Source organism: Siniperca chuatsi, linkage group LG12 (assembly GCF_020085105.1).
Source record: "Siniperca chuatsi isolate FFG_IHB_CAS linkage group LG12, ASM2008510v1, whole genome shotgun sequence".
NCBI classification, from domain to species: Eukaryota; Metazoa; Chordata; class Actinopteri; order Centrarchiformes; family Sinipercidae; genus Siniperca; species Siniperca chuatsi.
This window is the reverse complement of record NC_058053.1, coordinates 20993600-21065688: the sequence shown is the minus strand read 5'-3', so window position 1 is coordinate 21065688 and position 72089 is coordinate 20993600. Positions and strand designations below refer to the sequence as shown.

Genomic DNA, 72089 nt, shown 5'->3' with positions numbered 1-72089 from the left:
TGCATAATTTTATCCCTGATGATATGGTTGTTTATGACATGGTATGGTTGTTTAGGTTTGTGCCATTGAGCTACGTCACCAGTTACGCAAACAGATAATGCTTACCCTGGCTATTGCTAATACCCTTCCTGCTTACCCTAACTAGTCCTTACCCTAACTATTGCTAAAAGTTAGGGCTCATGAAAGACTTTTATGAAAGAAAATCTTTATCAGTGTATCTATGAAAAATAAAGGCTAATAAGGCTAACAATATTTTTGTTATTTTTAACAAGTGCCATGAGAAGACCAGAACCAACAATGTGTTACTGGCAGATTTCCCTACCCTGTCTGTGGCACTCCCCAAGCCCATTTGTTTCTACTGAAGGTGTACATCTTTAAAAACAGGGCACAAGTATATAGTTTAATTTTTTGTCAAAGTAATTTTCTAAAACAGCTGGGCACTGTAGCAAACGTCAACAGGAGTAATAAATGATGTATTTACTGAGGACTATTTTCATTGGATTTTTTTGGATTTTGTGCTCTAGTGAATATTTAGCACCAGAACAATGTATGTGATCAGCTCATAATAAACTACAGTGCCAGTTTTTATCATAAAGAAGGAACGTGCCACTGAATGCAGCCTTGTTGCTCACAGATGTGTTTTTAATAGTTTTTGGACAACAATGGAGCTCTATGGCACAGAGGAATAAGATATATCAAGCTTTGGCTACACAGGCTACAGTTGTAAGAAGGATCATTTTATTGTTGGTTTTGATTTTTTTCATGGGATTTGTTGGCAATACGTAAGAAATAGAAGATCACCAAACTTAGCCTTCAATAATACTGCATTTTCTCTCTATTTTTCCTTCACCTTCTGTCACTACAACATTTTCTGAGCTGTGGTTGCTGCGAAAAGACCTTGTTGACTTTAAATTACAGTAGTAAACGTCAGGAATTAACGTGTGAGGACAAACAATCTAGGTGAAAATCAATTTAAACACCTCACGCTAGCACTTCCATCTCACATCTCACTTCTTATATAAATAAAGAACTTGTGATGTAGCTCATAAACACACTTTATGTTTCTTTAGGGTTGTACTTTCAAATTTCATCTAACTTATTTATACCCGCTTACAAAAGCATCTGCCAAATTAATGTAATGTAAAAGAAGAGGAAATCTGTAAAAAAAGAAAAAAAAGAATGAGACTTAATAATATACTGTATGTAGAATACAGATGATGACAGGTTGATATCATTAAAAGATTTTGTCTGAAGGTTTTCAGCTACCAATAAGTAGTTAGTTCAGTCTGGTTGAAGGGAAATAAGAGTTAGGGAGGGCTCTGGGTTTTCACAGACAACATCATTTACCAACAAAGATATTTAATAAGAAGCTAACCAGCCAAAGAAAGAAACCCAGAATTAAACAAAAACGTATAGCACAATAACAACCTCCCAAACCTCGGCTCCTCTCACTATAAAGGCACCTTGAAGAGGAGGGCCGCTCCCTGGGGCTTACCAAGTATCTGATCTATTATGCAAAAAATCATTAGGCTAAATTAAAAAGCTGTTTGAGGGTAACCAGATCCTTTAATGAGGTCAGCGAGCAGAGGAGCGACATTAAAACACAACCCTAGAACAGAAACACGAGACAAGAGGAGAGGGAGGCCATCGATTATCAATCATGTAGGTCATTATCTCGCTGACTCTCTCTCTCTCTCTCTCTCTCTCTCACACACACACACATGCACACGCAGAAACACACTCAATTACCAACACATTCCATTCCTCTCACTTTCTCCCTCTTTATCAAACAGGTAAACTTTTTATCGTTCCAGTAATCATCCCTTTAAGCTTCCTCACAACTTCGCTGGTCAGCTTGTGACAATTGCAGTAATCAGGACGGATTCTGCATCTCTTGCCGGCGGGATCGTTTGTTTTGAAGTGTGTTTGTTAGTGTGTGTGTTTAGGTTCATCTGACAGACTTCGTAGAGTTCCTTGGAAAAGACATCAGTTTATTTGGCATGGTGAGCGCCTCTGTCTATTTAATTAGTTGTGTTGAATCTCAAGCAGGCTGCAGATCTAAAAATACAACCAAAGTGATGTTAAAGAGACAAGATACAGTAAAAGCTGACAATTATGATAATACAGCTCAGTTTGGATAAAGATATACAGTAAGATGTGTCCAACCTGCCTCCTGAAGCAATGCAATACTGGGTGAAGAGTGTGTGTTTGTGTGTTTCTATGTGTGTGAAAGAGCTACAACAAAAGCCTGCCTTCTGTACATTCACTCCATTGATTTATAAACAACACATATGCTCCTGATTATATTTACATCTCATAACCATAAAACAAACACATTATCTAAATCTTAATTGGATGACAGTAAAAGCTTTAAAGCTTAAATGAATTTATCAAACGGGACAGTTGGCCTCATCAAGTCATGCAGAAAGCCATTTGACTAAAGGCTAACATGATGATCTCTTGTAACTTGTGTACTTTGATATTCCTTCTCCTGGAGCTACTGGGATTAGTTATATTATCTGATGCACTGCAAAAGGGTAATTCAGAGTCACTAATACAGTTGTTTTAGTTTATCGGGTAAATACCTTGTTAGACATTTGGTATATTTTTCAACTGGAGCTGACAAAAAACTAATCTGAAAAGAGGACTGCAGGGTTGCTTTTTTCCCTCAATGCTTCCTCTGATGGTTTTGGTGATAAGTGACAATGACAACAGTGACGTTGGCATTAACCTTTGTACTTGTGTTTATTTGTGTATGTATTAATATATTGTGTGGATTGCCATTTTTATTCATTGTTGTATTCAATATTTACTACTATTGACTGCTGTTTGCAAGCCAAATTGCCCCTCTGGGACATTAATGCTTTACTCTACAATGCCAGCGTCTCTGTAAGGCTGTAGTTAGGCACATTGGTGCTTTGAGCTAATGATAAGAAGGTATAATGTTTACAATTCATCCTTTGGGAACCATGATATCTGTACAAATGTTATGGCAATCCATCCAATAGTTTTTGAGATATTTCAGTCGGGACCAAAGTAGTGTACCAAACACCACTGTATGCTCTCTTACATCCTGCTCTCTCTCTCTCTCTCTCTCTCTCTCTCTCTCTCTCTCTCTCTCTCTCAACCCATCCGCCAGTGGCAGATGACCGCCCATCCTGAGTCTGGTTCTGTCCAAGGTTTCTGCCTCTTAAAAGGAAGTTTTTTTCTTGCCACTGTTGCCAAGTGCTTGCTCATGGTGGGAACTGTTGGGTCTCTGTAAATAAAGCTATAAAGAGTACGATCTAGACCTGCGCTATAGGAAAAGTGCAATGAGATAACTTCTGTTATAAATTGGTGCTATATAAATAAAATTCAATTAAACTTTCACCCGACTCTGCAGTTCCTCAAGTTTTAGCATCTGTCAGCTGTTTGTTTTGGTTTCACGGTCCACAACTTTACTTTTTTGGTTCACTCTCAGCTCTCTCAGCTGTTTTTAATGATAAAGCTCCAATAAACCCACTGTACACTACCTGCCCTGCACCAAACAACTTGCTAGTAGAGCATTTGGGTGGTGGAGACCAAAACAGAGCAAAAAGGAGAGTCAATATTGGACCGACTGTCACCATGTGGCCAGAAACGCGACTCCAAATTAATGCTAATGTTGCTCCATTTTTTCTGGATGTGTAAATAAGCAACTGTTTCCTAACATGTTTGCCATATCAATTCAAAAGGTGATAATATATCAATTTTGTGTTTACAGCTTGTTTCTGCTTCCCCCAAGTGACCAAAAAAAATCAATTAATGCAAGTCAGATAAGGTGTTAGGTTATGGCCTGATATTTATGCTAGTTTCAAGAAATCTTATGAAGACATGGTTTGATACTTGAAATTTTCTCTCGATAACACAATATTTCTGTTGAGTAGGGGATTTTTTGTAATGTGGCATTGTCTGCATGAACACTGTCTGATCCAAACATAGCTAAAAGGAATTCTTGGTCCTCTGCTGTGCCATTCATGCCTTACTTGTGTGTGTGCATGTTTCTTCTTGCTTGTGCATGTGTGGAGGGTTGATTAAAATCTAAAATAACTACCTGGTGATGTATCCAATCAATCACTATCACCCTCTCCGACCTTGTTGACCCATCCTCTCTCCATGCCTCTCTGAAACTCTCCCTCTCTTCTCCCCTCCCTTTGACTGAATGTCTACGTCCATTTTCTCATCTGGCAACATCTCTCCGTCACCTGCCTGCACTCTGGGGATGGTTTGTGCGTGTCTGTCTGCGTCAGTCGACCCCTTGACCTCCGGGGAGCTGAGTTAGAGGTCTCAGTCTGGGCCCATATCAAACGGAACAGTTGGCACGACTCAATCAGATGCAATTATGGCGGCTGCGATTAGGGCTGTCAGTGCATGAAGCGGGGCCACGGGTAGAGGCGAGCAATGTGAATAATGGAAGAGTGGGCGGCTCACCAGAGAGCAGCAGCCTTCAAACATGTAGCTGCTCTAACGCTCTGGCCCTGATCGCTCTTCACCTGTGGGAAGAGGTTCGCTGAGCGTTTTTTAGCAGGCTGTTATAATGTTACTCACAGTCCATCACTGGCAACTGTCAGCTGTCGAGGCTGCGAGACCGAGGAGGTCATGATGGCTGAAATACCTAAAAGGACACCGAACATTTATGTCACAGGCTACGCTGCTTTGAGAGCAAAAGTTGTCAGCTGATCTGAGGACAATTGTTAGAACACCTGCTCAATGCTTTTGGTAACATGTGGCCTCCTCTCTGTCTCATGATCACTCTCAAAAGCCTGACAGACTTGTAAGACACATAGACTCACACTAGCTCTCACACACACTCACACACTCTTGCTGGGCTTTTAAACGCGGCAGGTTCTAGCAGGCTTTTTCAGATATATATGTTTTTCATCTTTTAGATATTGTCCTTTCTTTGTGTAGCTTTTTTGAGCCATATTGACTGTGGCCCAATTAAGAAAATCCCTGACATAGTTTCCACAGTGACAGGGGGTCATGTACCAATTCACCAACCTCAGCCTTTGATTTTGTCCTCACAATGTAGCTTGATTGATTCGGATCTGTTGGATGTGTGATGGTGATGGCAGATAAAAGCAAGGTGTGTGTGCATGTGTATGTGATTAGGAGCTTGTGTGAGGCAGTGTGTTGCAGAGCTCCAGATACTTTAAAGGTATGATTGGACCTGCACACATGCTTCATGCTAGCATACTATATGTGTTCTTCCTGTTTGAGTGTGATTGAGCAGTTCACTGTGACCTTTAGGTGGTAGGCCTGCAGCTTCATGATTAGAGGGTCACTGGCTCAAACCCTGCTCCAGCTGTTCCCCGTCAATCCTTGTACAGTCCCAGTCACAATTGGGAACAGTTTGATGACATCACCAGTCACAGAAAGGCCAGTGGGAAGCCCGCCCTGCCCCTTCCCCTCACCTCTGGGATAGTGCTAATGAGGCGTGCCGCACCTAGCTCTCTGTCTTGTTCTGTTTCCATCTGCTGTTCTTCCATGGTCCTGCTCTTTTTCAGAGTCGTTGCTGGATCACCCTGTAGACCAGGAACACCCTACAGTTCCTGCTACAGTAACCCTAGTTCCTGCTGCTGCAGCAACTCTCTAATGACTTGCTTGACTGAAAACTCAGCCTATAGCTCGGCCTGTGCAGGCCGACCAGCCAGGCGGCTCCCTAAGATCTGAGAGACAAGCTGTAGGAGGTAACCTTCACACACTGTGATCTGAATAACTGGCTCACATGCTCGCTGATTTGTCGGCCAAATCACTCCACCAGGAGCGTTTTCTGATACAGGCTAAATTTATTGGTTCATTGTATGAAAGCAGCATGTCCCTCTTTATTGTCTAGGGGTGAAACATCACTTAGAGTTGAGTAGTAATTAGTCACAAGGGAGAGTCCATAGTAAAAATAAAATGACTTGTTTGGTATTGAATTAACAACAATGGCATATGAATGGAGGAGCAGCATCAGGCAAAGAACAAAAGCAATTTTTTTTATCAATATGCAAAATTGACTGATGTGTTTATTCCAGGCCTGCTTTGTCTTGTTTAAAGTAGAACTCATTGTGTTTTTTTTGGTTAGATACAACGAGGCTATTGGGATAGTCATTAGAAATTCACAAACAAAATAATGATTGTACCTTATTTATCAGATGTTGCTATTTATTGCGAGCAAGCTGTATTTTTCCCCCCATCCCACTCTGGCAGTTCCACAGAGAGTAGGCCAAGCTGCTCTCCCCTCACATCTGCCTGTGTGCACCTTGTGTAGTGAATTCACTTTACCACGATCGAAGGAGCTGCGAGGTTTTGAACTCCAACCACAGTTAAAAGACAATGTAGTTGCAGTTGCATGTGACTTTGAAATCTAAAATCCCTTTCTGTTTCTGAAGGAAGCACTGACAAGACAGAGAGCGATGCTCTCTTCCTTGCAGTTTTGTTTTTCTGTAAAAATCAAAAGACGTAGCTCACTTTATTTGCCCCTAATCAGCATGCAGCTGCTTTGGTGGTGGATTGCAGAGGTGTAAACCATGCTCTTTTTCTGTATGGTGTTGCACATGTTCCACAAAAGATATTTGTGCTCTACATCTTTCAAAAAAAGAAAAAAGGAGAGAGCACGTCTTACAAAACGACCACAGTTCATTTTCACAAACCTATATGTTTTGTTTTTCATCTGATACCAAATATTTGTCAAGCATTTGCTAAGCTGTGATGTTGGTAAACCACTGTGCTTTATATGTCTGATATACCTGGCATAACGTAGCTTTTTAGACATCCTGCATCCCTCACGACCTGTACACCTGTAAAATAATAAAGCAGAAGATGGGGCTGTGGGTGGGGATTGTTTTGTAATTGTAGCTGCATATGGTAACTTCAGGCTAACTGAATCAGTTGTAGCATATTTTCTCCTAATCATTTTGATAAAGGGATGGCATATCGAACCAAGATTTTTATCACTGTGTTTACTTCACATGATGTAATCAGGATATCAGGATGAGCTCAAAGCAGATGGTGTTTTGGCCTTCTTCAAACCATCTCTCTAACATGACTCATTTGGCAAATAGTTTTATTAATAACAAGCTTTTCCTCCTCCTCCTCTTCCTCCTCCTCCTTCCCAGCTCTGTGACACTGAAAAACATTAGAACATCTTGTCTTGATAAATATAGAACTGCACAATGTCTTTAGCAATACAGTTGGACAGAAGCGTGAAGTCAGAAATTGGAGGTGCCCCAGTTGATGTTCAAACCAGAAAAAGTCTCAGTGAATGAATGAAACCATTCATCATAATGTTTAGATGCATATATTACATATGTATATATATATATATATTAGCGGTAACTATGATCTGTGCTTAGTATCAACAGTAAATTAATGTGGCGTTTTTTACAGTTTATAGTCAAAACTTGGGTTTAACTTTGAACACACTGTACCTACTCTCTAGCAAACACACTAGCACTCACTGAAACATGTCTAACATGTGTGAGAGAGATGATTGGAGAGAGAGAGAGAATGAAGGAGAGAGAGGGAGTTAGAGAGTGGTGTAAAGGCTTTTTGCTCCAGAGCTTCAACTGCGCTGCACATTTTTCATTTCCCACCGAGTTGAAAAGATCAGGTAATTGAAAAAGAGACAATCCAGCAGCCACGGCTCCACAGATGCCGATGAAAAGCTTCAGAGATATTAGAGTATTACACTTTGGGCCCTGTCTTTGTATTTCTTTCACATGGGGCCTATGGAGAAAAAATGGCTTTCTAATGACAACACCTGAAAAGTGTTTTCCATCAGGCTCATGCATCATTGTCAGCGCGGGGGATGAAACTGTATTGTTTCTCTTTGGATGGGTAATGTCAGTGGGGAGACAGCAGGCTAAAGAGAGAGAGAGGAATAGAGAGGGATGGAGAGAGAGGAAGAGAGATGTAGTATGTTCTCTAAATGCAAAGTACATTGAAATGTAATAGAAATGAGATGTTCAACAGCTTCTCACACACACCTGCCCAAATAAAAGAAAATCAGGCAGTTACTTTTTGGATTCTGTGCATTCTCTCTAGCCAGTATCTGATGATTTATACTGCTGACTTGTTCTGGTGATCATATCAAAAGTTGTGTCCTGCAGTGCAGTCCCCTGCAGAAATCTACACAGTTAATATTCATTATCAGATAATGAATAACTCAAGAAACATGAATAAGTCAATTGTCAGATCTGAATACATGTAAGACTAAATAAAAAGCGATGAAAGTAACTCAAAAGTGGATCATTTATATATGAGGAGAATAATAAGATGACTGCAGTATATATACATAATCCTTCAATCAGTGCATTGTGGGATATCTCGTTTATCACTTTTATTTTTATATGGAGGAAGGTTAAATGCAAATGTAAACAAATGAAAATGTATTCAGCTGCATGAGCATGCATGAAGACTTAACATGCATGTCATACAAGAATCCTTCATATTTTGGATGGATCTCATTTTTCCAAACTCTGCCCTCCGTCAAGCCTTCCGAGTGGGATTTGTCTAAGATTAATAGTTTTATGATTTATAGGCTGGCAGTGTGTGAGCAGCGCTGCACCTCCAAACAGCCAGATATACAATTATCCGCTGCTCTTGCCCTATATGAATGCCATTTCCCCGGCATCCCTCCTTAAAAGAGACATGGGCCATTTGTCTCCCTAGCTGCCTCCTCACCCAGGCCAGTAATAAGCCATCTGCTGGATCTGAACATGAAAGATTAAAATGATATACAGTATGAAAGCTCTCTATTCAGTTGCTAATGTCCAAGATTCAGGGACGCAGAGGCCAAAGCTGTCATCTCTCTCAGGAAGAGGTAATTATCACTCTTCCTCTGAGGGGCGGCCGCTACCTCTGCCTCAGCTTCACGCAGGACCCGGCCCCCGTGCCGGCTGCCACCGGCCAAACCTCATTTAGTAAGCCAGAACAATGCCCGACCAAATGTCTGGCTAATCCCCACAATCCTTTGTATTTATCGAGGGCTGGTCGAATGGGCCTGAGGAGAGGGCCCTGCTGCTTGTGTGTACGTGTGGACGAGTATGTGTGTGTTTGAGGGCAGGGGGTCAACTTCAAGCCCACAGTGCTACAGGCGAGGCGGGTGATTATTTCACTCACTGTCATTAAGTCTTCGTTTGTGTAAGTGTGTGTGGGGACATGCGTGTGTGTGTGTGTGTGTGTGTGTGTGTGTGTGTGTGCATGCCTGGGATAGGGGGTATCCCTTGTAAATAAATGGAAGATTAGAGTGAGACACAATTTTTTTTGTGTGAGTTTGATCTACATCTGAGAAATGGAGAAAAAAAGAGCAAGTTAAAATGGCCACGTACAGGAGGGGATGAAATGATGGCAAGAAAACTGACCCACAGTAACTGAGTTTGGACTTTCATATGGAATTTTATGGTATTTTTTTCAGGTTTTGTTATTGTAAGCATGTTTTATTGTATTTGATGGGCAGCCCCTTTGTATTATCTAACAAGATATTTAACTTTAATTAAGACTTTTCAGAAATCAGAAATCAGAACGTTATGTTGGCATCAGACTACACAATATCATCCCAATCCTGAATATCATCAGGAACAAAAATAAGAATAGGGTATGGCAATTTGTCGTTTTATCCCATTTAGTATGTGACAATGGAAGACAACTAATTCTGCAGCTAAGCAGGGATTCGGTCAAAAACAGCATCATTTGTGGCGGTGTTTTATTTAAGGTACTGGTAAGACAATGAAATGTGATCTAGGAAGTCCAGTTGGAGCAATAGATTAATGCGTTTAAAGGCTTGTCAGATGTCAAAACACTGGTTTATAATACCATGATTATAATTATAATACAGGATTTTACATCTTAAGTTATCAAGTTATCTTTCGTCACGTTGTTTGGGACGTGTAGAGACACAGCAGATACATAGGGAGAGAGAGAAGTATGACATACATGAATGGTCCTCGGCCAGAATTGAACTGTGGATGTTTTGGCTATGTAGGTTTGCCTGTCCAAATGAGCTTTTGTGCCCCCCCAAAATTCTCTAAATTAATTATTTTATAATTAACATTAAATATAATAAACATGCATTGATAAATAATTAAAACTATTCATTTGCAAACAAATTAATAAAATCATGGCCAGGCTGGCATCAGGCTTAACTTACCTCCCAAATGGCCCCCTTTGCAAAATCATATTTGAAGGCGCTACCTGACTGGTCCAGTGTGTGGGATTTAGTGGCATCTAGCGGTGAAATTGCAGTTTGCAACCATTTGAATACCGCTCGCCTCACCCTCCCTTTACAAGCATGTAGGAGAAACTAGAGTGGTCGCGAAACTTGCATGAATGGCCCTATCTAGAGCCAGTGTTTAGTGCCAGTTGCTACTGTAGAAGCATGCCGATGGAAGATGACCCGCTCCCTCTGTAGATATAAAGGGGTCATTCTAATGTAACTAAAACACAACGATTCTTATTTTCAGGTGATTATACACTAATGAAAACATACTAATTAATTACTTAATATTATATTCCATTTCTGCCATATAGTGCGAGTAGATCCCCCTAAATCTTATACACTGGACCTGTAAATTGTAGTGAGTCTGTACCATTTCCCTCACACTGAAGGTGTAAAAGATAAAATAATTGATTCCATATTTGTTCTTGCTTTTTAACTTCCTCCCAAAAAAGCCTTTTCTGTGGTGATCTTGCCAGAACAGCTCACTCTCCATACTGCGTTTAGATCCACTGTGCAGTGCAGGTAGAAATTGATAGTCCATTTGATTGTGGCTGGTATGCATCATTTTGTTTATTGCTTATGTGATACATTGGCGTACTTGTGTGTGTTATAATGGGATTATACAACAGCTTGGCTTTGGCTGAATACTCAGTTCTGATTGATCCAAGGGTGGGCATTAATTCTCAGTGAAGGGACACCTCCTCGGTCTGGCCAAACTCAAATGTGATAATGTTACACTACAAAAAAAACATCTGATCTATGATCATGTAAAAAGGAGTGCCCACCCATGAAAACTCTATGCCCCCTTGCTGATAATTCTCTGGTGCCCCGTCATTGACTTTCCTGATCGTGGCAGGAATGTAAGGGATTGAATCACTGAAATTACAAAACAACTATTTTCTCTATTATCTTGCCATGCAGATTTTTGTTTTACTTGCCCAGGTTTTGAGATATCAGTTTCTGAGATTTCTGCCTCCAACCCAATACAATGGAACTAAATGGAATTTAATTTCTGGTGCTCACAACATTGAAAAATTACATTTAAAAATGTAAACATGATCATCTCTTCTCAGAGACAATGTCCCTGTTACTCTGGATAATCTCTAGAATGCACTATAAACTTTATCGTAGTGACTAGTCATCAGAAAGTTATAAAAACTATTCACAGTCAAGTCTGTGGATTATCCAGAGTAACGAAGACACTGTATCTAGAATGAGATGTTGCTGTTGAACTTTTTAAATGAAATATTTCAATGCATTATAAGCACCAGAAACGAAATTTCATTTATTTCCATTACATTGGTTTGGTGGTCTAAACTCGGACAAATAAAACCAAAAATATCTTCATATATGGATACTACTTGAGGTAAGTAAGACATTTTAATGAACTGACCCTTTAAGGCATCATGATCTACTCTAACACAGTGACTAGGGCTGCAACTAACTGATTTTGATTACCGATTAATCTCCTGATTATTTTCTCGATTATTCATTTTGTCTATAAAATGTCAAGAAATTGTGAAAAATGCCTGTTACAATTTCCCACATCCCAAAGTGATGTCTTCAAATATCTTGTTTTGTCTGATCAACAGTCAGCCCAAAGATATTCAGTTTACAATGAAATAAAACAGAGAAAAGCAGCAAATTCTCAAATATGAGACTTAACAAAAAAGACAAAATCAATTATTCAGTTATCAAAATAGTTGCCGATCGTCTAATCGATTAATTGTTGCAGCTGACCATCTTTAAAAAAGATCCCCTCTCTCTGTACTGTCGCCTTCTATAGTGACAGTAGAGAGAGAGAGGGGATGACATGCAACAAAGGGCCCAGGCCGGACTCGAACCCAGGCCGCTGCGGTAGGACTCAGCCTTGATACGTGGTGTGCGCTCTACCTGGTGAGCTACCACGGTGTCCCTAACAGTGACCATCTTGAGAGACATAAATGTTATGTAGTGTGATTCCAACATAACAGCTATCTACAGCCACCATGTCAGTCATCTAATGCCTGATAACAAGGTATTTACTGGGTACACTGAAATAGCAGAGGAATTGCAGTCTTTCCTCATCAAAGTCAAAGACACGTGTTCTCTTTTTCCATCCTTCTCAAAATTCCTTTTCCCATCCCTTACCAGTTATGTAGTACGCTGGAGTCTCTCTCTGAGCCGTGAGCGCTACTGATAAAGTAAATTAATTTTCCACGTAGACCAGAGGGCTTAATTCACTTACAGTCCCCAGAGCTCATCGCGGGCCACCCTCAGTGGAGATAGCGAGGGGGCTCAGTGTGTAGTTGGACTGCGTGAGGAGATCTGGCAGAGCTCTTCTGGTGAGGTTAGCCTGGCTGTCTTCACTCCCCACCTCTGTGCATTAAACATCAGCCTGTCTCTGTCTGACATCCCCCAACTCCCTATCCTTCTTCTCCCTCATCTCGTCCTCTGAGAAGCTGCCTCTCTTTTCCTCCCCCCTCCTCTCTCCCTTCCAGCTTCCTTCATCCCCCACTCATCAAGCTCCCCTCATTCTCCTTTTCGTAATACAAGTCTCAATTATGCATAAACTCGTCAATTTGGCCGTTCAAAGAGGAATGACATGGAATCCAGTGGAGAGGGCCGTCTGAAGATATATCTCAGACAGTGACAACGGGAAGCTTAATGCATGTCTTAGTGACTGTCCTGTCTCTCACACCCACTCCCGTGTGACCCATCCTCACAATCACATTATTAAACATATTTGATAGAACTTAAACCCAGCCAGCAACTGAAATGTCACAATACACCCACGTGATATATTTTTACATCTGCCAGCTCTGGTGCTGCTGGGCTTCATCATTAGTCGGGCTTGAATGAAGCTGCCTGCAGGACGTTTCTTGACCTCAGATTTCCACCAGCCTGTTGAAATCAACTTTATCTAAAGCTGTGGTGAACCCAGCGCTGAACAGCCATCAGCCATTGTTGATATTTTATTATTTTTGTACAAAATGTTTGGCTCCAAGCTTTATTGCATTTACATCTTCCTCTCTCCAAGTCTTCACTTCTTGCATGTTTAAATGAGATTGTGAGAGAGAGACCACCCCAGCCTCTGCTGTCTTGTTCTCTCTATGTTCCCCTCTATTTTTTTCCTTTCATCTGAGTCCAACTGTACCTTCTCGGTGAGACGACATGAGTAAATGCTTCTGTCAGGCCTCCTGAGTGGATTAAAGTGGCCTTCAATTACCTTCATCATTGACCTTATGAAGCTGGTTAACTGCAAAATCCTTAACCCTAAACTCAGTCATTGTACACTCTAATTCAGCCTTGCACACACGGGGCGACAAACATACATTTGTGTTTGCAACGTTATAAAGGGGATAAAAATGAGTCGGAAAGATCTATAATGAAAAAATAGGTTAGGGCTAAAATAATTCTTTCTGGAAGTTTCCCTTTTTTCAGATTTTGGTTGAGATCAAAGCGTGGTTTCAGATCTAATTAAACAAACGAATGCAGATCCCAGACCTTCTGGCTGCGGGTAAGGCCTTGGAGGGATCCCTCGCTGAAAATCCACATCAGATTTAAATAATTAATATGACACCTTGAGCTCTGCAGAGAAAGAGGGGCTCCATGTTGGAGTTTAGAACAATGTCACTGCCAAGTGTAATGCTGTTTGTCTCCATGAAAATGAGCAGGGGAGAAAGCAGCCACTCCATTGTACGGCCTCCTTGGCGGATCAGGGGACTGCTCTCTCCTTTGTCATGCTAACGGGGAGCTTTAAGGGGCCGTTGGTAAAGAAGGCCTGCAGCCTGCGCTCCATTCCTGGCTGGGCCAGGCTGAAGCAGGCTGGGCCTGGCTCTGGGGACTTGAAGCTGGGGTCATTTTATGGTTTTTAATCCTCTTAATCCCCGTTAGAAGGGGCTTCGTAGAGACAAATCCACTCCCAGAGGTCCTTAGGATTCAAACGCTGCGCTTGAGCAACTGTATCATTTGATAACAACAATGGTGGAGGATAGAGAGAGAAAGGGAGAGGGACAGACGGGGACAGAAATAGGAAGAAAGATAAAAATCAACATCGTGATTGAGAGATATAGATTTTTATCTTTGCCCTCTGGTTATTAGCTCTCCTCCTCATTGGTTACCTCTTGCACTTTTGTCTGTTGAAGTTTGTGTCAAGGTGGATAAACCATGCCAGATCTGTGACACATATACACATAAACACTTGGTTTGAATCTCATGCTAATGACCCTTATGTTGCCCTGTGGTCCATAAAGAAATGCAGAGCGCTCTTGGTTCCCCGTGTGGACAGCACAGCGGCTCGTTTTCAGCGCTCGGAGAGACTGGGGAGCCAGGGATAATCCAGAGGGCCCTATTCAAATTAATACACTCCTGTTAACCTCATCTCAGACAAGCTCTCTTCATTATCACTCAATTAAAACTGCATATTTGAACAGGCCTGGGCTGGAGAGGCCTCACACTGTCTGAGCTTAGTGACCGAACAGTCAAGTTAGGAGGGAGGGAGGCCACAGTGGGACATAAAAACTGACTGATCAGGACGAACAGGGGTGTATAGTACACTTACTAATCAGAAAGGTGTATGATTGTGACAATAAAAAAAATACCAGATATTAGAAAGAGATTAAGGGTTATTTTGTGCTTGCACTATGTGAAGAAAAGTAATGTCATCCTTTTTTGTGATTATGCTTTGTTGCCAAAATTGCATCTTTGACATGGATTAAATGATGTAGCTACAATTCTAGGCTTGATATTTCCTTGCTTGTCTTAAATGTCAGGTTTAGGATTGTACCTTTTGGTGGCGCAGAGAAACAGCAGGCCGCTACTGAAAAATACTTCATTGCAGACAACACTCTGGCTTTTCTGTCATTTCTAATTGAAAGAATATGACAGGGGATGGTTATCTTGAGTCACATTTGCCCGTGGCTCACCGAGGAACCCAAACATAGTCTACAACGTTCCTTTGTGGAGAATGACATGAGACAATGTGAGTTTGTGGTCAGCCATTTTCTGACGGCAGAAACCAAAGCATGGAATGAAGCAGAGGAAAAGACAAATGCTTAGGGAGAAAAAGTGAACTGTTGGAATGATGCTGTGCTACAGAGCTAATGTCTTTAAGGTGACAAATTCCTCTTGTATTTCAGAATCAGAATCAGAATCAGAAATACTTTATTGATGCCCGAGGGGAAACTCTTCTGTTACTTTACTTTAATTTAACTGCTCTCCTGTTCTTGTTATAGGTTTCTAATTAAGCACATACTAATTAAGCACGCTGTCCTCTTCCTCAACTCCTCCTTTTTGTTTTTATTCTTCACATTGCCCACCAGCTCTTGCTAATGTACCCGGAGTGGAGTGTGGGGTTGAGCACCTTCAGCGTTGAGCCCTGGTGTGGGAACAGGCTAGCTGTCTGTATTCTGCATATAGCCTGCAGCCAAAGACTGAGGAAGGAGCGAGCAAAACAACAACCACAAGTCTGGCCTGTCTGCAGAATGCCAAGACTGCTTAGTGGTTGGCAGCCTCCAACACACCAGGGGTACACTGCTGTCATTCGCTGGGAAGAAATGCTTGAGATCCCAAATTCCACAGACAGGGCACATGTTACTTGGAATGAAGAGGGTAAATCACTCCCCCAGTTTGCATACGTAATATTGGGCTTGGATGATGATAGTCTGCAGGAAATGCTTCACGGCTGAAATCTCAAAATTAATTAGAAAAATAAATCCTGGAGTTAAGTGGGGTGGGCTAGCTGAGAGCAGCTGGAAGGATTCACCCATGCAAATCTGTATATTGTTCTTTAAAGGTTTCAGAACCACTACACCTGCTGTAAGTACCTGGTGCCAGGTAGTTTATTTGGTGAAGCGTTAATGTGATCTGCTGCCTCCTGCTGCCAGAAGGCTTTTAACCAAATTTGGAGAACAAAATATGTGTATTCTTTGTGGCCCTCAGTATCCCATAATCCAGTGAGTCGGTAAGTTGCCCAATGAAGCATTCAGGCAATCCTTATCAACTTGTAAAGTTAGGAAACTTCACGTGATTATGACATATTTACCAGGTATTTGCCTTCAAATAGTCAGTCAAAAACACTGCAATATGTAAGTAATTAAGGGCATAAACTCCAATATTTGCTTCTGTTAGCAGCCTGAATTCATCACTTCACAGATAAATGGAAATAAACTTAATTTATCATGGAACATCTTGATCAATTTACCACTTATCATTATATCGCTAAAATTGTAAGGACAACTTTCTGGTTGGACATTTCTGACTTTACAAGCTTATTAGGGCCTTCCAAATTAGCCATTATTTTTGGTGGCTGCCTAGGGCATCATATTGGGGAGGTCTGAGAGGAACCACCTTCATGGACTGCATCAAGCTCCTGAACTGGGACACAGCTTATGCAGGTTATGACTGAAGACACAAAGAGAAGACATCAGTACTGGACTTGATAAGCAATATTTGTGAAACACAATCCAAACCTGCATTACCACATTTACCAAAGATGTCAGCAAACAATGACTAAAAAGTTCCTGCACTCCAGAAAGACAGGAGCATTGAATCAAACTGTGACTCACTGACTGTGAAACTGTGCTGGCACCCTCTGATTGGTGATTTTTCTTGATCTATGTTTATATAAATACAGTATGGTACCAGCGCTATTTAAGGTCTGAGGACCACAGCGTTGTTAACAAAGTGAGTGCAGTGTGCAGGATTTTTTGGTTCTTTCACAACCAAAGATATCAGAAATATTAAAAACAACAAAAAAAGTAGCAGTTGTGATTTTTTTTTAGAGCTTTATAATAAATAATTATTATGAGTAGCATCAGAGTACAACTGTTCAAAAAGCCCACTAATGAAATGAATTCCCAGTGTCTACAGATTACACAGTGCAAGTTTGACCCGGTTGTCCTCTCCACAGTAACAGCTAAAACTAAAAAGACCATTCGGAGCACCAGATTGCAGTTTCCATCTGGTGGATTTGCCGTGCGACACAGGAAGACGTGTGAACATCTTTTCGTAATTGTGGTTTCTTAAAAAATGGCGGTGTCATTTGTTACGCTGCTCTCGCTGCACACACATCGTTTCAAACTGTGGCTTGTTTTCCTTTGTCAGGTCCTAAGTCCTAACTCTACATTCTTTGATCAGGGCTGCGTTCACCGCCCTCATGTTTCTACAGCCTTTGAGAAAGACAAACACAGGCAAGAAACCTGTGTAATGAGCATAGTGTGCGTGCTTGTGTGTACATGTGCTTTATGAATCCGAGTTCATTTCAAACACTTGGTTCTTACTGGGAGTGCAGCTGAGAGCGAAAACACTGCTTGTTGGTGTGTGTGCATGTATTGATGTGTGTTTCCATGTGCGCTGACAGCCTTTGAGCCAGTTCTCGCCTTCACTAAAAACGCTTAGGGCACAAAGCAGCCTTCCCCCCTCTGCTCCTGAGCATAGGCCCTGCTCTCGCTCTCTGACAGGAGCTGAAGGTAAGCACCAAAGACATCCTGACACACACGCGTAAAAGCACTTTTGATGCGGGGAAAATGGACCGCTTTGCAGTGTACAAATAACAGCAAAATGTCAACAGAACGAGGCGAGTCCAACGGGAGGCAACACAAGCTAGGTTCAGATGATATTACAGCGAACAAAACTTGAGCGTCAACCACCAAAGGCTCTTTGCTTGTCTACCTCATTCTTCACATTGTTTTGACTTTGGGAAAAGGATGGCTTGATAAACAGACAATCAAAAATGCGATAACTTACAGGAACATGACAAAAGAAACACACAAGGGGAAAAAAGAAAGAAAGAAAAACAAACCTTTTTGCCAAAACAATAATGATAATTGTTCATTAATCGGAAAAGAATATTTATTTATTTGTCTGTTTTTGGATCCCTCACCCTTTTTTCACCCCAAATGCCAGTCCCCCCATGCTGCAGTTCACTGCTAACTCAACTGAGGACCTGTATACTTGATATTGGCTCGTGTGTGGGCATTTACTTTCACTTACAGCAAGTAGATTTTTTTCTGAAGTGTACTCAGTTCTGTTATGCTGTTAAGGAATAATCAGGACGATATGATAATCATCATAATACAATCTCGCAAAGAGATGTAACTTGTTACTCAGTAGCTCTTAAAAGAGCTATTTTTGTACTTAAACTTGAGTGGTTTATATAGTTATTTTTAGATTATGGCATCTATCAGTATCTATCTATGCATATTAATCAATCAGCCAACCCATCTGTTCTCTTAAAATCCATGACAGTTTCCTAAAAGAAAGGAGAGGTATATGGATCTGACGTAATATTTGATTATTGACACGTTTGCTCTCTTCACCACCTGCCAGCCTTTAACAGCATCCTCTTAATCTTAATGAAAGCAGTATCACATTCAACCTCATAACTCTCCTCACATAAGGATGACTCTGCCTTTTTTTCTGCCTGCTTTCCTCACCCGTCAGTATTTACCTGTCAATCTATATCTCCACACATTCCCTATAGCTCCTTACCCCTTACCCTGCAACACCTCCCCCATATGTCTGTCTGTGCTGTTTTTCCTGTGAGGTGTGTTTGGTGAGGGCCAGGGGTCAGGGCCCAGTGATGCTCTGGAAGATAAGTGTCTGCTCTAACCCAGGGCTACACCTGTAGGTCACTGCAGGGGGATGCTAATCCCTCAGCCGCCCACTAATACTGATGATCTGCATCTGAGACCCTCTCCCCTGGGAGTATGTTTGTGTGTGTGCGCCTGATGTTGGTGTGTGTTTGGTTGGGGGGGCTGACAGATGAGGCAACAGGGGGCCCAGCAACCCGTGTCTGTGTCTGTGTGTATGTGTGTGCGTAGTATGGGGGATGGGATAAATTATTTAATTCTATGAGTGTTCATGTGTGTGTATATGTGAGTGCAAGCGAGGGTGGAGCTATCTTTAAGGGATGCTGGCAGGGTAACTGGTCCGTTTTCCTTGGCCTCCACCTTCAGAAGGAGATCGAATGCTCAGATCTTGGACTGAATAATTTGTCACCTATTTACATGGAGCCAAGAACTGGAGAAATGGCATGAGCAGGTGGTATCTCTCTCCCTCTTCCTCTTCCTTGTGCCATAAACAGATGTGTCTGGCTAGGAAACATCCCCCCATCCTCTTGTCTTCTCCTGGGCTCCAATGCTTTTTGTCTAAAATAAGAAGGCAAATAATTACTGCTCTGTCTTGCAACCAGTAGAATTTGGTTTTAATAATACAATATTATTTGAAAATGTTTGTCGAGGAGAGAAACTGTATCTCAATCCGTATGTGCACTGTGAATGTCTACAGGAATCCAAAAATGTATACTCTGATTTGTGAATGTGTACACTAATCTCTAAATATGCATTAGATTTGTACATGTGTAAAAGAAGAATCTGAAAATATGTACTCAAAAAACTAAATGTAAATTTCTGCTTCTGCTTGTTTTTAAACAGGCCTGATAATAAAACACCTGACCACAAATATTCAACTGATCAAACAGATCACAGTAACAGGTAGCTAAAAATGACTGATAGGCTTAACAACCTCTTAGATTTTACAGCATGTTTACTGACATTATGGAAATCACAGAGATTGTGATGTAACAACCATTTATCTCTAACTTAGCTCTTGATTTGAACTAACTTCACTGAACATAATTAATAATCATAACAGCCACTCCCCATGCCTATTACAATATATTAGAGTCAAATATTTACAGTGGTAGAAGTAAGGAAAATTCCAAATGTTGGAGGGGAAATGGAAAGAAAGAAAGTTAAGATGAGGTGGCGAGAACAGGGGTAACATTACTTGATTAGGTGCGCAGTTGGAAAAAAGGTGATTGGGTCTGTCCTCAGGCTACCTAACTCCATACTCACACACACACACACACACACACACACACACATACATGCTGATACTGCATGCTAATCAAATTTCACCCCAGTCACTAAACACACATTTATATTTGAAGGTTTATCCCAGGCGGCCATTTCAAATTATTATGTATGTGATTCCAACCACACAGAGCACAGAAAATGTTTACTCTCTTCATTGAGGCGCTGGATAAGTTGAGAGTAGAAGCTAAGTGTACTACAGTCTATGGCAGAAGAATAAACATTTTCCTCTATAGCCTAAGGACCCACTTTTCATCTGTCAAGCATGTTTTAATAATTAATCTGTTTAATACACACACAGCATCTGCTGGGTACAACTCCCATCCTCCCATTCAAACTGACTAGCACAGCTGCCACTGTTTGGGTGTACTGTACAGGTCTGGAATATGATAAGATGTTTTTTTCTCCTTTGTAATACACAGACAGAATACTGCTATGCATGCGGACATACAGTATATAGACACATGCACGAACTTGTAAATGCACACACTCCTGCAAAATAGTTTATGCTGAAGGGGTGAAGCCCCGACTATGGGCCTACTTTCCCTATGTATTCCTCCTTGGTGAGCAGGCCAAATGGGGATTGTGTAAATTAAATACATTTCTTTTTCCGGCAGCAGAGAGAAATGATGCCAGATTAAGCCCATGAATATATACATGGGCCAGGGCTGACCTGTCTCCAGACGCCTGATTTCCCTGGAGGGGTGCTGACATGGTGAGGGGCTCCAGGGGTGTGTAGGGGTGTGTATGCATGTGCATGCATGTGTGCTTGCTTGTGTGTGTGTGTGTGTGTTTGTGTTGCACAGTGCACGTCAGACAGAGGTGAGGAGATCTCTTGAACAGGTCCAAATTGAGCTTAATCTCATTCCTCATTGTGCTGGAACAGGAATGAAATTGCACAATTGCACTTTAATCGACAATCGAACACCCTTTCCCCCTCCTCCCCCACCTCCTCTCCTCTTTTTCTCCTCCTTTTCATTTCTCTTGCTCTCTCTCTGTCTCTTTGTGTCCTTGGCCCTAAATTCCTTACATGGGCCGGTGGGCATGATTGCCTGTTAGCCTCTATTTTCTCCTCTTTTCTTTTTGTTCCAATGGAAGCATCTAATAATGTCTGTTAAAGCAATCAGGAGGTTAATGTGGTTAGGATAAGGGCAATCATAAACCAATAAAGGCCATCCGGATGCTCCGTTTCTCTTTCATTCCACATCTAATCCTGGGAGATTGTAATTTCGGGAATCTTGTGCTGCATCCGTTGCACTGGAGCGCGTCTCCTTCATGGGCAGGAAGGATTCAGTCAGTCCCCTGGGGTTGATTACACGCACACACACATATACACATAAGTCATTTGCGCCACACAGGTGCTTCTGATTATCTAAGGTAGGAAACCTTTGCTCAGCTGAATATTAGCCACATGAAGAGCATTTGCCTTTCCAAGAGTATAGAGAGTGAAAAAGAAAAGAGATTTTTTTAAAAACGCACTCAGTCACAGTCTCCAAATCCTCACAGAGCGATCATATTCAGCAGTTTGCCTTTTTGGTTCTCTCCCTGAGACATTGTTTGCAAAATCAAACAAACCACAGTCTCCACGAGAATCTATTTTTGTTATGAGTGTAACAAGTTGAGGATAACATCTGACTCCACTAAACTAACAACGACTGTGTAAGGATTACAGAGATCCGTGTCGATAACCACAAAGAAACACCTTATACGGTTAACTGCAGCTCAACCCTTAAGTCAGCAGTCTTCCCTTTACGTGATGATATCAGAGGAAGACAACCTGTGGCAGCAACAAAAATGCAAGCACTGATACCATAAAATGTTTAGAAGTTGTAAAATTGCACCCAACTAGCAAATTGGATTTTTTTCTTCAGACATATTACATATTGTTATTTTGTTACATGTACAATTAAAACAATGTATCGTTATCTGCAGTCAGCTTGACTTGTGTGTAATATTTATAATTATTATAAAACACACGTTTCTTACAGTAATTTAATGGTTTAACAGCATTATACTCTGATGATAATGATTTATGCTTGTCCAAATGTGTATGCAAACATAATGAAAGGAAAACGTGTAGAAAAACATACAGCAAGAGCTGTCCTTGTTACATATTTAGAGAAAAAAAAATGCACGTACTTGAGCCATGTAAAATGTGTTGATTTGTTGCTCAAGGTGTTGGAACAAAACAATGCAACAAAGGTTCCCAGGCTGTTGTATCTGGGGTGGATGTACTCATTATGGCCCATAATGAAGGACCCTGCTTACCGCTGTGCATCTATTCAGCAACACTGACGACCTACACACACACACGTGCACACACGTGCACACACGTGCACAGACACACACACACACACACACACACACATACATACACAGGCCAGGCCGCTGCCAGGCTGTCAAGTCCAAAAATAATTAGGCATCAAAATGAGTTTCCCTGTTTTTTTTCCTCCCCTTGTTCATTTTATTCATGTGCTGGAACTCGGGAGACTGGCTAATGCAGTTAACATGCTCTCATCATGAATTTTCATTACACCATTACATGGGTACATTACAAGAGCAGGGGAGCTGCGACTACAGGGATGCCATCAGCATGCACACACTGACAGAAACACACACACACAGAAATCCCAGACACACGTAAACCCATACATTTATTCAGATGAAGGAATGCATACAGAGAGATGCTATATTTCTCTGCTTTGCAATATGTGTGATGTAGGTTTTTGAAACACAACTGTCTTACTGTACATTACTGGTAATGCTACAGTGTGTGGTAAGTAAGAAGTGTGGTTAAAGGAATAGTTTGACATTTTGGGAAATATGCGCATTTGCTTTCTTTTTGAGTTTCAGATGACCACTCACATCTGTCCATTAAATATGGAGCTACAGCCAGCAGATGGTTAGCTTAGCTTAGCATAATGACTGGAAGCAGGGGTAAACAACTAGCCTGGTTCTGTACAAAGGTAAAAAACCCCACCTACCAGCACCTCTACAGCGCACTAATTAACACATTATATCTCATTTGTTTAACCTGTACAAAAACAAAGTGTAAAAACGAGAAGTTGTGTTTTTAAAGCCTGACTATTTCCAGGCTGGGTGCAGTGACTTCCTGGAGTCTTGTCATCACTATGAGGTTGCCAGGCAACCAGCAGAGAATCTGTGAAATCACTGCGCCTACCCAAAAAATAGTCCCACACTTGACCCCCGTAAAACCTGTGTGCTTTTACACTTCACTTTTTGTATGAATTAAACATATGAGATGTTCATTATTATTATTAATTTGTGAGCTTTAAAGGTGCTGGTAAGCAAATTTTGTTCCCTTTGGACAGATTCTGGGTAGATAGTTCCCCCTGTATCCAGTTTTTATGCTAAGCTAAGTGGCTGCTTGCTATAGCTTTGTATTTAATGGACAGACATAAGAGTGGTATCAATCTTCTCATCTACCTGTCGGTATTTCCCAAAATGTTAAACTATTGCGTGTGTGTGTAAGTGTCTAATATTAATGCTCTATTCCCTGTCTAAGTAACATCTTATAGTTTACATCAAGAATATGGTCTTACTTGCCTTCATACACTGGAGTCAAATTATACATGTTCATGTTGTCCCACAGGATCAATGAGCAACAAGGGTGTGTGCAGGTGTGAGTGTGTGTGTCTCATTGCTAGCTGAGTTAGTGTAGCATGTTGGAAGTGTCTATCTCCGTGTGAAATGGGTTTTCTATTGCTGATCTGCTCACGCTCAATTACCCCAAGTCTCCTGGGGCTTAGAGAAGGTAAACACACATCAGCTGGGCCTGATTTATTTCACTGTCCCACAGCAGCCTGGAATTAAGGCATGCATGCTCTCTCACTCTGACATAAACACACACTCCCTGCACAGACATGTGCATAATATTGTAGCAATTATTTACTTACAAAGACGATTATGATCATAATTGTTGCTTTGTCTGTTGCAGAATTTTACACAGACAAAACATCTTAAGTAGCCTACCAAAAAGACGTTAAATCATCAAGATCAAATAGTTCATTTCCATTAGACAGTAATGCTTACAATGCTTACACAGCTAGCTTATCAAAGTCCTAATGCCATGACAGATGAGAGAGCGATGGTGCCTTTGTTACCATGCCAAGGCCCTGCATCCCCTAAAGCCTAAATCTTCTGCCATCCCTGCCCTCCTTCCTTCCTTCCTCTCTCTGCCTTCCTTCTTGCTTTCCTTTTTTACCCAACAGGTATCTGTGTGTACGTGCACCTTACCATCCTCTGCCTCTCATGCATGGTGTATTTATTGATTCTTATGTATAGACTGTCGATTGGGAGACTGACCCCATTAGACCCCTATTAGATCTTACCTAAAGCCAGTCATGGAAACAGCACAGTATCCTTGGTGAAACATGTCAACGCTAATCACATGGCTAAAGCAGAAATGAAGGGCGAATCAGAAGGGAGAGAGAAGAGGGGATTGGCCTGTTGGTCAGCCTACTTGTTTAATGATGAAAACATGGACTTGGTGTTTTGGAGACAATTAAAGCTTGGTTTCCTCCTTCCCTCTATTTTCACCATTTTCTATCACCATTTGTTTTAACGACACTTTAAAATTACATAAATGTTAAATCACAGCTAGCAAAAAAGTTGAATAACAAAACATCACCAGACTCCAAGTAGGTTGGTTTCTCTGAATTTGATCATTTTCAAGTTAGTCATTATTGCCAGATCTCAACATGTTCCATAGTTTTCTATTGCTGCCTCCCCCCACTGCTGGCCTGGTGCAATAGGGTGCACCAGGTGCAATATCAAAACTCATTGACTAATGTCGGGCAAAAGGGGCAGTCACACTGTAGCATAATGTCAAATATTCTCAGATGATATTTGGTGTAAAGGGATGCATTGACCAGTAGACCAAATTCTTCCCAAATCTTTTTGTATTCTACATAAAAATTATGTTAAGACCACAAATGGATGTACACACAAATGGACCCAAGAGAGGAAGGTCAAAACATGTCATGTCCATGCGGAGTAAAAAAAGAATTGGAAACAACATATCAGTGTACTGATATCTTTTTGTGAAGTGACCATGGAACCAGTCTTCCAAAACCCAAAACTAGTAGATTTGTGGTGAAGATAAGGATGAGGGTGCAAGTGCTAGTGCTGTGGCATAATAATGCGTGCACAGCAAGGCTGGGTTGTAGCAGAGGGGATATCCCCAGAATGCCATGAAGATAGATGGATGAAATACAAAAACAAGGAGGGAAAAGGAGGTATAAAATAATGGTATAAAAGGAGGAGCTTAAGGGAGGAGAACGCCAACATTCTCCTCCCTTTTCTCCCCTCTCCTGCCCATCTGTCCTCGTCATCTTCTCTTTCAAGCTGTCCTGGGCGATTGTTTGTCTTCAGAGCGTCGCTATCTGCCAGACAGGACTGTAACATCAATGTTAGGAAGCGTTCCTTTCTCTTGTGTAAGGCTGCAATGACAACGTCTGCCATGTTTCACTCTGATCTCTCCATCAGTGTGAATAAGTGTATCGCCAAGCTTCCTCAGACTGTCACTCACTCCTCTGGGGAGACACTCACATGCTTCTTATTATCCTTGCCAAGTTAGAGGCCTTCAAATGGAAATTCTGCAGATGTAAATGCACACACATACATATAATATACAATATATGTGTGTGTATATTATAAGCATATACACACTCAGCAGTCTGCAAAGATAGACATACCCATGGACGCATGCAGATGTAAATGTAAAATTCTAATAAAAACTGATATGAATGTGTGTATTTTCACAGATCAGTGGGTCAAGCTAGAAAATAGAGACTGAAGGATGTGACAGACAGAGTCCTGTATTGTGTGTGTGTTTGTGCACATGCATTTCATTGATTTTACATTGTGTGTGTAACTAGTTTGTAGGGGCTGTGTTTGCGCATTTGTGTGTGTGTGTGTGTGTGTGTGTGTGTGTGAGTGAGCTGACCTGTAGTGCAGCTGCGCAGCACAAGCTGACTACCTTTGTTAGATCCCTCTGTCTTTCGTGTCACATCAAAACACCTCATTATCTCCTCCTCTGTCATTGGAATTCAGAGTGTTCTTTTTTTACTATTAACCTACTCAATATGCTCTCTCTCTCTCTCTCTCTCTCTCTTACTCACGCTGTTTGTCTCTCTCTTTCTCACTCTGCTCTCTCTGTCATCAGCTGCTGAGAATTGTTGGGTAACAATTTTTTCCTTCTTGTTTGAAACCATTATTTAAATAACAGATGTCACGTCCAGTGGAGGACAGGAGAAGAAAGCAGCGCACTGCTAAATCCTTTCATAATTTGTCAGGTGAAGAAGACCTTTGCAATATGTGGCATCTTCATCAACCCTTCAGCTGCCTCTCAAGCAATGGCAGACCATATGGTGTTGTGCATCCTAAATTGGACAGCTCTGCACACTGGTCTCTGGTTGAAGACACAGATTTCATTGTTAAATTAAGGTTGAATCATAGTCAAGTATGGGAAAACTCAGGAAGTGACTTAAAGTTTACACACTGTTAGCTATGCATCCGAGCCCAGAAAACCAAATCTAAAAATCTATGATGCATTTCTCTGAGCTCGTCATATTGTTAGTCATGTTAGAAATTTAGCCATGTCCATGTCAACATACTGTTGAAGGGTAAGAATTAATAGCTTTGCATTGCCAACAGTTATTAATAAAAAATAGAAGCATTTCTAACGAGTCAGCTGTGCTTCACAAGTACCTGGATGGCACGTATTTATCTGTTGCTGGAGGCAATCTCTCTTATCATTTGTTTTGATTTGCAGATGGTGATATGTTAAATCTGGACTATGCATTTTTGTACTGAGCTTGTCCACAGAGGCGCACACAAGTAATGCAGGCTGCAGTAACTGTAGTTGAGGCCCCGGCCTCTTAATTACAGTACAAGTCAAACAGGAAATAAAAATTACTTGTAACAGGAAGTTCATATTACCGTGTGAGCCTGGCTGTGTCAGCAGTGATCACTCTCTCCTCATTAGTGTGTTATTTCACTTCATTGAAACATTCACACACACTGCACCTGTAGACTGTGGGCGCCAGGTGTCCAGAGAATGGATCACTTTTTCTATGCCTCATTTCAAGTAACAGCTGTGTTTAAAAGGACGTCCATGCAGCAGGGACTTCCTGTAGAAGGATGCGTGGGGGTTACTGTACAAATTCACATACTCTGTCTTACTTCTTGGCTAATTGTCCATATGTACATACTCTATACATGTACGAGTACACTGTATATATGCACGCACAGTATTGGTATATATATGAATGTGAGGATGTTGCTACGTATTTAGATAGATGTTGAAACAGTAGATATGCAGATGCAGATAGACACAGATTGTGTGCTTTTTTCTTCCTGCTCACATCTTTTTTGATGGTGGCTGAAGGTTGACATGCTCTCCTCCTCCTGTTCTCTCTGCATGGAGGATGGAAGCCTTCTCCTCCCTTCTTCCCGTATATGAAAGAGTAGTGCGGTCGAGCACAGGGAAGGTGATAACCCTTTTGTTTAGTCTGAGCTCCATCACAGGCTCTGTCAAGCCCAACAGACAAGCAGACAGAGCCGTGACAGGCCCACTAATCTGACAGCTCCTCCACATCACAAAGCAAAGAGCAGCCATCACATCAAAGTGGCGCGAGAGAGGCACTGGCGGTGGGAGACTGATGCCACTCCTTTGCTCTGCCATTTTTCCTGGTATCTTCATAGCGCCTCTGACATGCTGCGCACTAGGAACCTTCAGAGGAAGAATCCAGGTGGTAAAAGGGGGAAGCCTGAGTTGAGGGACTCCCCTCTGTCAGTGGTGAGCATGGGTAACCTTCCTGGAGGATGAGTGTGTGATACATTGAGAGTACATGACAGGCTGTTTAAATGGATTTGTGTTTATGTGTTTGTGTTGTTGATGGGGGTGGGGGTCATACAGCAGTGTAACTTTTCTCTGTGTATGGTTGGTTGTGTATGATACAGTTCTGACACCATCCCCCGTGACTCCATCAACCAGCTCCAGCCCACCAGCTCCTGCTCCCCCACCTCAGCAGGGGCCTGGGCCTCTTCACAACTGTCCACCCCAGAGCCCCCCCCCCACCTACCGCAACAACGACTCTCTCAATCCTGGAGAGGGATGTCAACAGACAGGAGGCAGAACCCCTGCAAAGCAGCTGGACCAGACTCTGTCTCTCCTTCGACCCTGAAGCACTGTGCCGAACAGCTGTCTCCAGTGTTCACAGACATCTTTAACACCTCACTGGAGACATGCCACATATGAGCCTGCTTCAAGACCTCCACCATCATCTCTGTCCCCAAAACACCAAGGGCTGCAAGACTTAATGAATACAGACCCGTCACCCTGACCTCTGTGGTAATGAAGTCTTTTGAGTGCCTTGTGTTGTCCCACCTCAAAAACATTGCTGACCGACTCCTGGACCCCCTGCAGTTCACCTACAGAGACAACAGGTCTGTAGACGATGCAGTAAACATGGTCCTTCACTTCATCCTCCTGCATCTGGACTCCTCAGGAACCTATGTCAGGATCCTGTTTGTGGATTTTAGCTCTGCCTTTAACACCATCATCCCAACTCTGCTGCAGGACAAGCTCTCCAAGCTGAGTGTGCCTGACTCCACCTGCATGTGTATCACAGACTTCCTGTCTGATAGGAGGCAGCACGTGAAGCTGGGGAAACACATCTCTGACTTCCAGACCATCAGCACTGGTTCCCTTCAAAGCTGTGTCCTTTCCCCTCTGCTCTTCTCCCTGTACACCAACAGCTCCACCTCCAGTCATAAGTCTGTCAAGCTTCTGAAGTACGCAGAGGACACCACCCTAATTGGGCTGATCTCTGGTGGGGATGAGTCTGCCTACAGGTGGGAGATTGACCACCTGGTGATCTGGTGCAATCAGAACAACCTGGAGCTCAATGCTCTTAAGACAGTGGAGAAGGTTATGGATTACAGGAAGAACCCAGCCCCACCGGCCCCCATCACCCTATGTGACTCCCCAGTCGACATTGTGGATTTCTGCTTTCTGCTTCCTGGGCACCATCATCACCCAGGACCTTAAGTGGGAGCTTAACATCAACTTCCTCACCAAGAAATGCCAGCAGAGGATGTACTTCCTGCTGCAGCTGAAGAAATTCAACCTTCCAAGTTCAATGATTGTGCACTTCTACACCCCCATCATTGAGTGGATCCTCACCTCCTCCATCACCATCTGGTACGCTGCTGCCACTGCCAAGGACAAGGGCAGACTGCAGCATATCATTCGCTCTGCTGAGAAGGTGATTGGCTGCAATCTGCCACCTCTCCAGGACCTGTACGCCCTCCAGGACTCTGAAGTGAGCAGGAAAGATTGTGGATGACACAAAAACAGTTTCTTCCTGTCTGCAGCTGGCGTCATCAACAAAGCCCGGGGCCTCCACTGACACTTACTCTTATCTCCTCCCATAGACACTACAGGTCACATTAATGTACAGTCTACACATCTCTCTCAATGTGTAACATTAACGGACATCTTTTGGACTATTATCACAGTACATTGCTCATATTCCTTATTTCTTTTACTTCTTACTGTGAATTTTTGCACATTCCTTGGTCAATATTTTGCACATTCCTGCACAAACTGTACAGCTGTTTCATTCTAAAAACAGATATACTGTATATATATTGTATATACTTTTTTAATAATATTTTTTCATATTTTTATTGTCAAGTTTTCTATTTTCTATTTATACTTTATACTTACTTTTGTAGTGCTTGTTAAAAAAAAACTTTTTTATTTTCTCTTACAATGTTTGTTGTCATGCACCAAAATACCAAAGCAAATTCTTTGTATGTGAAAATCTACTTGCCAATAAACCCGATTCTGAGTCCATTATGAAGGAAGAGACATTGCAAGAGACATTTTTTTAAGTTACTGGTTGAACAATGCTCATCAAATCCAGTGTCACTGTGCTGTAACAATTATGCTCAACCAACCCAATTTTTTAAACCTTTATTTATCCAGGTAAGCTTTATGGAGAGCAATGCTCTTTTTTTCCAAAAGGCCTTGTTCCCATTAGCACAATTTCCTACATTCACACCTGGAAGAGAGAGATACTTTCTGGTTAAACTTTGACCCACTTAAGGTATTTTGTTCCAAAACTGGATTTCAGGTATCTAGAATCTGTTGGTGATTCTGACAGAAAAGACTAGTATATATAAAGACTAGTATTTTGGGAGTTGTAGTGGATCCTGCAACTAGGAAGTTTTGTTTTTGTCCTGACCCAATCAAACTATTTAAACACTTTCTAAGTAGTGTATAACTTGATTAGTCCATCCATTCATCCGTTCTATCCATCCAAACCTTTCTCGTAAATCCCAACAATAGCATCTGCCGCTTCTCACAACTTACAACTTCTGGTACAGTTGCTGTAGGACTCTGAGACGTGTCAGAGAGTGGGGTCACACACCAGTTATGTGGGTCACATGTGATCTTCCTCTTCCAGATGGTTTGCCAGATGCAGAGCTGCCAGTCATCTGACAGAGCACACAACCTACCTGCATACAAAAACAAACACATTAAAAACAGAGCGCGGCATTCACCAAAAATTTCCACAGAACAATTTTTTAGTAGAAACGAGTTGGCTGTGAACAAAGCAGCTTGGGGTCTGCAAAAGTCCAAACACCTTGCACACAGTTTGGCAAAGGTTTTTCTACTTAATGTTAAGTAATAGAGTTGATGCATATGTGAGTTTTGGGACTGTGATGAGGTAATGGTCTTGTAGCGCTCTGAAGTGCCCTAAGTCCATCTAATAATGTAAAACAACTCTCAGTTTGAGAGAGCCGCTTCATCTCTGCGTGTTAATCAATAAACTCATTACCTCTGGTGCTTAGTGAAGGATTCCCTCATGCCTGCTCACTGATGTAGACAGAAAAAAAAGAAAGAGAGAGGGAAGGGAGATGGAGATGAGGGGCAGAGGGAGAGGTGGAGAGAGAGGTTGATTATAATTACAGATTTTAGCAGCCTGTGCCTTAGCATAACCTGCTCATTACAGTGAGTGAGTGTGTGTATGTGTGTGTGTGTGTGTGTGTGTCGGCCTCACACTTCCAACACAGCCCTATAGTCACAGTGCTCCCCAGCTTCCCCTTCTGCAAAAAGCCAAGAACAGCCGACACAAGTGGCCCATTTAAAATATAAACACACAAAAACCTGTTATTTCAATTGACCTTTGTCACATCAAGCTGTCAATGATCTCAGCTCTGTACTCTTAGACGTTCTCTCCTTCTCTTTCTCCGAGGCAGGCTGCATGGTAATGAACATTTGGTTCAGAATAGGTGAGGGAGAGAAAGAGGGAAATGATATGCCAGGGCATTTAGCCTAGCAGTGTTTCTGGTGTGGGTGAGACAGCCAGCAGCATTTATGGAAATGGACAGAGCTGAGGGAGGCACTGTGTCTGCTGCTGTGTTTTCCCCCCAAACTCCCAACAGCGGGGAATTGGAGAGTACTCTGACAGATTTGGTATTCCTTTGTTATAGGGATCAGCAAACTTTCATTTTGCACCTGATTTTGGATTTCCTTTGTCATTAAATGCAGGCAATCTTCTCCATTTGCTTACTTCTAAAATAAGCTGCAGACATATTTCAGAGTTTGGATCATCTGTCACGTTTGTGGATCTGAAAGTGTGTGCTTGCATTTGTGCTTGTGTTTGTTGCAGATTCAGTCAGTGTTGTGGCGTAGTGTATCTAGCAGGCATCCCTGGCCTGCTTCTGGCTTGTGATTATGAGATGAGAGGTGTTTATGATTGACTGAGCCATCCGCTGTCACTGTACACAACCATTAGCATAACTCTGCCAAGCTGTCACTGTTTACCCACGTACTGTAAAGGCATGTTATACAGAAGATTGAAACCAATAATTATGAATAAAAAACCTGCATTCTATCAGAACTCTTGTCATTTATACTATAGCTTACTTGAGCTCCAGTGTCCGGCTTCATTTTGTGATGCCATGCGTAACACTGAGTCAGTTGGACGCGTGCCTTCACTCTAAATATTTTCCTCAGGACAGGTAGTGTCATTGAAGTGTTGTTGGCAGAGGCAGTCTGCTGCAAGATTAGGTGAATAGAAAATGTAACGTCACAATCAGTTTTACCTGTAATAATAAATGTTTTGTATGAGGATTAGAGAATCGTTGATTTTGAGCTCTTTGCTTTTTGTTTACCACTGTCAACGAGTGAATAAAAGGCAAGGTAAATGGAGGTAATGGAATCTATATCTGTATATCAACTCGCTTTGAGGTTTTAATGGTGCTCGGTAGTCTCATTCCAAATCCATTAATATTCTGTTTAATACAGCTAAATGCTGCTAACTGTTTTTAACACTAGGAGACAGTCTCTGGGCTGTCTCTGTTTGTGCTGCCAGCACATCCACAACATCAGGTCGATGGATAGAGAGGCCATAAATGACTGTGACAGCCAGTTTACAGTCAGTTTAGACACTTCTACTTTTCTGTAAAGCTACATTACGTCTGCAAGCAGCAGGACCCACATTTCCTCAGCTGCTCCCCTTCCCTAATAGACCTTGCTGTACTGAGCGTTTTAGCAACTTTCAGCTCATTGTTTTGGTTTCATGACCTACAACTTTACTGTTTTGGTTCAGTCTCATTGCTCCCATCAACCCCATTTCCAGCAGCAGCAGGCAACTCTGATAAAACCACTGCACACTACCTGCCCAGCATCAAATGGCAGACAAAGTTATCGACTAGCTGGGGAACATAGTGGAGCATTTGGCAGTTAAGCTGGAGCTGGATATTTTTCTCAGGAGTTGGTAGAGACCAAAAACAGAGCTAAAAGGAGAGTTACAACTCACAACTCCAAATGAATGTTGATGTTTCTCTGTGTTTGCTGGATTTCAAATTACGCAACTATTTGCTAACAAGTTCACCATAGCAACTGAAAAGATAATAGTATGTCAATGTTGTGTTTACAGCTTGTTTCCACTACCCCAAGTGGCTAAAAAAACTCTGTTAGCTTCAAGTTTTGATAAGCTTTGTAGGTGGGATTAAGAATGGGGATATCATTTTCCTGTGATGCCAGAAAAACAGCAACAGAAAAATCCTGACAAGTCTGGATGAGAATGACACAGCTATACAGTTTATTGTAAATCACTGTTGACATGGAAATGGTGTTGACAGGACAAATACGTCCATCACGACTGATTAGTTAGGGCAAAATAACACCCATTCCGAAAAAGAACTCAGCCAGCATGAACCCAATGTCATTTTTAATAATGAAGTAAAAACAAAATTGGAATACAGTCTCATTATCAGGCTGATTCCAAGTTTATCTCAATCTATCAACCCTATCCCCAGACAACAATGTCAATACTGGATGATTCTGCAAAACCCCAGAGTATATCCAATGGCAATTAAAAAAAAAGCTTTCTGCAATATCCAAGCATAGAAACTTTGATATGCTTAAAGTTAAGGAAAGGTTGTGGTTATCGCAAACAAATTACTGTATTTTTAAGGTTTGGTTAGGGTTTAGCCACTAAAACACTGTGTGGTTACAGTTAATAATAACGCATCACCCCGACCTCCACAATTTTACTTTCCACCTCGCTACTTATAGGACATACTTCTTTCTATGGTGGCACTGCACATTGGTGTTGGACATAAATCATGAGGTGCAGAATTGACCGATGTAGTTGAATTCCTATGGCTACTGGGCTGCACAATATATAATCCAGTGTAACCAAGGGCCAGTTTCACAAAGATATTTTAGACTGGTCTGTAGTATTAGGTCAGACTTAATTTTGCTCTTAGACAGTTTCACAAAAATAAAAACTGACTTATATTAATCCTAAAAAGTTACACATGTATACATGCACACGCATACATAATGCTCCCGCCTATGGGCAAAAATATACTATCAATACATTTCAATTCATGCCGAGAATATTTAGCCTGGGACAACAAAGAAACAGAAATAATATTCACCATTGCAACATTTTTTTAAATTGCTCTCCACCAAGAAACAATAAAAATGCCAACGCACAGTGGACAGGCAATGGTTTGTGTTACTTTCTTAAACAGACCAGACCTAGGTTGCACACAAATTACTGGAAATTGTTATGTGCAAATAAACATGTTGACAAGTGCTTTAATAATAGCCTATTATTTATTTCAGGAACCGAAATATACAGGAAAATATTAATTTATATAGAAAAAAAAACGAGCCAAGCTCCCCGTAGCTCCCCTGTGTTTTGAAGCCTGTTTGTAACTGTTTCTCCGGAAGGCAAACATTTTCTGCAGAAGTGAAGGCAGCTGAGCAGTTTTTTAGTTTGACCCAGAATTCATTGCAAATTAGTCCTGTCTGACTATTCGTTGGATCTATGCCATAGTCACAGTCTACCTTTGTGAAACCAATCCCTGTTTTCTTCCATTTTGATTGTTTCATTCTACATCTCTGTCTCCTAGAAATTATGTTTATATACAACTAATTTGCAACAGGAAATATGTTTTTAGGGAAACATAATGCCGACTGAATTACGTTTTCTATTAACATAATGAGGAAATGTTGTTAATTAATGTACCTGGCAAGTCGCAAAAATGTTAATACTCTACATATCAGTAAAATGTTCACTGACAACGTATTTCATTTGTTTTCTGCCAAAATAGGCAATCTTGCAATACACTATCCACTTGTAGTGACTAATGCATGCTAATGTTATTTTGACCCTTCCATTTTCAAATTTTGTCCATTTCAGTTCAGGGCCTTCTGTTTGCTTTAACTCCACCACTGTCCATTCCATCACAGTTTGGCCTCAGCCATTCCAGTGTATTCAAAGCCAATTTGATTACAGCTTAGTCCTATCCAGCTACAATTCACCAGCAGCATGTGTGTCTTATAATCTCAGCACACACTGTTTAAAACCAGCCGAATTTAGTCAACTTACTGGGAAGCTTGTCAATGAAACCCATTAGAGTGAGTGATAATTTAATGTCCCTCTTTGTTTCAGTGATTAGCCAACCTCCTCATTTCCAATGGTGATAAGATTATCGCCATAAAGGCTACCACACGATATGCGCGTTGTAAACACACACACATACACAAAAACCGTATGGTAAACCTTAACAAGTAAGAGATGTAGTGTTGGGATATGCTTGCTGTGATAATATTAAACAGAAAAAGTTTTATTAAAGTAGGACAATGCTCTTTCCTTTCCTATGATTTGTTTTAGTTCCAGCCTTTGCCCAGTTCAGTGGTTTCTGGGCAGAAGAAGCTGGCACTGTGGGGACATCTGGACACAAGAGGGGAGCGTCCATATATAACTACAAGGACAGCCGTGCCAGAGAAACAGGCCCCCAGATCTGACGCCAGTGTTATGTTAATTTGATTTGTTAATTCAGTGGCCCTGTTTGAGGGAAATCTGCCACCAACACCTGCCACCATTTCCAAAGGCAAGGACGCAGATCCACTGTGACACTGGCTTCATTAAATAAACAAACCAGGTCCCCCATAACAGCATTTGGTGGAAGGCACCATCAATTCTTATACATTTAGATCACAGCTATTAGAGATGACACTGAGGAGCTACATCCCACTGTTTCACAGACGCACAGGGGTGAAGCCTGCGTGCAAGTAAATGTGTGTCTCTTTGTGTTGTGTCTATGACTATTTCTCTGTCTTTTGCCTTTGTATGTGCCATGTTGTTTGCGAATGAGAGTGTGTGTGAACGCGCCAAGTGTATTTTCATTCTGTCTCCCAGCTTCTCCGCCAGAAAAGATGGCAACTGATGTATTTTTCAGGCATAGTTCCACAATCAAAGAGGCTCTTGTGGCCTTTCTGATGCGTCATGTAAATTTTATAAAGTGTGGAACGGAGGAGAGTCAGAGAGAGCAACTGCAGCTCTGGAAAGCCTAATGTCTGTTTGCCTTTAACTCTGACAGGCTGTCTTTGCTCCTGTCTATCTTCCTTCCCCTCCACTTACTCTCTCCTCTGTGGATCAAGGCCGGTCAAGGAGCATCTCACCACAGGGCTCGATGTCAGACAGAATGTGTGGACGTGTGCGGATGTCAGAGCTCAACCGGCTCTCAAGAAAAAGGGAAAGTGAGGTGAGGGGAGATATCAATGCACAGACCTGGCTACAACCACACAACCTAATGTTGGATTTGCATAATGTAAGAATGTCATACTGCATGTGAAATGTGTGTTTCAGTGTGTGTCTGTGTTGACATGTTTACATGTTTCATCTCAGTAACGGTCTTGGACAGGGAATCCAGGCCCTCACATATTTTTCTCAGCTGCAGTTCTGGCAGGTCCTCGGCCTACTGTGTGCTTTTCTAATGATTCAATTGACTCAATGAGCATATGTTCTCCTCTGCATCATAAACTTCAATTAGATGTGTTGTAATGTGATTTGAGTGTGTGTGTGTATATGTGTGTGTGTGTGTGTGTGTGTGTGTGTGTGTGTGCATGTGCATGTGCAAGTCCAAGTGTGTAGGTTTAAGGGAGAAAGAGACACAATTTAATCATTTGATGTATGTTTTTCTGTGAATTTAAAAACAACAAATGTCATCTGATGTAGACTTTATAGCTAAAATTAGTGTATACTGAATACTTCCATCTGTATGTTGTGAAATACAAAAAATGGCTAGTCTGCTGTTGAGTAATATTTTGTCGGTCGCACCTGTTTGGTCAGCAATGCTAATGCAGTCTTATTTCATTACTTCATTAAAATATTTAAATTAAGATTCTCTGGTTGGTCGATGACATTTTCACTGTATACCAACAACAACAACAAAGTAAAACAACTTGACAAATTTCATGCTGGATGCTCCGAGAATAAGCTTTTAATGACGTAAATGCAGGTTGTAATTTTGGGACCTAGTGCATTCACTCAGTTTCATACTGAACATTTGTAAGGGGTTATTTTTGGTTTCTGTTTTAAAAAATCTGTGTTTATTTGGATTATTAAAAAGCAAATTAAAATTTTGCGGAACAAAACGCTGCAGGAATCATAATCAGCACATCAGCACACTTCCATTTTCTCTCCAGATTTCTCTTCACAAGCATTTTCTGCTCTCCTGATCAAAGGAGGAGCTTGATTTCTATAAACTTATCAGGAAACACAACTGTTGCATGTATGAGGACATGGAATCCAGGTGTTACTGGATTTAAGATGGTCTGCTCCTTTTTAAAATTCTGGGTATTTTTCAGTAAAAATCGTTAACAAAATGTATCCTACTTCTAACACATTTGAGACTGCAAAGTGTCACAGCTGTGGCTGGCACTGCCAGCTTCAGAGAGGCTTCAACAGGCAGTCAACAGTTCATAGCTGCACCACCTCATGTTCTCAGCTGCCACGTCTCCCCGCCTGCCTGGGATGTATACTGCTAAATATTGATAGACATCTGGAATGCCATTCATCCACCATCAAACTTCAGCGTTGCAGTGAAGTAGAACCAGCCCTCCTCTCAGTTTGTCACACACACATGCAGAAAGACACACATGTACACAGAGGCACCTGGGAAAAGGTGTTTTGACATCACTGCAAGTCAGAGGCCTTGGCCACAAAATCAAGCCCCTGGAATTTAGAAAGATTGGCTGCTTTCTCAAAGGCACAATTTTTTGGCAAAAACACACATTGTGATTGGACAAATATGCCTTTGCTTGATAACTGTATTAATACAGTCTCTATATCGCGAAATCTTCACAAGCACATGTGATATCTAAACTGAGTCTGAGCTTCCCAAATATTGCTTTGAGAATGAGCAATTGATTCTGGATACATTTCTTTTCTCTTTGCTAGTACCAGCGAAACAAAACAATGTTTTTGTCCTGAGCCATTGAAGCGGCATTGTTTGTGTTTGTCATCTAGAGCAATGGTGGAAAAAAAGACCTGATGTTTGAGAAAAGGGCAAATTCTGGGATAAACTGTCGAAATGCTCCTGCAGGATTGACAGACTTTCAGCTGTTCTGTTTTCACCACAAGCCTCTTCACGTTAGAGATACTTGTACAGGGTCAGATTGGAAACATGTGTTGTGTGAGCACCGTGGAGAGAATGATCCTCCATCTTATTAGTGGAGAACTCAGAGTACACTACACTGGGGTTTACTAGACACACAAAAGATGGAGATACAGGAGGAAAAAAAAACAAGGCTCTTTTGTCTTTTCTTAATTATTCATGCCCGGGAGGGATGCTCTCTCTCCTTTGTTTTTGTCAGCTGACACATGTACAGGTTCGATGGTGCAGGGAGTGTGTGTGTGTGTTTATATATTTGTATTTGTCTCTGTCTGTGCTTTTGTAATTGCACAGAAATGCCAGTTAAATGCATGAATCTCCCTTTGTCTGTCTGTGTGTGTGTGTGTGTGTGTGTGTGTGTGTCACAATCTGTGTACACAATGTGTCCATCAGTGCCTGTGCACATGGGTGACACAGAGCCAGATCAGCCACGTTGGATGCAGCAGCTTTTCTCCTCAGTCCAAATCAAAGTGAGGAAGGAAGCGTAACAATGAGCCCATCAGCTCAAACTGCTGGGCTCTTTAAATCCACCACAGACAACAGCAGCTCGGCGACGACCCTGCCCCACGCTCTAATCGCTTCAAATGAAGTCATGAAGGAAAGACAGCACAGCCAGCCTGAGCTCTCCTGTTCCGCAAGGTGCAGCAGCACTTGTTTGTGCAGAATGTCTGGCAATTAAAAATAATTGGGAAGCAGGTTTGCCTGCGAATCTTCCAAGAGTGCCAGTTATGATCTAATGAAGCTTCATTAGGCATGCTGAAAGCTGAGAGCGCCGTATGACAGCGGCAATTAGCCAGGATCATAGGCAAAAAATAATCATTAAAAAATACCTCGGCCAAGATTAGCTTTTCACTTAATGACCAATTCATTAGCTAATTGATTTCTTATTAGTTACAGGCAGAGACGACTGTTTGGGGTACTGGTGCCGGTAATTAACAGCATTTACGCCATTAGTCAATCGCCTAATTTTCCAGGAAAACAACTTTGGAAGGGAGCATAGCTGGAGGCTTAGGGCCATTTGCTTTTTGCTCCTCTGCTGTGTTATCTCTTTAATATCGAGAGGGGAATCATCTTTCAGCTTAGGGGTTGTTAACACGGACTAATACCTACCGATTACCCATTCATGTCATGTGACCACATGTTTGGTGCCATCTGAGTGGAGATGGATGGAAGAGGGCATAGGAGGAAGGGAAGGAGGGATGAGAGAGGTGATGTAATTAAAATTAAAAAAAGATAAGGAATTGCACTGCAGATTTGATACATTCTATATTTAATTTGACACTTTTTTCAGTATCATCTTTGTGCTGCCTGCACCTATAGATTAGGTGTGTCAAATGAATTGAGAGGGAATTAGATTAATTATTGCTCTCAGCTGGTGAGGCTGCTGTGGTCTTCTGAGGGTTTTCTTCCTTCCATCAGACCTGAGTTAAAGCAGACAAGGACGGATGGATGAGTAGTGACAGGGGCCCCCTGCCTACAGCAACTCACTGAGCTATCAACTGGCAGCTTATAATGACTGTCTAGAGAGGGCATATGCCACTGCCCACTAACTGCTAACATATGAAACAACACATAAGAAACATATAATCTAAAATGTAGCTGAATACCAATATTCTTTACAACACAATCTATTACTAATAATAACCTGTCAATGGTTTTCTCATTACTAATTGGTCAGAGGACATAATTGTGATCTCATGACTTGTTTACAAAGTTCTCATTGCACTCTTTTAACTGATGGCTGCCTCTATGTTTTGTAATAACATACACATGACGTTTTGACTACTTCAGCTAAAAAAATGCATTTTTTTTATTCCTGTCTATCTCAGCCTTCCTTGTCCACCTGCATCTGACTCTAACACATCTCCCTTACACTGCTCACCTTCTTCCAGTGCTAAAAATTTTCATTTCCTAACTATGCAATAGTGGCAGTGCTTGTCTATATGTCCAGCAGATGCCCAAAATGTCAAAGCTGAGGCACACCATGATAAGTCAAAAATACTGCATGCCACTCTTACCTGTTCTCTGTGTCTAAATGCCACATCTAAAGACGTCAAACTAGGTTTCAGGTCTACACAAAGTGGACTGTAGTCACTGCAGTTCTGGCCTCTGTCTCTTTGGAGGGGGGATGAAAAATTCAAAGGGATGAGATTATAGACATGTCTGATGGGAGAGAGGCAGTGATTTGGCCCATCAAAGCCTGCCTTCAGCCATGCTGGATCAGTCTTACATACATGTGGCTTTGTTGGTGTGTCACAAGTGTGTAGAATGTAATGTACAAGTATGTGCACACTCTAGCTAGTGCCACTCTCCTGAACGGTCTGAACACTGAGCTCTATGTAGCGGGTGAACTGGTTTTATGGGGACACACTGGCTTTCTTCAGAGTCCCAGTTACAGAGGGCACTCCTGTCTAATGACACACTAACCTCTCAACACATAAAAACAAGCCTCTTCTTCCTGCATCACCATTCTCATCCTAATCTCTGGCATCTGTTCTACATTCACCCTTTCTCCCTCTGCTCTCCCTCTCTGTTTTCCTGGGTAGACCCCTTCTCTGTGTTTTCTTCACCTTTTTTTATCCCTCAAATCCACTCTCTCCCCTTGTGTCTCTCCTGCGTCTCCTCTGTCTGTGTCGGGTCTTTGGTTCTGTTAATTAAATCTAATGAAGTCATCTATCAAGGACTTCTCTTTTCTCAACACCACAACATAAATCACTCTGTAAAAGATGCTATCCCTCTTTCTCCCTCTCTCTTGCTCTCTGCACTGTGAACAGAAGACAGTCTCTCCCTTTTTCTCTCTAGAGCAGGCTTTAATTGCGTGATTGAGAAAGTGTAGCATCACTCTATAAAAGCCAGTCTGCCTCAAATGGCCGCTCTCTGGCTGACACCAGAGGGACCCCTTATAGCCTGCTGTGGAGAGACACACAGATACACACACAAAGCAAGCGACTTATTGTAAATGGGCCTCACTGGTCTCTGAAGATGTTGTTAACATGTCTGTGGGATGGTTCCCCTGCCAAGAGGGAACTTGATCCATCTCCACATTTACAAAATTAATTTCTGTTACAAGCTGTGACTGACTAACACTGTCCAAATTGGGATTTATTTACTCCCACAATGCACAGTAGTCATTTCAAATGGACAACACTGAAGGATCTAACTGAAATCAGCATCAAACAGACTGCTATGCTGGTTGTTGTTTTGTGTAATATTTCTTCTTCTTCTCAGCTGGTAGATGAACAATAAAAAATTAGACAATTACACAAGTAGCATTTTCTTCTTCTTCGTTTCAGATCACCGTGTCGTGTCCCCTCCAAAGATGATGATGCAAACCTGATGTAACGAAATGTTCACGAGAAGCCCAGACACATCTAAATAATGTATAAACGATACATCTTGTTAGCCTTGAATCACAGGTTCAGTTGTCTTCTTGTGCACCAAATGATCAATGTCCTCCTATTATCCTCATACACTCACTTCAGTTCCATTCCCGATTCTCCCCGCCTCTCCCCAGGTCTTTCATGTTGCCCTTTGGGAGCCAAACAAAACATGGTTTTCTACTGCAAATATGGAGCTAAAACACCATGTGATCAGTCATGAATTATTTGAACGCGATTGATTTGTATAAATTGTTGTGTTTCCCCAGAGTATTTGACCATAAGATCAACAGTATCCTTATAAGAGATTAGAAATTTTTTTGGCATAAATGACAGGAAACGATTTTAAGGATGCGAGTAATTAATGAGTAGATTTAACCTGAAGAGCAAACTGTAGCTTGTTAAGGAAAGAGAGGGAGAAAGAAGAGAGTGTGTGTTTGACTTTCAAGCATTGTCAGTGGATTACTGTGTTTTCCCTGCAAATCTGCACTGCATTTAAGGGTATAATGTCAATTTCATGCCTTTTTTTCCTCAACGAGAGGCCCCGGTGCCCTGTGGGTAGATAGCAGTTAGAGAATACACAGGGAAAAATAACAATCCAAAAAGGAGAACCAACATATTCCCAAAACATCCCAGTCGAGTGCGAGCTAATGTTCAGCACACTGTGGTATTTTCATGTAGAATTTTTTTTTCTATTTTTTGCCCTGAAAGCCTCATTTAGATGGTAGACAAGGCTTTTGAACACAGAACAGCCTGAAGTCTCCGTGGACCACTGCAGCACTGGAAAAGGACCTAAATGAAGGCACCAGACAATGAAGCAACCACGAGATCCCTGCACCCTGCAGACAAGCCAGAGGAGTCTAATAAACAAACCCACAATCACTGTCATTAAGATGACTTCAAGTTAAAAATCCTCCTCTTCCTCACAGGAAAGGTTTAAATTTTTTCTACCAGGGGATGAATCCAATTTTCTGTTTCTACACAGGACCACATCTGTACAGCATTTCTGCATTGCTGAATCAGATTCAAGTGTACCACTTTATTGCTTTTTTTCGCTGCTCCCCTGTCCCTATAGTATGAGATGATGATATTTCGAGATAAGCACTGCTCTAAAAGAAGCTTTATGGTTGTGGAAATTATATTAGAAGCTAGAGGTGCAGTAGTTGCTTTTTAAGTTAAATTTTCAAAACTCACTCGGCTCTCTTGGGGCCAAGTATAACATTTAGACAATCACATCTGTCATATATTATGATATTACTGAAGCATGGTGGCGAGAGATGAGGATGGGCGCATGTAAAAACACATCTTTTATTATCTCTCTGTCTCTCTTTCACACAACAGTTTGTTATACATATATATAAGTGTGCAGTTAATAGTAAAAAATGTGATCCTTTTATTTTTTTTAAAGCCCAATTTTAAATAATTAAATAATTTAGCTATTGACTCCTCTCATAAGTGGAAAAAAAAAATCTTGGCAAACTTCCAGAAGCTGAGCTCTGCATTTAGGATCATCTGTCCCTTCACACACGAGAAATTAGTCAGGCAGAGGGAACAGGTTGAAACAGTGTTGTGGCATTTGTTGGAGTGAGGACTTGTGTCCAGGCAGGCAGCGGCTGCTCCGACCCTCCCTGTCTTCCCTTCCCCTCATCTCTAAATCTGGATACTAGCAGGTCCAGAGGGATTCAAACCTTCATACTAGGCTATAGGGCACTAACACAAGTCAGTTCTAATATTTAACATGCTACCCAAAAGTGTAAATCTGATGTATATTCAATGAGGGCAACAAAATCTAATTTCGCTCATTGCTTTGCATTACTACAGTATGCCCCCACTTTCTCTCCGTCTCTCCACACTGTCTCTTCACCCCCCCCCCCTCCTCCAGCCAGTGCAGACTCATTTAAGTCTGCTGATGTCTTGATAATGTTCCAAAGCCTTCACAAGCAGGTAGAGAAGGAATTCCTCAGCTCCTTAATTAGCAGTAAATGGACGATCGGGGCATGAGTAGGTTTATGGACAGTAAAAGACAGTGCTTGTCACCTCCTCCAACTCAGTAAGGACCATATTTTACTTGTAACTCGATGCAAAGAATCCTGCAGCCATGTGGAATTCTACTTGGCACTCACATTATTTCCAATAGATTTGATAAAGTGGAAAAAAGACAGCTGAGTAAGTCAGTTGAAGTCCCTTTGGTGATTATGTGCGTTCATTTTTCAATTTATTTATAATTTATCACTTAGGTAGAAGCAACTGTTGTACAATGGACATAAACATGAACATACATGGTTTTGCAATGAGGGTAAAAATGTAGAACATAATTCTGGTAGACACAGACCACATCGATCAAAGCTGATAATCAGCAGTGATGAATACAGGTAGACATTTAAATTAGAAAATTAGAAATTAGGTGCCTGCTCATTGTAGAAAACACATACTATTGTAATTAAATTTACAATTTTCTGACACAAAATTGTATAAAAAAACTGAATATAATTGGAAGTGAATTATATTACAGTATTACTATTGATAATAATAATAATAATAATAATAATAGGGCATACCTTTTCTATTATTGCTTATATCATTGCTTTCAAATGTAGGCTATGTGTTGGTGCATTTAGCAGACACTGTGTCCCTTGTCTGTCCTGTGGTCGGCCACACTGATAACAAGAAAAATACTGATAAGAAATAAACAACTGAATAATTAAAAATAACGGGAGCGCACGTGCAGCAGAGAAGGCGGGGTGTTGGGATCGTGGGGAATGAACGGCTAGTGAAAATATGATTGAGGCCCCTTTAAGAATTTTTGTCCACTAAACTGTAGCGACACCAGCGTTGGTGCGTAAAGAGCATCCCCCGTGGATTTCTTCTGATATTCCTCCAGGCTGCTGCTGATTGGACACCACATGCCTCAAGTCTGTGAGATTACGTGCAATATATATTTTTTAAATCTTTAGGAAAAAATGGAACTGGAAAATCTACCGTTACTACTGGTAGGCTATTCTATAATGATCTGAAAAACAAAAATAAAATGTGATAAAAATAAAAAGATACATTGTGCTGTAAGTTGCCATATGTTAATTGGGCACTATGTTCGTCATTCGTATTAAACATGCACTGCCTATAGGCCTTCTGGCGATATGTTTTCCTTTATTATTGTGGATGAATATTTTGTTGCACTGAAGAGTTGTTAACGAGCTTCAGTGTTGGACACACCGTTAAAAACACAACACTTAACAGTTAAAAAAAAAGAATCTTAACAATAAATGTAGTTGCATCTATGCAGGTTAACAATAAATATGCCTACTGTATATTTTGATGAAAATGTCAGAATCTGGTTTTTGATTTATATATGTGCATTTGGTCTCATATCCAACACTGATATATTTTAAATTGCGCATTAAAATGACCACTGAACACATAATGATAAATTGTCTCTTTTTTAGATCCCATAGTTGGATGGCACACGCAGATGCCGTGCGTAAAAGTTAGATATTTCCTTCAATATTATTTTTAGGAAGCCCCTGTTGTTGGATTATTTCGTTGCACGCGTGCACCTTTTGTGAACGCCACTCCATTGTGGGATGATATCGAGGCACACGACAGGGAGCGCAGATTTGCGTCTTAAAGAGGATTTAGGTCTATTAACAACAAAAGGCGCAGTTCGTGGCACAAGGGAGAGACCTCGACTTATGCGTCAGCCGCAGTGATGTGAAGCGGGCTCACTGATAAATGGAGAGACATCAAACCGAGTCATTAGAGAGCTGAGATATGAGACTTTCACAGTGGCGGGCCGCTCAGGGCGGCAGACCCAGGGGATCACACTCCTCTCCCGGCCTTTTGTGTTTGTGTGCTGGACTGATGAACGACTTAGATAACATTAAGCCATTATGGGCTCACTTATTCCCATGAAAATCCGGTAAATAGAGGGAACATTTTTTCACTGCTGATTTCTATTGATTTGTTGCCCATATTTGTAACCGGAAACCACAAAGGATTACGAGTGAATACTCAAAAGAGACACGAATTTATAACAGCCAAAGATTAATTACGGTATTATCCCATGATTATGTATTTGTTGCTGTCAAATGCTGTCTGCTTCCCCTCATGGTTTTCGGTTTGTATTTAGATTCATGTGAATATACGTGTTTACAGAAGAGAGAAGAGAGCTGAAACTTTAAAAGGACAAGAAATCAGAATTTGCCTGCACTAAAATTTGTGGAAAACAAAGGTTTGGCTCCTGATTACATTTTACTGATATTACCTGAAAGTAAATGTAGCCTGTTGTGATGTTTCACAAATATTTAGGATTGCACAAGTCAATTTTTTTTTACAATTAATTAACCAACCAATAAACCTCTTGAATTCTGATTTGATATTGTTGAATCTCTCCATGCCTGCATTTTCACTCAGAATTGTGCACTAACTCCACATTAGAGAAGTAGCCTATAAGTCCAATCAGCTGATACACCAGAGGTTATAGATGGCGTATGGACCGAGTCGAGCACAGATTAGCGTTCAAACATATTTGTCAACTCAACAAACACCAAAGAAATCAAGGGGCAATCCCACAAATCCAGCATTTGTATCTCCTAATCGCGTTAATTAAATTTTCGCCGAATTAATTAGATATAACAGCCATGTACAGCCTCCTCGCAGGAGTGAGCCACCGTGGGCATTTTAATGACCCCGTAATTTAATTAACCGCCTCCATCAGCTCCATCATTGATTTGTGGAAGAAGAAGAAGAAGGAAAAAAAAAAGCTGCTGAAAGTTGAATTCTGCAAAGTCGAGGCGGCCTGTAATTGCTCAAGACACAGATCGGAGGGAAGAGGGGGTAGGGGTGGGGGGGGAGTGGGGGGCTGGGCTGAGGTGGCCGTGTATAAATAGTGTGCTCTCAAATACACAGTCACAACAGCAGGAGTGATCTCACCTCCTCTCCTCCCCTTCTATCTATCGCTGCTGCCAGCCTCAAAAAAGAGCGTATCCGTGAGCAGTACTGGTGTATAGAGACGGTAAGGTATATACTGAGAATTCACGGTGGATTTCCCTGACCAGGACCACTACTGAGCGACAGAGCCGACCATGGAAGAACTTACGGCATTCGTGTCGAAATCTTTCGATCAGAAAACCAAGGAGAGCAGCAAAGAGAGTATCACGTACAGGGAAGTTTTGGAGAGCGGTTTGTCAAGGGCGAGGGAGCTGGGCAGCCCGGAGACAAACCTGCAGGACATAACGGAGGGCAACCACTGCCCGGTGCATCTGTTCAAGGACCATGTCGAGCTGGAAAAGGAGAAACTGAAGGACTTTAATGTTTCGAGGGCGACAGAGGGTAAGGTTTTTTATTTTAATTCTTAAGAAATGCTCCGTATTGTGTCGGGAAAATGTCTCAAGTTCAGTTGTCTCTATCGAAAGCGTTTTCACAAATCCCTGCGTAAAAAGAGTTTAGATTTAGAATTTAGATAAAGGTGCGCGTTTACTTCAAGTATATTCACAAAGTTAACACATTATTCTGTTACAATGATTATTTTACACAGCAGGAGGCGGGCCCTTCGCCTGATCGTCGTTTTAACTATTTGATGATTGTTTTCAGACATTCTTTGGCCAAAGAATCACTGTCAGGAAGAATTTCTAATAGAATAATAGAATTGCATTATATCTGTGGCTGAGTTTAGCCTCATTTTAATGGCAATTTAACATTTTGTGCCAACACGAAAATATTTGGCACCTATAATAATCATAGAGAATGCCTTATAAAGTGTATGGCAATCTTTCCTACTCCACTTTATCTTCTTTTATCTGTTACCATATTATACGAATTGTGAGGGACATTTTATGTTATATTTGGCATCATTTAAAAGTTTAACTGCAATACTACTGTGATGTAGTGTCCCCTTTAAAATATGTAGCCTGCAGGGTTGTCAGACGTCTTTAGATTATGCACCAGAAAGTCCCATTTAGTCTAATTTCAGCAGTTAAATTCCTGTAAATTGAAAAATCTGCCACTGAACACGCTCTTAAAAATGGATCTCCCTTAAAAAAGCCTGTCATTTATTAATTAGTTAAAAAGTGCAGTCAAACAGCAGGACAGGCCTCTCTTCACTCAGCAGTCAGATAGTGTGCAGAGTTTTAGACATTTAGTGAGTAATTTGAACTCGTTTATATATTTATCCTTTCGCAAAAACCCTAAAAAAAGGGTCAGCATTATGCTGCATTATTCTTCCTGGCACTTTTTTTTATTAATGCAAGCTGACAGAGGAAGACTGGTTCTGTGTGTATAGGATTCATTTGATAAGCATTCTTACATAATATTATATATAATATTAAATGACTTTCCGTTGTGGAAAAAACACATTTTCACGTCAGCTAACTACAAACACCAAAATGTGACCAAACAAGCCAGTGATTACAGCAGCTGTCAGCTCTGTTACTAATAATAACACACCTAATATTACAGTATAGGCTAAAAAAACACACAGAATACTATATACTGACAACTTTGCAACGTATTACACTGTGTGAAATACAGACATTTTAAGGTTTTAATTAAAAATAAATCTAAAGGTTTCTGGTAGAATGAAATGCAAAGACTGACCATTTTTTATTTATAGCCTAAAATAACCTCAGTCTGTTTTGCGGAGGCGAGTAATTAGGCCTAAATCTTCCCCGTTTAGCTGGAGCTTTATTCTCTACTCTTTAAATCGCTTATACCCTTATTAGGCTTACATGCCATGTATTGACTGATTTACTTTTATAACTGCACTGACATCACACACTGACTTATGGAGGCTGGAAATGCAGCCACAGGCCCTCTCTCTTAAAGAAATAGGCTGTGTAATGTGCGTGTTGCTGCCAAATTGCCAGGCCCCAGGCCCCTGATAGGGCCCAGTGCATAGGTTATGGGGGGGCCAGTAATGTGCATGTGCGATTTGTGTGTGTGTTTGTGTATGTGTGAATAAGGGAAAGAGAGACCGGATAGTGTGTGTATGTTCATGCAACTCCTCCAGGAAAGTGTAATGTCCAGAGTTTAAACGCAGCTTCTCTTTTTCTTAACCCGTGGGCCGGTTAACAGGGATATACGAGTGTAAGGAGAAGAAGGAGGACGTGAAGTCGGAGGACGAGGATGCACAGGGAAAACTGAAGCAGCGGAGGAGTCGCACTAACTTCACCTTGGAGCAGCTCAACGAGCTGGAGCGGCTCTTCGACGAGACGCACTACCCGGACGCCTTCATGAGAGAGGAGCTGAGCCAGCGGCTGGGACTGTCCGAGGCCAGAGTGCAGGTGAGGATCTCCTTCTCTTTCTTTCTCCCACTTATCTGATTCAAAACGGGTCGATCAAAGCGGGGGCTGCTGTGTGAGCAACAAACGATCTCTTTCTCATAATATTCCTGCAGGGACTGGTAGCGTGTCTGCAGCGTCTGCAGTGTCCTCGTCTGTCAGTGATGGTATTCTTGGTGTTTTGAAGTGATATAAGGATCTTTGTAAGACGTTATATATCGCCAGACTATTCCAGTTCTTATGCAGTCGGTGTGGCTGAATTGTTTAGAGGCATCACCGCTTGATTTATGCTTCAATCAAACAGAGCCATAATTAAGAGACAATCAAAAAATAGTGTGCCACGTGAAAAAGACTTTATGGATGTATCTCAGATTGATTTATTTGCTTATAAAGCAATTAACACAATTAATAAACTGTGAGAAAATATTGGAACTGTTTATACAAAGATGCTGTTAATTTTTCCTTTCTTCTTTAATAATCCAGTTTGCTAATAATGTTTTCGAGCTCGTAAAAATGACTCCAAGCGAAATACTGCGTGAACCACATGTCATATTTAAATCATACTAAAAAAAAAACAAAAAAAAAAAAGTGTAAATCGAGCCTTTTCTCTTCTTTCTTTTGTCTATTAAACATATCAATAGTCTACAGGCAGGATGACCTTACAAGCCTGAGAGATAAATGATACAGCATCTGTTGTGAAAAAGCCCAAAGTCTAAAATATTCTCATACTATTCCTATGGGAATTTGCAAAGTGTATGTGGTTCTCGGTAGTGGATTTATTGTAACTTTATCGCAATCTATGATTTTTCATTCCTTGTGGTGTCGTAATATTCCTGTAGGGAGTTACAGTTTAAAATTCTGCAAAAATTCTCTGCAGGATTACTTTTAGCATTTGTAGCCGTCCAGATTGAAATTCATTCGTATTTAGACTGAATATTTAACTAAATCTGTTTGTGATATAATTAACAAGTAGTTAAAACAACGAAAATATATTTAAATATAAATATATATAAAAAAGTCTCTAATTATATAGACCGCGGGTTGGTATCAGTCAGTGATATCAAACAAGTGTAAACTGCTGTAAAGCATCCGGGATGTAACAACCTCCTGAACCTGCAGCAGCAGTAGGCCTGTAGAGTCGACAGCATACTCCTACAACCCCAGCAGCCTTGGGGGGAGAAAAAAATCCCAACCAATGATTAAAATGAATGAAGAGCCTGAATGGCTGCTTCAGGGGACTCGCGCTTATGTCAACTCGTATCCCTCCTCATTTTCTTTGTAATATCTGCCATTGGCTTGATGTAGTGTCCCCATAAAAACAGATTAGAAATAACTCAATTCTGGCCCAACTCTGCTGCTGTTCAGCTATCTAATCGGATGAATAAAACCCATCATAGAGCTTTATAAGCCCACCGACTACCATTTTGAGCTGAACATATTCGGACTTGGTTGAATAATACGGGATCACATTGCAACTATCACTAATAAAGTTTATAGCGCGTGCATTATCATCATTTATGGCGTAAATATGGTTGATAAAGACTTTGCAGCCTGACTGTGTGTGTTTGCTGTGATCAAAATGACTGTGGACGCACAGAACCCATTGATAGTCTCTTCATGAAAAATAAAGCATTTGAGAAGCCCTCTTTCGGGCACGGGGACATGTTTGCTCCAGATTTAGTGAGAGTGAATTGCAGCAGGGCGGTTGCAGGCTGTGAACCTGCGCTCCGAGCAGCTGTCAATGAATCTAATTGAAAGTTATGAGAGCTTGGTGAGGAGCAGGCAGTAATTCAGTTAGGACTAATATCTTTGGGTTTCTGGCGCGCTGCTAAATTAAATGTCATTATTCACTGTCTCTATTAAAAAATCAAAAAGGAAATGAGATTAGGGTATTTGTGAAGCGCATCATTGAGTGGCCCTTAATGAAGAAATAACTGTCTGAACCAGTGTAGTTCACTTTGCTTAACATACTGGCACGTAATTGGAATTGATCCTGGGCCCGTCAAATATTAGCCTTGATTTATCTGAGGGATTACTGTGAGTCTATGCAAAATCACCTTGGATTTTCATAAACACCTTTTATACCATAATTTACCGCTGTAGAGCTGATAACTCACCGCCTATACATTCATGACAATTTACAATGTGTGTCTTCATGTCTTCATTTAATAATGATAATAATAACATTATTATTATTATTATTATTATTATTATTATGTAATTTAATTGGTATTAATAAAAAACACTTTACATTTATGCTGCTTAAATCTCACACGGTACTACGCAAATATTCCTATGACGTCTCTATATTGTGATATTTATATAAAATTGTATTTGTAAGATTAGTTTTTGAAAGATAGAACAAGATTTTTATTTTCAGTTCACTTTGTTGCCTTAGTTGTCTCAGTCACTTATGGACAGTTTATGGACTGGCCTGTTATTGAACGCCGATCCACGCAGCTCAAAATGGCTCCACGGCACCTTGAGTCATCTTCATCATCATCACTCTGCGCCCTTTGTGGTCCGCGACCAAATATCGCATCTGTAAATGATAATCATTGCGGGGTCGAAGGGGAGGGGAGATAATGTTATTCACCGAGGCGAATTAGGTTGATGATGATTAACAATATGCTGTAGCCTGCAGCTTCTAAGACTGGCAGTAAATTAGAAGGTGGTTAACGAAGGTATTTTTTCTTTTTAAAAATATCTCCACGAAGTATCATCATAGTATTCTTATAATATTCCTACAGGGTCTGTGAGGTTGTGGTAGTTTAATCAGTGCTGAGTTTGTAGTAATTTTGTTGTATTTTGTGACCTAACACTAGACCTCCTTTAAGAATTTACTGTGATGCCAAAAATTTGTTTATGGTATACAATTCTTTACAGTTTTTTTTTGTTTATATCCCATAAATGTTTCTTTATTTTGTATTGCAACAATTTACATTTAGATGTTGCAACAGTTCATTTTTGAACAAACAGCCAAATAAGATTTAATTTGCTCATCTGTAGCCTAAACTTGATTTTTTATTTTTATTGGTTACAAATAAATGGACTGCCCATAAATTATAATTAAAATAACATCTGATATGAAAATAAAAAGGACATCAATGACATATATGTTAAAAACTGGATTTAGTACTTGTTTCTAGAGTATTTTTTCTGAAAGATAATGTCCTTTTTCAATCATAGGTCTGGTTTCAGAACAGAAGAGCAAAATGTCGAAAACAAGAAAACCAGATGCACAAAGGTAAATGTTGCTTTTTATAACATTTTGAATTATTTTATTTATATTTTCCTTTTCTTTTGGGTTATTTCAGTTTCACAATTTGACAGTATTTGACCGTTATTAAACTGCATGTGGAAAAACCTGTGGCCTCCTCATCTCACATAACAAAAACTGTCTGGCTGTCTGACAGACATCTTTCCCTTCTCTCCAGGTGTTATTCTGGGCAGCGGCAGTCACCTCGACGCATGCAGAGTAGCACCCTATGTCAATATGGGTGCCCTCCGGATGCCCTTCCAACAGGTAGGCCATGTTCTTGTATTAGCAGCACCTGACCAAAGCTTGAAGAATTTAGAAACATCCAATCAGAGGGAACACAAACTCAGGCAGAATTAAATGTAGAAAAAGTTATGCAGGGGTGAAGACTGGGGAATCCATAAAAACAGGTCAAAGAGAGTGAACAATTTAAGTTGGAGCTATACGTGTGTGTTTCTGTGCAGGCATGTTGCTGATGTGATGGAATCAGAGTCAAAGTAGGCCTTCTATATTTGTACACTCACTTGAATCTATAGGCCATGTGCAGCTATTAGATGCGAGTGATGAGAGACTGTGTGTGTGTGTGTGTGTGTCTGCGTTGGAGAGGGAGGGAGCAGCTCAGACCTCAGTGCACCTTTCACCTCCTGGCTGTGTGGAAAGGGCCGGGCTGCACAGGGGAGAGGAGCGGTGGACAGACATTTGATCTGCTGCTATCTGCTTTTGCATCCTGGCTGCTGTGTTGTCTGCTTGACCCTTGTGAAAAGTAGCGGCCTAATTAAACCAACAGTGCAGCAGGCGCGAGCACATAAAAGAGATGATAAAAGCAGGGAATGGAGTGGGCTCTGATGGATATTGGCGTTGAGCTGCACTGGCAGGGGTGGAGGCTTAAGGCTTGCATACCGAGATAAGCTCGCTGTTTGAGGTTGAAATGGGCAGTGGGCAGCACGCACAGACTGCACTGATATTACAATGCAGCATACACATATAAAACAAGTGAATGGCTAGTGGTTTTGGTTGGGTAAGGTGCATGACTTGTAACTGCAAGGTCTGAGGGTTGAATCTGGCCTGAAACCTTCGTGTCACGTGACTCCCTCTCATCCTTCTTCAGTATCAACCAACAAGTAAAGAAAAAACTGCCAAAAATCATCTGAATAAACAAAAGACTAAGCAAGTTGTGAGTGTGTATGTGTGTGACAAACCTATGTGCATGTGTGTATGTGATGATATTAACAGGACTCGCACACCCTAACGCACAAGCACGTCACCACCTGTTTCGTCAGGGAGGGATCAGTCATGTCCCCCAAACGCTCCACAAAATCAAGTTTCCAGAACTTATTTTGGTTTTCCATCAGTGCTTATACATTTTAATCAGATGTAATTGCACTATACATTTGGAAATGATCAGTCACAGCTGCAGTTTGTTACCTGATTGTTGGTAAATGAGATTCTGGGAAACGCTTGTTGTTTGCGGGAGGTTTTGTTTGGATGCCATTGCAGCGCTGCTGAGCAACTATAAATTTGTGGGTCAAATTAATTTTCCCTTTCATTTAACAACTTCAACTTAAGTCATTTTCAGTATTTTTAGGCCAATATGAAAGGGAGCATAGTGAAAAAATAATATTTAGTCAAGTTAAAACTTTGACTTTATATCGTTCTATTTTGGTTGGAGAAGAAAGCATGAAATACTTTAGTTTTCCCACTTCTTCCTGTGGTGTTTGAAACACATGAGGAATGGCAACAGGCTCAGCTCGCTCCCTCTGAAGTGAGTGGATGCTTAATTTTCACCTACTTCTTATAAAATAATTGCCAAGAATGTGAAAACTGATATTCTATGCTCCTTATGGTTTCTTTTTTCCCCTTGACTCAGGAATATGTCTGGATAAATATTTATAACTCCAAATATGTGAATATCTTTTTAGTGCAAAATTGTTTATTTATGCAATTGAATACATAATCAGGATAACAAGACTGCATATTTCCAAGGGTATAACGGAGTCCTCAGTCTGAATTAAACAAATCTGTTCTGGGTCCTAGAAAGACTTTGATTCTAGACGATTAAATTGGATGTGGTGTCTGAGAGCAATGCATGATTCATTAACTTTTAGAATAGCTGACATGAAAAAAGGGCTAAAGCGCAGAGTGCAGCCCTTAACTATTTTCTTAGAAAACAGACTGTAAGCAACAGCTTTGAGGGGGTAAAATTTGAGGGGGAATTTAATAGTGTCAGACTGTGAAACCTAAATCCTCAACCCTCTTCACACACACACACACACACGGCCTTAGACGCCCATGCTGACTAACTTTGTGTTTGCTGTTCTGCAGGTCCAAGCCCAGCTTCAGTTGGATGGGGTCGCCCACTCCCACCCCCACCTGCACCCTCACCTGGCTGCTCACGCTCCTTACCTGATGTTCCCACCCCCTCCGTTCGGACTACCAATCGCATCGCTCGCCGACTCGGCCTCTGCAGCAGCGGCAGTGGCGGCAGCTGCCAAAAGCAACAGCAAGAACTCGAGCATCGCCGACCTGCGACTCAAGGCAAGAAAACACGCCGAGGCTCTGGGACTCTGACCCCACCGGGCTGCCCCTCCGCTCGCCTGATGCCCATAATCGCCTCTCACACAAGACTGAGCCTGTGAAAGGGCCGTGACACTCACAGCTAAAACTAAACTAAACAAAAACACTGAGTGAGAATGAAAGAGAGGAACACATACAGAGAGGGGGGAGAGAGAGTGTGTGTGAGAGAGAAAGGGGGAGAACAGTGGAGGAAGAAAATAAAAAAGAAGGAGAGAGCGAGAAAATTGTCACAAAACCAGCTGCCAAAACAAACCACTTGTAGAGAACGGTAATTAAATACCAATGAAATCACCTTTTACTTTTCGCCCAACAGGCAGGACTTCTGCGGGGCCAGTGGCTCAGTCCACTCCAGGCACAGATCACATCCCAAGGACCGTACAAACACATGTGGATGTCTGTCTGAGGGCCAGGCCGGGGCCCGTCAGACCAGAAGACGTTAGAACAAAGCAAACTGGCAGGCAGCAGCAGGGCCAAAAGCAGAGCCTCGCTGAAGCTGGCTGCCGCCATGTTGACAATACAGAGGGTTGAGCATGGGGGAAACAGACCCAAACACCACATCACCGAGGCATTGGAACGGCTCTCACCTTTACACCCCCCCCCCCCATACCCACTCTCACTAGAAAAACGAAGAAAAAAGAAAACATTAAAAAAGGCCATATTTGTCTCCAACCACTGTGTTCCCTGCTGCTGCCAAGTGCATGAGCTCGAATGGAGGACCGTTCTGGGACTGGCCTCCATCCACACCTGACATATACGCTCGACAACTGTTTTTAACACTGCCATTCTACATGCAACATACATACAAAGTGAAAGGTCTCCATTACGGTTTGATATCCTTCTTCTTTTGGACTTGTGCTATAACAAAAGCAACAACTCATTTTTCCTTTGCTGCAGAGGGGAGAGATGTTATTCTGTGTTGCTGGGTATGCATTGGCGAGACTTTGCATTTCTCCTCACAGCGTGCTCTCTCTCTCTCTCTCTCTCCCTCTCTCTCTGTCTTTATTTCTTTCTGTTTATTGTGTTGTATCCTGGGTAAAGAAGTGATGATAGCCTTTGCACTTCAGGTCTTGTATGTGGGTGTTTACAAATGGCACTACAAGCAGATACTACTTTACTAATTAAAGGGGGAGGGGGATTTGATATTGTCATGTAATTGGCAAAAAGGACATTATCTTGGATAAAGGGTATAAATGCGTATTTTTCTTTTCTTTTTTTGTAATTCTGAAAATATGAAGAAAGCATCAGTCAAACTGAAATGCAATGGTGTGCAGTTTAAGTGCAATACTGTAAATAGCAAAAAAGTAAAAACAGCTAGCAGTTAACCCTCAACGATAAAGAGACCCAATGAATTTTCTGTTGTTTTTCATGCACTGTTGGAGTGTTGAATTTCTTTGCCAAACACACCAGTTTTTCTACAGCAGTGTATATTTTATTTAGTTCGAAAAAGGTCACTCATTACCAGGTGCCATATCCCACGTAACCGCTTATGCATTCAAGCAGTTTTGTATACATCAGATACAGCTGTCACTTGTTGAGGAAAACATGAGCACATTTTTGGATGCTGCAGAAATTAGGGTTGGGTTCTAAATAATAAAAAAAAATCCCTTTGCTACTCTCCTAACATTAGAGAAATCCATTTACTTTTGGATATTGGAAAATGTTCAAAATAAAACCAACACAAATCAGCATTGTAATCCAAACCAAGCAGTTGTTTACAATATGATTAGCTTAATTCTGCATGTTATATGTGACATTTCATCATTAATTTCCAAATAATTCAGACTGTATTTTACAAATTGTTCCAGACAAAACAGAGCATTTGGATTGTTTTGGAATTCAAAGATTATTTTGCTAACCTTTTAAACACTGCTGTCAGAGCTGCGCTAAACATGTAGATCTGTTTAAGATCTATGTACCTCTAACAGTCTCCAAAAAACATTTTCTCTGTTAACAGACCTCCATTTAGAATTGTTCTCTATGTCTCCATTTTAAATTAAACATATTGGTGTTTTATTTATTATTTTGTCTGAAAGTTTATGAAAGATGAAATAGTTGAACTACAAGTGTACATTTTTACATGGCTTTGCATTTATTTTTGTATGTTTTTTTTAAGTGTTAAATTTGAATTAGGAGGTGTGGCTGTAGTGCATTGTTTGCCTAAAAAAATGTAGTGTGTCCGAGTTTACAAACATTTCAGGGATGGTTGAATTGAACAATACTCCATGGAATTTGTTGTACCCATTAAAACGATTATCATTTCATATGCAAGCATGCCTAAACATGAATCATCGTACAGTTTGTTTTTCCCCTTTTGATTCACAAAATATGAATGTACATCTTGTACAAGTAAACTATCAATAAAGTTATAAATATTTGTACTCATAAATATAAATACTTTTACAACTCTGAGTTTCATACACAAAGTAATACAAGGCTGCTGTGGAAACATACTTTGTTACTCAGCATAAATAACAATACAGACACAACGATAATCCTTGTAACTAACTAATCACATTTTTAAGATAAAGACAGTAGCCGAGAGCCAATCCTCTTCCCTAGTGTTCTGAGCATTTTCGTCCTGATGCAGATTCATGCTCTCTCTGTATCTCATACTGTGTTGTGGCCGATGCTCAGCAACTGTCTCGACCTGTGGATCAATATAAAATCAGTCTAGAGTTGACATTCACGCAGATTCCACGTTAGCTATCCCAGCTCATCACATCCAATCTGAGCCGCACACCAGCATGGAAAATTGAGCTGCTATAAAATCCAGATGCAACTAGAATCTGGAAACCCCACTGTACATCTCTGCCTGTGTTCGTCAAAATGACACAGATAGGATTGGTATGGAAAGTGGGGCTGTAACATCGTCAAATGGAAGCAAGATGGCTGTAACTGGAGTGGGAAGCCTATAAGTGTAGAGGGAAAATAGAAGGCGAGCAAGAGATTTGAGGGATACTGTATATATGACATGTAATCTTCTTTGAGCTCAGCACTTAAAGAGGGTCTTTTCTCCTTGTTTCAACGGCAATGATTAACTTTGAGCAGATGACAGAGAAGGTCAAGAGTTAGCGTATGTTCATCAGCATCTACATTTGAAGTTGACCCCCCCACTGCCACACACATATGTACAGATACAGAGACATACATGCATGCACAAACACACTTGCACGCTCCCTCCACTTGTTCTTCCCATACATACTAAATTTTGCACATCTAAAATGGTTGGCCTCTTTTTTTTTTAAGTGTATTAGCTTCCTCTGGGAACTTAATTCCAGATGTGTGTACACAAAGTAATTACACCATGTGGTATAGTGGCCTATTGTCTGAACCCCATGCAGGAATTAGCCCAAATGGCGCCCTGTTGAGTGCAGTACCCCCTAGAAGGTTGCCGCATGTTTAATTTGTACCTCTTTGCTCATACATCAAGATTGAGTGATATAGTTGCAGACTGATGGCTCCGTATTTACCCAGTGACCCCTCCGGCTGGGACCTGCTGGGCCAGGTCTGGAAATAACAGCATCCTTTTATGTGTACTAATAATTAGCATGGCACACACAGCCATCCATCAACCGCCAATGAGCCATGGCTGCTTTGTCAACATGTTCAAGCACACAACGCTATTTATGTTGGCCACGAGTAACAAATACACAATAATATTAATAGTGGAGAGGAGTGTGTGTGTGTGTGTGTGTGTGTGTGTGAGTGTGTGTGGTGACATTTAGTGGAGGGCTATGCTTGATATTACATTTGGTTTTATTGCTGATGTTTCTGAATGTGTCTGTTGTTCTTAGAAGAGAATCAGAACACTTTCCTCATTGTCCCGACTTATAGTTTTCGATCCTCTGGTGAACTGTGCTCAAATTTCCTAAGACAATCATTATAAAACAACTGATTTCACTCTAGGATGGACTACAATGAACACTTTTAATGAAGTGTTAAATAATAGTTTGGATAATACAGCACATTAGATATTTCTTTTCGTATTTTGTGATCACCTCGTCCAGGTTGTCCACTTCTAAATCTTTACAAGCACAGACTGTCTAACATGCGAGTCCCAGAAATCTGAGCCTTACTGCTACACCAGAGGTCAAGTACTCAGGGGTCACGTGAAAATAGTTTTTATCACATTTCATTCTCATAATCCTCTTTGAAATGTCACACACAACTATGATCAGACGGAATGTGAGCTGTCGTAGCCTCAACATAAAGCTGGAAGTGGTGTGAAAACGACAGAGCACAGGCCTGAGAAGACAGGGAATGTTTTGCGCAAAGACGTGAAGTTAGAGCTTTTGTCATTTTATGTCACAATAACTCGAGGGGCTACTTGCAACAACTCTGAAAACAAGCGTCTATTTGGTTTAGCTGGGAGTTTTTTTGTGAGTCAGCTTTGTGGTTCTTAAATCCCAAGTAAATCCTGTTCCGGCAGTTTTAGTTGTAGCTTGAAGTGAAGCCACCCAGAGAAACCTCAGCTGAAAACAATCGAGCTGAAGTGCTGAAGTCACTACGGTCGGCCGAGGATCAAAGGCCGCCTTTCATCCCAGTTTGTTTGGGCTAGACTTGGGTTTGCTTTGTTGGCTAATGCTCATAAATGTATCTGGAGTCATCAACAGTGCAAAACTAGATTAAAACAAACATTTTAAGTCTGGGTCAACACTTTGTCTTTTTTCTGCAGAGGAGCTGGAAAGTGTCAATAATTTAAACTTAGAAAATTGAGGAAAGAAAAAATAAAAAGCAGGGCATTAAGTTCACATTCCGTTCAGCCGTTTATGTTACACTCATTAGCAGTTTATTTCCAGATAAAGCATTTGGCTTGTGTGGTTGTAATCCAAGTAAGTTATCTAATAAAAACACTATATTTTCTGTCCTATTGCAGTGTAATGTCCCATCAATTTGGAGTCATTACCAAATGTATCAGCTCCATCTATAAATACAGAGACTTAAAACCTTGTCTGAAAATAAATAATAAAATGTGACTTGAATGAATAATGAATGTTTTAAGTTTAATCTTGACATTGCATATTCTTTTGCTGTCTTTTATCAACCTCCATCACATTAATTTATTGCATATACACATTGTGATTTATTTTACTTTCACAACAACTGTAGTAACTTAAATGACAGATGTAGTAGGAGATATGGAATATTTGCATGGTGGCTGTGTTTAAGTTGTTCTGAGCTAAATGTTTTGGATTGTGCTTTAATCTTCTGGTTAGCTCTGGTTGGAGTGGGTTTCTCTGTGACGTTGCAGCTCCATCCAGTGGGCTCAAAGTATTTCTGACCGGAGCATTTCCTTGTTCTCCTCTTGTCTCTCTCTCTCTCTCTCTCTCTCTCTCTCTCTCTCTCTCTCTCTCTCTCTCTCTCTCTCTGCTTGAAGGGTCCATTTAGGGGTCGGGAACAGAATCAGATTAAAGACAGTGTCACGTGGGGGCCAAGTTAAAGTTTCTTCTCAATTTATCAAACAAGCTCACGTAAATAAAGAATATAATGGATGTATTTAAGAAGTTTTTCCAGCCACAGTATCACATAATTTCCTATGATTAAAGAAACATTCACAGGGAAGACATTTTGACATGTCACAGTATGAAAAGCACAGGCGTAAATAATAAAAAATAATGATGGCTGAATTCCATTTAGCTGCTTCAGTTTCAGGGTCCTGCTATTGTGCTTGCTGACTCACTGTCACACTGTCATGGCTCACTGGGACACTTGAATAGAGCAGAGCCATCATTAACGTTATTAGTAACACTTGTACTTTAGTCAAAATGTCTGCTGTGAAAAAGGGCTGTTGAAATGACTTGAGGTGTATTAAATTTCCAAACTGTATTAAGTGAAGGGGATTGCATTAACTGAAATCACAAATCCCACAATTTGGCAACATGAAAGTGTTTTACTTATATAAACACATCACATGCTTAATCACATGGTTCTAAAATACAAAATCAATACAACATAACTAGTGTTAGGTAATAATTATATGGATAATGTACTCTTTCTGCTGTGAGTTTTCTTTGGTGAAGTTTAAAGTGAGTGGCCCCTTTGTTTCCTCGCCCCATGGCATTGTAAGTAACCAACAATGTAGGACTGTGAATAAAACAAATACCTACTTAATTAGCCTGCAGAAATGATATCCCAGCAAGCACTGCAGTTCAAAATTCTCATTTAGTATTCCCTATATTTTACCAAACAGATAAATAGTTGATATTTATTTCAAAATGTAATCAGATAATGTATATGCTGTGAAGAGGTACACACAAAAGAAAACAAACTTGCTGCTCAATGCATGAAGATTACTTTTTGTGAAGAATGTGAAATTAAGCTAATTGTAGTTGAAATGAAAATAACTTTGTTGTGTAAGTTGATGGACAAGTTTCAGCAAGTGTGGTGACATTAGACAAAGTCTAAGTCAGAGTCTTGGCTCTTGCTTTCACTGACAGTTGTTCACGTTCATAAACAGTTTGAACTGCCCACAGTCACTAAGAACACATGAACTCTATTGTCAAGTGAATTTCCTTTCAAAATACAACTGCTTCATTTCGAATAAAAAAACCATCCCTGATAAATGATGCATCATTGTTTTTCTTTCTCCTGCATGGTGGATATGGTAGAAATAAATATTCAGCAGCAGTTTAAAACCATAATTCATTTTGAAATGTTCTCCATTGAAGTGATGAGTAACAAACACTTCACTTAGAGCTGTTTTCAAAAATATGTTTCTTAAAATGTCAAATCTCTTTAGTGGAGTCTTCCTCAAAGCTTTTTTTAATTACACAGCTTCAAACCAGTATTTAGACAACAAATTCACCCTGAGAAAATAATCATTGCATATTAATGTGATCAATAATCCCAAGCAAACAGCAGTTTTATTTCCAGTCGGGCTGCCTGTTTATCTGAGCTGCACATCCCTGCAGACAACACACTCCATTCTGCTGCACAGAGAACTCAGTCGATACTGTTTGTCTAGTACGCACAGACAGTTTAGGTTATATTAGGTCCATATTTACAAAAAATGTATCTAAATGGGAAAGCAAATATGATTAAGTTGAGAAATTGAAACAGATGTCAACGGTAAACGTTTGCGAATCATCCCAATAGACCATCAGAGTAAATTCCAAGACTATTAGCTTTAGTTAGCTCAGATTGCCAGGAGGTCTCAAATTCCTATTCCTCATCTTAGTGCATGTTTGTCCAGTTGTACAACTAAGAAGCAGGTGCTCTGCAGTGATCTTTTAATTGCATTTGTCACAGTGAGTGAATTAAAAGGATTGGTAAAGTTAGCCATTAAACACTTTGTTACTGAGAGAAAATCAAAAGAAGAAAGAACTACTCCTACCTATCATGCAGGCTTTCTCGTGAAAAAATCTCTAATGTTGTGCCAAACTTTTGTGTGACTATATGACAGCGCAGAATAACTTTCCACATCTTTATTTTATGGCTTATTATCACACTCAGTCACCCAGAGTAGTTTATGCTAATCTGCACTAAGGCAGAGCAAAGGTCACCAAAATTATCCTTCCTTTTCAACACTGCTTGGAGATCTTTCAGAAGCTTTTTGTTTTGATGTAGCTCAGCAAAACATCTGTTTGACAGAGAATTAGCTGTGATACATTTCCAAAGCCAGGGAAAGAGACTTTGCACCTTGTTAAAAGATTCCACTACTGACAGGGAGGCCATCTTGGGCTACAAGTATGAGCCTAGTTTGTATGACAAACTTAACGAATAACACCACTCGCACTTTGATTCTATTCTGTTTTTCTAAACCATTTTGTCCACACTTGCCCATATAGTGAGCATTATTATATTTCAATGTGTGAGAAATAAGGACATTTGCAAAAACTCTGTTTGGGATTACTCCTGCCAATGATGATGTTGCATTAAACATCACAATGTTGTTTCTTGAACCTCATAATGTTTTAAAAGTTTATAAAACTTTAGATTGTGATATTATGCACTTCTCTTTGCATAATTAAAGTCTTGAGATACATGGCAATCTCATACAACCCTGTCTCCTCAAAATTATGTTGATTTACAACTAATTTCCAACAGTTAATACGTTTTGAAGGAAACGTAATGCCAATTTTATTATCAACAGAATGAGGAAGGAAGTATCAGGAAGTCGCAAATTGTTGATGCTGAACATATCAGTAAAATGCTCACTGACAAATTATTGAATTGTCTGAAATATCTGATCTTGCAATACAATACCCGCTCATCAGAGCTAAAGCATTATTTAACGTTTTCAATGTTATGTTTAGGTACTTGCAGCACTTGGTTAAGGTTTGGGCAAGATGGTAGTCATGGTTTAATACAGAAAAATGTCCACTGTGACTTGAAGCACAAAAGAGGATGTGTTTACTGTATGAACATTTAAGTGCTTTTGTTGCCTAAACCTAACCACATGCAAAACTTAGAATGTAAACCTTGTGCTCTGGTCTCAAAGTTCTGTACTTTGTACGCCCACCATCTGCCGCCTTACAAGTTGTAGTGCACTTGAAAAAATGTATCATAATCCAGCCAGCGATTACATTTCTCACCACAACGTAATTGGGAAATTATATAAACGTAATTTTTAGGGGACAGGGTTTTCTCATCTCGTCTCATCTCATGCTACAAGGTGTCCCACAATGCATCTCATGACTCATAAAAAGACAAACCTACGTTGCTGTGTGTCCTCTGGGCTGGGAGGAGATTTTAGAAGAAGGAGCCTTACAGATTCAGGGCAATCAGACAGAGGGTGAATGTTAATGAAAAAGCAAACAGCCCACCACTGCAATTTGTGCTGGAAAACATGTTTGAGCAATTGCCGCGGCTCTGTACTCTGCTCCGTTCACCCTGCAAACAAGGAACACTTCAGGAAAAATAATTAGCTGTCATATCCAGTGTGAGGGTCAGATGCATTTAGATGCAAATGAAAACAACTTCCGGTTTTTGAGTGTTGCTAATGAAATGGAAAAATGCAAATACGTTGCAGAAAACATTTTTAGTATGATCAGAACTATGTGATCATTGGGAGCGTGTTTAGGAAACTAACGGGCAACTTTGTGCCAAGTTTTGGCTTCTCAGACTAAAAAGGGATCATATGAACAAGAGAAGGTTGACTGTGATTTTGAGTTGCCTGTTTAATGAAACAACCTCAGTGTAGAACCATGGGAAGAGTTGGTCTGAAGAAAAGATGAAACAGTAAAGACATGAGTGAAACATAATTTCACCTTTATTTTCCCTCCACCATGTAGACATTTAGCATGAGTCATTTAGCATGAGTCCTCTGCTGCAAATTCACAAAGAGATTTAAGTGTGGATGAACATTAAGCTTTGTAGTCTCTGTTCTAAACCTGTACTTTCCAAGGCCAAAAGGTCAGACCTGACTGAGTGAATTCAGAATTTTGTCCTCAGGGAACATTTTGGTTGTAGGAAATGTGATTTACATAAAATATGGTCAGCAGCTCTCTGTGTGCAGTAATGAAAAATCACTGAAGCTTTCAGCACTACACATCAGCCTGATTTGGATCGGTATTAATATCTAAAACCATGGCTAAGACCTGAAGAAGACTCTGTTTTTAATACTAAAATGACAGCCTTTCCAGCAATTGTGCCTATGACAGAAATGAGAGAGACTGAAATTTAGAAAGCTATGTCAATAATCTGACAGTTATACATTCAAAGGTAAACAAATAGTGTCTGTAAAGAGGGCCTCACTGACAGAATCAACTGTATCACCTTACAAAATGTGACCTTGTGAGTGAATGGCAATGACTTAACAATTCTTCCTAATGCTTAACTAATGTCCAGCTGCAACACAATTCAAAATGTGCCAAAATGGTAAGAGAGCATTTATTAAGAGACTGTGCAAAAATGATTTGGGTGGGGAGAATAAAAAAAAAAAAGCAAGACCAAAGCTAGACTTCAGTAGAGATTCATCATGATCAGTAACAAAATGAGAACGAGTAATGCAACTGGTACAATAAGCCAACACAATATGTAGCAAATTAATCAGACTCGGCCCAGGGCACACTCTGGAAAAATGATCTCAATTGACCAGACGGGTTGGGGCTCCTCTCTAATTATATCCCAGTACAACACCATGAGTCCTCATCTTTGTTGTGGTCATTAGGAAAATAAAAACAGCAACTTCACAACCAGTATAAGCACTGCTGAATTCTTAGCATAAGATGGGACGGCTGCTTCAGTGTTTGTTCGGCAACCAATTCATATTTGTGAATATTAATATTAATAATTAATATGAATTTATGAATTATGCGTATTTTCCCTTTTAAGAGAAAACGGATAGATAGTAGATTTAACTTGGGCCGCTTCAGCTCAGATAATGATTTTATGCAAATCAAGATGTATATTTACATAACTGACAATACAATACTGCGATTACACTGATTGTAATCAGAATAACAAAATGGTTGATCCATTGCATAATTAAAAGTTAAATACTAATGCACAGTATGTTAAATTAAACATCAACAAATGTACATTTGAATTCAACAGTACTGTGTGTATATATCACACCACATGTATATCACACACTTCTGCATGACCTCGTGACCTCATGGATGAATCAGAGCCTTTAACTCAGTGCTATAGTCTTATGCATTCAAAATGCATTCAAGAAAACTAAACAATCCCCATGACAGCCCACTGGGGTCATCTCCAGCCATGTAAAATAACTATATGTCAGAAACACGCATCTGACCTCTCGCCCTACAAGGATTTTACTGGCAAAGAGCAATGCCTTTAGGGGGACACCCAGACTTCCAGCACATACTCTCTGCAGAATGGGTTACTTATTGCTCTCCCTTAAGGTGAAGAATGGAAGAATATTTCGTACGATGAAGGCAAATGGGTCTATAAATTGCCTGAGGGAAAGCCAGCTTTCCTGATTGCTACTCATCTCACTGTTTCCCAGATGTTTTATGCTCTTCTGACTGGTAATCAATAGCTACACATGCAGCCTCTCAGCCAGCATTGGTCTTTTATAGTATGCCTAAGGAGTAGTTGTCAGTCAATGGCAGCCTTATAAATAGACTGAAGCTGCATGTGGACAGATGGATGCTTTCCCTGTCAATTGTGCAATGCCACAGTCTAAACAGTCAGCTTTTGTTTTTTCACAAGAGACTATTGTATTGTGGATGTTGTTGAATTCTGCCATGTAAGGCAATGTCTGAATAAAACCTTACTACAAAAATGATAACATAAAATAATACACTTGTTTGTTTTTTTAATAAAAAAAACAAACAAATTGGTATCACTTTCTAATAAGTCGTCTTTTAAAGTTTATAAGTTGTAACTAATGGCATTATTAATGTTAATAAATCATTTACTAATGCTTTCTAGATCAGTCATAAGCCATTGATAAGAACATGTTTTGGGTTGTCAGATTGTAAAAAATCCCTTTGGCTGGTTATCATGTCTGCAGTAAAACATATTTTAAGTCATTAAAAAGGGTTTTTACAACAATCCCTTCAAGTCTGCAGTTTTAAATGTTAATAAGTTGATAATAAATGGATTTAGGTTTGGATGCTCTGCTGCCATTTTCCACAAGGTGAATGGTCAAGTGATCTATTGAAAGGGGGCTTTCTGAACATATATTAACATATATTAAAACAAGATTTAATATTCAGTACGTTATTGCCATTTCAACATAGTTGATAGGAAATTGGTGCAAAGTGCACTGAGACAAGTGATGTTACTCTCAAAATAAACTCAATTACTTACTTACTTACTAAAAGTTGTTCTCATCCATGCTTACAACTCTTTTAGTTGTTAGGAATGGTTTATTAGCCATTATTACATCCTGTAAACCCTTTTTAAATGGCACCTCATTAGAAAGTGGTACCAATAAATCAATTATTTTAATGGCATGTAACCGACACAGTGGAGAACATAAACTCATACATCTGTCATCTTTGAAAAATTTTATTCTCTAGGTGTTTACAGGCATTTGTATGGACACCTTCGATTTCACGACGCTGCAGTGATGATTATCTACCAGTGAAAAATACATCAGTAAATCCAGCAAGGCTGCTGTTTGCTTTGAAGAGAACAGTGTACCTAATTACCCTTATTTACAGGACGCTTCTGAGTAAAGCATCATAATATCTCGCTGTGACAGATTCACTTGGCTAATAAATATGATCATTAGGATTTTCACTTCTCCAGCTACGCCTTATGGATATTCCTGCTTTCTGCTGGCAATCAGGTACACACAAAAACACATCTTTGAAGTAAAGGGCAGAGAACCCTATTGTGAGTTATTATGGATGTGTTGTGAGGAATTTATAGTGTTACTGATGCCTGCAAACCTGCAGGGATGACACACACATTAACACAATAACGAAAATGAATGTAGTGTATAATCACCCTCAGAAAGAACTAAGAGTGTTTTATTTTTGCCTGGCTGAGCTTGATAACTGTATCTATCTGCACAGCAAATAAACGTCGCAGGTACATGATGTGGGACACGCTGATGGAAAAGAATCGGCCCTGTTAAGTTACTGTACTGTCTGTCCCTACAGGCAGGCTTATGCTATATTGATGAGCAAATTAACAGGGTTGGATTTGACTAGAGAAGCCTCTATTAGATGAAGCTGTGAAAGATGAATTCAATTGTGATTTGAATAGCACAACCCACACTGGATGACTTTCAATGGGATCAGGAAATTGGCTCACATAAATTGGGTTGTGCTTATTATGATGAATGCTCAATGGTATATCAGTTTGGATTGAATTTATCATCACACCCAGTGCTTATACAGAAACTCAGAGGAAATAGCCCCTCTGTAGAAACAAACACTTATCTAATGTGTTCAATCAAACATGTGTTTGTCCGTAATCCTGCTTTGAATTCTTTGACTGAACCTGCTTAGTTTGGATGCAAAACTTGATGAACTCTTCCTCCTCTCTGCTGTTATTCTGAGACCCAATTAGATGTACATATCCCACACAATCCTGCGGTTGGAGGCCAGAGTGCGTCTGTTTGTCCAAAGGGAAGAGGCGTGGGAGAAACACGTAGTGGTTTTACCCGCCAACACGCTGCACTGGGCATGGTGCATATCAATACAAGCAGTAACTAATAACACTGGCTGCAGGTATGTCTCCCAACATCAGAGGAAGATGAGTGCAAAGGTTGTTTCATCTTTTATAGATCCTGTTTGAAACCAGCAATTGCCTCAAAGAAAGACTGAGTGAAGAACCAAAGAGTCAGAACCAAAGCCAGCGTGTGTGTGTGTGTGTGCATTTGTTCATGTGTTTATGTGTGTGTAAATCGTGTATGTGTACATTTTGTGTGTATACTGTGCCCCAGCAGTGTAACTGGGCTGTTTGCAACAATCTTGTCTTGTCTTTGAAATTGTTTATGTAGGCCCAAATCCCTACAGCCGGATAAGCAGGGGGCTCTAGAGTTCCCTGCGGAGATCAGCCTTTCTGGAGGCCCCCCCTCATTTGTGATTGCCCTATGCTACAGCACCCAGCAGGCTTGAGAACACAGGCCTAATGTTCTGGATGGATGGTCTCATGAAAGGAGACAATTATCAGGCAGTGAGCGAGGTCTCCCAGGGTTATGGTTTTAGTCAGATCATTTATATTATGTAGTTTTTGAAGCAGGAGCTTTAAAGTTTAACAGCCCTAGGGTTTCTTTTGCTTTTTTTAAAAGCCCTGGCTGTGTGTATTTGTGCCAGGGTATATTGCTGGGAATAGGGTTTTTGATGATCTAATTGGCTATTATTGGATGTTTTCAGGCAATAACTTTGTGCTTGTTTTGTTTTGTTTTAAGGTGTAGTATGTGTGATATTGAATCGACTTCCCACAAGCCCTTTCTACATCCTTCAGCATGTTGGCCACAGCAGCTGCTGCATGCATACACTAGAGAAATAGAGATGGATAGATAAATAAATAGTTTGAAAGAGGGGATATGCTGCTTAAAATTACAACTTTCATTTTGCAAAAAAAACTTTTTTTTTCTTTTTACAGATTCTATAGATTTCAACTTACTACTAAAATGTCCCAGTGACAAGGAATCTGCTTCAGAAGCAATAAACATGCATTTGTAATAAGCTGTGGTCCTATTCTCATGTCACCAACCATGCACTGAGCTCGGTGTTGGCTTCAGTTCATTTAGGTTAACAAACTAAAAGAAACTTAACCTAAATTCTTCAGGGATGAGGGTTATTATTCATTGTCCATCATGGAAAGCAAAAAGAGTTCCTCGCTATCAGCAGCATGCCACTCATCCTCTCTTCTTCCTCTACTTGCCTTCTGACAGGCTCATATTAGATACGACCCGCCTTCTTGACATTTGGCAACCAATCAATAAACAAACGACAACCTGTGATCGTGACACTGACCAAGAGCTAATTGCAACCAATTGATTCCTGTGAAGAGACCAATGAATCCCGAACACTATCGATCACTTGTACTCACTTTATTAACAACATTTCATTCCTCAGACATTCATCAGGTAAAATTCATACAGACAGACAACACATGCACCATATATATAAATATTTGTGTTTTATAGGCAGTATATATAATGCAGATGCAAGTATTTGAAATTGTGGTTTCTTCCAAGTCAAGAGTTTTTGATCCTGTGCCCCTGTCAATAAGAATTTCTGGTGTGCAAGAACTTGGTCATAATTGTTAACTGACTGAATACTAAGAGTACCACTGCTCATATTGGACAAACAGCTGTGATTAAAAGGACATGTTGAATATAGGACTCTGTGACTCTTTAACTTTTTTGGTGTAAAATGTCCTATTTTGTAGTATCAGATACTGAACAAAGGCTTTTGTAACAAAATGTTGTCTCTGCAGGGTATCTGTGCCTTGTGTATTTTTCATACAAAGAGAATGCTTTGAGTGTGTGTTTTTATACACCTTGTGGCGTGCTTCAGGCCATGAGCTAAATTACTGGGTGCCATAGAGTAGCACAAGCTGAGTAAGGGTGGTTATATTACACTAATCGCAGTGGTGTAAGTGTTGCAGCAATCATAATTACACATGCTCAAATCAGTATTTATCGATGAGCTTACATCTGTGAAGATAAGCATAAATGCTTTGCCACCTTTGATTGGAGATTGATAGTTTGATTTCTGCAGAACCAGTTGTGCCACATTACAGTGGCTCCTTATGCATGGCCCATAATACTACATCCTGTGCAATCAGCCTTACTACTTTCCCACTGAGCGGCCCCATGTCTCCTGCAATTACATCTTCCCTCTGTAATCTGTACTTCCACCCAAATGAGGCCAGCCTGAGTAATTTGCGTGAAGATTCGCCAAATTAAGAAATATAATGGCCGAGAATCCGGTCTGTTCTCCTGGTTATTGAATACAGCAGCGCCAAAAGCGATGCGCTCTTTGTACCCTATTGTTTCTTGTGGGTAATCATATTCACCAAGTCCCAACCCTGTGAGCCCAAGCCTCTCCCAAATGGAAAACAAAGGCGGTCATGACAATCTGTAATATTAATCTGATTGGGTTAACAGTATCTCAGGGGCTCCTCCAGCCTGACTTCTCAGCTACCTGTGGCTGTGTTTTAATCTGATTGCACTAATGGCATATTCAAAATCAAGACCTTGCCACCTCCCCCCACTGTTACACATAACTTCTAATAGAACATCCTGTATTTCACATGAACACTCACAAATTTGTAAATAATTACTATCACATGGGGGGAAAATAATAGGCAGCCCCAATTCAAATTCACTAGCTTGAGGCAGTGTGGTAATCATGGAGGAGAGTGGGACAGGGAGAACAGGGAATATGGGGGGTATGGAGAGAGAGGAAGGTAATCACATTGTATAACAACCACAGAGTTTGACACTTTGATAAGAAAAAGAGTTCAGAGTGAATAATGAGCAACTTTGTACATAGTACTTATGACTTTAGGTGCTACATCATTTGTCAGTAACAACTGTGTGTTATTGCTTTAAAATGCCTGTTACCCATAGTTAAAAGAACTTGGCACTATCTAATGGATTCATTGTTCATTTATGGACGGCTCTTTACAAATAGCCTGTTGTATTTCAGGCCTATATTTGTTACTTAAAAGCAAACAACACACACATTCTGGGAAGTTGATGATGAATTGGATGTGTTATCTGCCTGTTAGCACAACAGCCCATTATCAATGTGCCCAGGTTACTGCTCTAGCTGTAAAGCAATAAAGACAGCCTGATTCTAGCCACAGCCGAGTAGGAGTTCAGTGGCTGCCTGCGTCCTATCACTTTCAAATGAGCACCACAAATCACTTCAGCGGGATGCCTGCACCAGTAATGTGGCCATCAGCATATGAAAATATGTATGGGAGACCATCCAATTTACTGGAAGCAAATAGAAGGAAGAAACCCACAGTGTGCTGAGTGATTGTTAGATGGCTGGTTGCTGTGCATACATACAGTATGTGTATGACTCTGTATGTGCATGTCTTGTTCTCTGGTTGTTAATAACAGCAGAACAACATGTGATAGCATGAAGCCCGTGTAAACAACATTTTTAAAATCGCCAGAAAACAGCCAGCATTTGTTGCATTAATAAGCAAATCAATTTCTCTCTGGGAAGAGTCACAGTATAACAAGGCAACCAGGGGAAAAAGTTGGGCTTGTTCGGTGTCTGTGTTTATCTGCGATTTGTTTTTGTGTGTGTGCATGTGTCTGTGGAAACATGCCTGTCCCCTTGTGATCATGTGTGTGCTTATCTGTGTGTGTGTGTGTGTGTGTGGCACATACTTTGTACAAACCAGTCCGATCGTCACAAGGGTGTTTTGTGTGCACTTTGTTCTCCATGCTGATCCTGTCCCTGGCAGAAAATAATTACAGTCTGTTTGTGAGCCGCTGCGACGGAGGAAGGACAACACAGAAACCAGCTTCATTTTACTGCTTCAGAGGACGTCACATCGCCCAGGAGGAAGAGGAGGAGAGGGGTTGACGGAGAGAGAGACAATAGCAGGAGAGAGATAAGACCATCAGATGAGAATGGTAATTACTCCACCTCATTTTGGATGTCTGTCAAGCCACCCACTTCTCATAATAAATCTAAATTTTGTGTGCTTAACGCACACTTCAAATGGGGGCGCAGGTATATCTCATAGTTTCATGTTCCAAAACAGCTGTAATAATACAGTTTGTCCAAACTAATGAAGAAAAGAAATGAGCAGCTAATTTTTGGTAGACAAAACAGCAGAAAAAAATGTGGTAATAGCAGGCAAAGCATTCATTTATTTCAAGATACATCAGACAACAACACAGTGGTGGAGACAATGCTGCCTCTTTTATAAGGATTTATGACATACTTGCTCACACCCACAGACAGTGTCGACCCCCTTCTCGATCACTCAACACAAGGATTTACATATTGTACACTCAGACATGCATACACACTCATTAGGAGAGGGGGCTCATGCATGCTATATGCTAGATGGTGGTAGATAATACCCACCTTCTTGACAAGAGATCTAAGAGAGATCCCTGTGTAGGAGAAAACAACATTGAAGGCTCCTAATATC

At 40.6% G+C, this 72089-nt stretch overlaps 1 protein-coding gene across 1 annotated transcript; it reads left to right on the top strand.

The window, feature by feature from the left end:
• The first annotated feature begins 46361 nt into the window (after nt 1-46361).
• Nucleotides 46362-56973, top strand: shox (short stature homeobox). The gene is given in 7 exon segments (XM_044217691.1): nt 46362-46802; nt 48543-48751; nt 51938-51995; nt 52186-52274; nt 54330-54398; nt 54401-54542; nt 54895-56973. Coding segments are annotated over 7 exon segments (1029 nt in total). The 5' UTR covers nt 46362-46555; the 3' UTR covers nt 55110-56973.
• Nucleotides 56974-72089: the final 15116 nt, after the last annotated feature.